This window comes from Pholcus phalangioides, unplaced genomic scaffold (genome assembly GCF_987345545.1).
Source record: "Pholcus phalangioides strain wild (caught in Gottingen) unplaced genomic scaffold, Ppha-v1.0 ptg000001l_1, whole genome shotgun sequence".
In the NCBI taxonomy this organism is placed as follows: Eukaryota; Metazoa; Arthropoda; class Arachnida; order Araneae; family Pholcidae; genus Pholcus; species Pholcus phalangioides.
This window is the reverse complement of record NW_028301594.1, coordinates 11,447,985-11,520,073: the sequence shown is the minus strand read 5'-3', so window position 1 is coordinate 11,520,073 and position 72,089 is coordinate 11,447,985. Positions and strand designations below refer to the sequence as shown.

General features: G+C 34.6%; 3 protein-coding genes across 4 annotated transcripts in view; 1 reads left to right on the top strand and 2 right to left on the bottom strand.

The window, feature by feature from the left end:
• The window catches only part of LOC149089884 (RNA-binding protein NOB1), an 8,664-nt gene extending 2,648 nt beyond the window's left edge, over window positions 1-6,016 (bottom strand). Inside the window, exons 1-5 of the mRNA XM_089254261.1 lie at window positions 5,703-6,016; window positions 4,305-4,437; window positions 3,115-3,251; window positions 1,384-1,446; window positions 1-391 (exon numbers count right to left, since the gene is read on the bottom strand). The exon at window positions 1-391 is cut by the window's left edge and continues 32 nt beyond it. Of these exons, the coding sequence (XP_089110387.1) occupies window positions 1-391; window positions 1,384-1,446; window positions 3,115-3,251; window positions 4,305-4,437; window positions 5,703-5,768 (790 nt within the window). The 5' untranslated portion in view covers window positions 5,769-6,016. The remainder of the gene's footprint in view (window positions 392-1,383; window positions 1,447-3,114; window positions 3,252-4,304; window positions 4,438-5,702) is intronic.
• An 8,759-nt stretch (window positions 6,017-14,775) lies between these two features.
• Window positions 14,776-56,978, top strand: Su(dx) (WW domain containing E3 ubiquitin protein ligase suppressor of deltex). Of its 2 annotated transcripts, none has more exons than XM_089254140.1 (21): window positions 14,776-15,007; window positions 21,741-21,801; window positions 22,463-22,601; window positions 22,705-22,829; window positions 25,164-25,310; window positions 26,172-26,510; window positions 26,972-27,251; window positions 31,173-31,268; window positions 33,360-33,525; window positions 33,803-33,857; window positions 34,663-34,747; window positions 36,664-36,789; window positions 38,782-38,863; window positions 39,209-39,280; window positions 41,143-41,231; window positions 47,948-48,107; window positions 49,255-49,388; window positions 49,991-50,131; window positions 52,760-52,880; window positions 53,009-53,210; window positions 56,214-56,978. In XM_089254140.1, the coding sequence occupies exons 2-21, from the start codon at window positions 21,750-21,752 to the stop codon at window positions 56,384-56,386; spliced, it is 2,784 nt and encodes a 927-aa protein (XP_089110266.1). In that variant the 5' UTR covers window positions 14,776-15,007; window positions 21,741-21,749; the 3' UTR covers window positions 56,387-56,978. The 2 variants fall into 2 exon arrangements, with proteins under 2 accessions (XP_089110266.1, XP_089110333.1); XM_089254207.1 differs by having other exon boundaries at window positions 14,868-15,007; window positions 26,987-27,251.
• Window positions 56,979-58,754: 1,776 nt separating this feature from the next.
• On the bottom strand, window positions 58,755-66,605 carry ND-B8 (NADH dehydrogenase (ubiquinone) B8 subunit). Its single transcript, XM_089254080.1, has 3 exons — window positions 66,452-66,605; window positions 62,978-63,084; window positions 58,755-58,935 (listed from the first exon to the last, which is right to left on the bottom strand). The coding sequence occupies exons 1-3, from the start codon at window positions 66,541-66,543 to the stop codon at window positions 58,844-58,846; spliced, it is 291 nt and encodes a 96-aa protein (XP_089110206.1). The 5' UTR covers window positions 66,544-66,605; the 3' UTR covers window positions 58,755-58,843.
• Between the last annotated feature and the right edge of the window lie 5,484 nt (window positions 66,606-72,089).

Genomic DNA, 72,089 nt, shown 5'->3' with positions numbered 1-72,089 from the left:
CCTTTATATGAGAATCAGAATCCAGAAACATATTTCCCATTCGTTTTTGTATCTCGCTTAGATTATCTGGCGTGATCCATGACCCATCGCCATCATCTTCAGAACCGCCATCTTCACTTTGCTCATGTGCCTCATTCAAAGACAGGATTTCTGATCCATTGTCTTGTTCCAAAGTCCTTTTATCTTCTTCAGGTTCACCTGAACGATTCTGAAATAGGTTTTCTGATCCATTGGCTTGCTCCAAATTCCTTTCTTCCTCTTCACTCCTTGGTTCATTTGAACAAGTCTGGAGATTACTGTTCGAATTGACATCGTTATGTGTGGGAGAATCTTCCAAAGCAGATGATTTTTCAGAGAAACCTTCATCATCAACACATTCTTGGTTTTCTTGCTGTAAAAAATATAAAAACACAAATAATTTTTCTGAAGTTGTACATTCAGAAATATGATTACATTTTTACCAATACGTGCTGAACATGATAGAAGCCTGTTACACCACGACTAGCTATACTATGATCCCACATCATGTTATTGTAATTTAAAAAAAAAAAATTTATACATGTTGTAATGCCGAAGAGAGTAAACCGTGTCTCAGACACCTACATATAATAGGGTGCTTTACTGCAGTTGAGTCACTTTTTAAGACAATCCTTTATTCTTTTCTGACACACTGAATAGATTGAACCATAGGTTTTATTGTAAATATCGTTTGTCTCAACTGCCACCCTTCCAATTTCTTCTAAACAGTTTACGAACCTCTGTATAAAATATGAATAATAGCAGCTAATGTTTTTATGATTTTGATTCTAATTACTAATCATTACATCAGGATATTAATCAATAATCAACAGGAGAAAAACAGAATAATAAAAATTCAATGAATATACCAGAGAAAAAATAAATATTATTGAAAATATTAATTTGTAAAATTCCAAAAACTTTACCCTTCATTTATTTGTTCAAAAAAATATAAATTGGTGCATGCTAATACATTGTAAAAGGGAGATGTGAATCTGTGTTGTTTTTCATTTTTACAGCATAGAATGCAGAAGTAGCAAAAAAAATCAGTATCATCATTTTCATACATTTTTCTCGGGTGCAAATAAAAAATTTAATTTTATTTAGCGGATTTTACACTTATAATTTTAATTTAAAAATTTCAATAGGAATTTTCATTTAACAAAATATTCATATTGCTTTGAATGTAGTAAAAACAGTTGTACGTGCACACCAAAAAAGGGCTAGAACAAGTAATTCGATTTAGTAATTCTATAGTGCACCATCAACAATGTGTAAGCAAAGTTCTGTGAATCGAAATTCAAAACTTTCATTATGCATGAATAAATGAGGAAAAATTAATAAAAATAATAATCTTGTCATTACATGTGAGGGATAGTAAAATCCTTCCATGGGTTTCGATGCTAGAACTGGTGGTTTGTTAGTCACCTGAAAGAAGAACATTATTTGAGGTTATGAAGAAGATAAATTACACACATACTATAACCACTAGTACACTGAATTTCAAATTATCATATGCTCTTGTGACATACTCTCCTGAACTAAATAATAAAAAAATTCCAAAGAAGCATTCAAGATTATTGTACTTGCAATTGATACAGTGTGCAGCACACAGATTTCTGCGGTGGCAAGTGTTAGCGCCGTTGTTTCCAAGAGAATGCTTAGTCAAATCAGCACAATGTGGAAGGTGATTAAATGTAAGCTTTTCTGTTATTTTATAGACTGGCAGTGGCTCTTAACTAGGGATGCTAGAAGGCAACCTCAGGTGAAAAAGATGTAAAATTTCCTACGGTATAATCTACTGAGTTCATGCATAATCATCTCTCAAAGAGCTACAATATTGTAATTTGAAGTCCACTGGGGATGCAAGAATTCAAACTGAAATCCACTCAGAGTGCAACCCAAGTAAGAGCCACTGGAAAATATTTAAAACTACTGCAAAAATTTTTCACTACAAATTCAGCAGGGTTGGTAAAAAAAAAGCTAAAAACCAGGTTTTTTTTTGTTTATATAGCATTTACATTTAAAAAAATAAAATTCCTGAAAAATCATTAAAACTTCTGATAATTATTTTATAACTTGGCTCACAAACATATTTTGTGATGGAGAACTCTTAATGTTATTATTAACCCTATACAAATACAAGGCCACAACAGGCAAAATGCCCAACGAGGTAATAAAGATCTTTTCTCCAGTTACTTTCAATACGCTTAATTAGGATGCTATTTTGCATATTCCTATTTTGCTATTTGCATATGATTTAGGAGCAGCTGGTGTCTTTTTGGATTATAAGACCACCTGCCCTTAGTTCGCCAATGACGTCACTAGTGTTGCTGCTTCTTTGTGAAGAGAAAAAAAAGCCTGTGAGACCACCACCATATACGTGTGATGCAATCCTCATTCATGAATTTGCCTAAGATAGAGCATCAGAATGTAGCCCAAAGTTAGGAAATGCAGTAAGAATGAGAAATTTTGTTACTATTCCAAATTTTCAGCAACTGAGATACTAAATATGAAATAAAATTTATATTCAGGCTACTTTTGTGAGATTTTTTTGCGAAAAACCACTTATATCATCTTGCACCATTTAAAGATATACCATCAGAATATACCGCAAGAATAGAAAATGTGGTAAGAATGAAACATTTTGGCTAATGATGAACCAATATGATATTTTTCAAGGGGAAAAAATTATATTTAGTCCACTTTTATGTAATTTTTTTGAAAAAAAAACCACTTGGTTAAAACCAACATGGTTTAAACCAAAGCAACCCTGGCATTCAGAAGATTCAACCGCAGATGATCAAGAGCAGGATGGTTGCTGATCAATGTTCCCTCAGGCTACAAGTATGTGAAATGAAATTGTTTCTGCAGATGCAAAATTCTCAAATTTACCATTGGTGTATAAAATAAATTGTCTTGTCACACACACACACAAAAAACTGCTCTGAGCAGGCAATAAAATTAGAGGGAACATTGTTGCTGATGACCATTAAATATGCATGAAGATATAGGAATTTACACTGATAAATCAAATCAACAAATCATATCTCTCACTCAAAATCTCAATGAATTGAATTGAAATGAACTTCATACCTGACACTTGGGTTCAGTCTTCAAATGTTCTGTTGTTCCCACTATTTCCTTTTCCAGTTCATATGTTAGGGCAATTATGTGAAGATCAGTTGCAGATAAACAGGAATAATCACCAGTTTTCTTGGAAAACTCCATTGCTGTAAAACACAAATTTCATGCAAGAAAAATCAAAATACAAGAATATATATATATATAAATTACATATATGATACATATTATTAAAATACTAACTGAATACAGTGACAGAATGGAAAATTTAAAATAGCAGCCATATAATAAAAGCATCACTTACTGCTAGTATATTGAATTACCAAACATTACTACTAGTTGACCACACATTGTCCCCCCCCCCCCCCCCATGCTAGAAGCAAGAATGTGCAATGTCCTTGGAAATGAGGGGAATGACATTTGAATGTTTACTCTACCCATGTTACACGTTGGAAGTTATTTTCCTAAAATGTTTTGCAACATGTTTCAATAGGGATACACATTCACGTTTTATGCAAAACTTACATCATAAAATAAGGTATCCATAACGTGACACAGGGGTACAGCACAAACGGTGGCATGATCACAGGAAAAAAATTGCTACAGAACAGAGAACAACCAACCTCTCAGTGAGTATAAAAAAATAAAATTTTAAACATCATTCAGAATCATCAATAATATATAAATTGTAAGTCCCGGTCTAATTAGCCCTTTTCTTCAGAAAATGACAGTGGTGAAACAAAAACGATCAAGTGATGGTGCACGTGTTCTGAGTGTAAGTGTGGTCCCCAATGTAGCCTATTTATGTTATCAGAGCTGTGTATGTGTCATGCTCTAGTGGCACTGCAATCTGTGTTCCACATTCGAACTGAAAGTGGCAGATGCCAAAATGTTTATGTTGAAGGTCTGTCTGCTCTATGCAGAAATACTTTCCCAAACGGAAGACTGATGAGCATTCACATTTCAAAGTTGGAAAATTACAGAAAACTAACTTTAGTTGACCACTACTGTGCCGCCTGTGGTTCAAACCTGGATCCTCGTAAGGCAAGCCCATCATAATGCTCACGTGCCTACAAACACAAATCGCCTATATACTAGGAGTAGCGTCAAAAAAAAGTGAATATGTAATAGCTAATGTATATACAGAGTGTCATAAAATATCTCAAGAAAATACATTATTATAAACAGTATGAAATTATTACCATATTTGTAACTTTCAGGCGACGGTGTCTTCAATTTCAACTCATAGGGCAGAACTTGTAGCCTTTGAAGTGTTGCTTTGTCTTTTATTTCTTTCACAACACCATCAACTGAATATATATTCTCAGCATATTCCTGCAACATACAAAAAATACCTATGATTTATACAAAAGACAATTCCTTTTTTTTCACAAATATAGAGTACACGTATAGATCTATAAATGAAAGAAAACTTGAAAATTTGATACAAACTTTGATAGTATGATGAATTTTATCTTGAAATTTTTATACATACTAATAACTATGGCTAGGATTTTTATGACATAAAAATACAACTTCTGTAACAAAGAAAAAAAAACAGAAATTTAGGTTTTGTTAAGCAATCTGTAACTACTGTCTTTTTTGGGTTATAAAAATCTTAGCCCTTAATCACCTATATAATGGTATTGCTCTGCAATCCTGGCATTTTTTGTGTTATGTTGAACTATTCAATCTATAACAAAAAATTATGTGCAGCTTTTCTTTTCTCTGGTCTCTTGAATTTCTTTGTACAAGAGTTGCACTACATAACAAAATATTCAGGGTTATTTATCCAAAATCGTATACTATGGAATCTCTTATATACGGGCAACCAACAACTTTCAGCCCCCCCCCCCCCATTGTTTTCTTCATGTCAGCGTCACTGACAGTTATTGACTCATATGCAGGACTGGCACAAGCATTTTGGCCAGGGACGGGAATCTGTGAATGATGATACGCCACCTGGTCAAAGTCACCTTTGCACTATGCACATATAATGACACGTAACACTTCCCACTAAACCAACTGTTAAGGAATGAGAATTCCAACAAATATTATACGCTATATTAATTGTATGCATGCATTAGTTTGTTTCTTTTACCCAAATATATAAAAATAATAATGAAGTAATACTGCGATGAAAACACAGCCATCATATATAAATGAAATATTTAAATGATCACAGATGCGAGTTTAATTTTTAGTAGGTTGGATGTTATTTATATTGATATAACACCCATTCAAACCTTTGAATTGCACAATTTTCTAAAATTATGATATGGAAACTGTGGCCCAAATAAAAATAAATAAAAAGGGGGGCCGTGGGTCTGTGTGGTTCCCACGAAAGATTTTCTGATTGTGGGTTATTTGTAGCTGTGTTTCTCAACCGCCAGAGCCCTGACATCATTCGTACCGGACCGCGAATGATAAGCCGTTTCATTTTTCTTCATTCATTTTCCATTAGTGTTGTGTTTGATTGGGCCGTCCACCCACAAAAATGAATGAAACCGGGCCGCGGGCTTGCCTAATTTGAGAATCAATGCTTTATAGGATGTGGATGGGGAGGACGTGTATGATTGAATACAAAATTAAAATCTTACATGAACGGCAGCATTTTTTATAAAAGCTCCGGAATCGACGATCAAATGATCGATACGTTTCTTCATATTCGATTCCAATATATTTCTCAGTTTAATAAATTACAAACACGTGTGAAATGCCCACGGCATGCAACATAAACATCATTCAACTGTTGCCAACTTTTATTCACCCTAAACCAAAGCCGCTTGAAAGAAATGCAGCTTTGCCCTAAATAGAGTTGCCAGATCTTTAAAAAATTCCTAGAAGAAATGATCCTCAAAAGTAGGCCAAAGTATTCGAACTGTATATGGTCAACTTTGTACTGATGCAATCTGTGGTTTTTGTCCATGATGGTTTTTTCCTGCCATCTATTCAGCAATATGAGAACTTCATTAATGAATCACAAACAGAAAAAAAAAAATAGGACCAATGCTGTCATCTATTATTCAAAACGCAAACGGAAAACTATTCACTGATATTATTCCCAAACCACAGATGGCAGTAAATTCAAGATATTGTATATTTTTTCACCACTAGTTAAAGCCGTCCGAATTTTTATGTCAACAAACATGGCGGCCCGCTTCGAAAGCTTCGCAGCGAAGCCCAAATGGAATGTTCTTGACGATATTGCTGATACAGGCTACTATCGATGTAACAAACTCTTCCTAAAAGGATCCAGTTAAAGAAAAACGTGTCAATGGTTACCCAGATAACCAACCCTGACAAGCACAAAATTGAACATACATTGTATGAAAAGATGGTATTTTTTCGACTCGATATATACTGAGAAATTGAATTTTTTTTATGTTATGCCGAAACTGACATTTAGGAAAAAAATTATTTGTCCCCTTGCATACCGGGCAAGTGCGCTAACCAATACATCAAAGACACTTTTCAATTCTTTACAACATGCATTAGTAGCGCTGAGTGGAGTCATAGCAGAGCCTTAACTACAGCAATTCCACTCCACCGACTCCACTTAGAGCTTCATGCATGTTATAAGGAATTTAAAAGTGTCTTTGATGTATTGGTTAGCGCACTTGCCCGGTATGCAAAGGGATCCGGGTTCGATTCTAATCACTTTTCTTTCCTAATATCAGTTTCGGCATAACATCCAGAAAATTCTGTTTCTTAAACATACATCACTGATGTAAATATGGTCGGTCCTGACTCGCTGTAGGTGAAAACCGAAAAGCTGTAACGGCTCAAACATATATACACTGCTGGCCACCCAAATTGCAACACCAAGAAAGACAAGAGATATCGCAACAATATTTATTTTGTAGATAACATGTTGACCAAGCATCAAATGATTAAATTTATAGACTTCTGTGAAGTGTGGTTCCTGCCAAAATCAGTAGCCAGAGTAGCCGCCATTGTTGGAGATCACCGCTGCCACACGCCTCGGCATTGATTCAAAGAGACTTTGGATGTGTTGTTGGGGTACAGCAGACCAAGCAGCTTCCACGCGTTGCCAAAGTTGATCTGGTGTGGCAGCTGGGGATGTAATCTGGGTCAATCGTTGAGCAACCATGGACCACATGTTTTCTATCGGCGAAAGATCCGGAGAGCGAGCTGGCCAGGGAAGCAATTCAATCTGGCGATTGACGAAGAACCTTTGGACAATGCGTGCCACGTGTGGTCGCGCATTATCCTGTTGAAATATGGCTGTGGGCAAGCCCTGAAGGTAAGGAAGGACAACTGGCTCCAACATCTCGGAGATGTAGCGCTGGCTTTTTAAAGTACCGGCAATGCGTACTAGAGGAGTGCGAGAGTGATATCCAATACCGCCCCATACCGTAATACCCGGTGCAGGACCAGTGTGGCGGTGCATAACGCAGCTGTTCAGCATCCTCTCTCCACGGTGTCTCCAGACTCGAATCCGACCATCGTGGTGTTGCAGACAGAAGCGTGACTCGTCAGTAAAGACAATTTCATTCCATTGTGCCGTCCACATCCTTCTTTCATCGCACCATTGGCGGCGGAGACGTCTGTGGTTCCGCGTCAAGGGTAGACGAAGCAATGGACGTCTTGCGGACAGACCACTCTGCTGTAAACGGCGTCGAATGGTACGCGCAGACACTGGATGATGCGATACAGACTGAATGTGCTGTGCTATGGTTCGTGATGTGGCTGAGCGATCCGTCACTGCCATACGCACAATACGCCTGTCATCACGTGAAGCGGTGCACTGAGGTGGATGCGATCGAACACGTCGGTCCGTCGTACCCTCCTGCATCCAACGATCACATATCCGCATTACAGTTGTTTGGTTTCGTCCAACACGACTACCGATTTCCCTGTAAGATAATCCACAATCTCGGTAGGCCACTATCCTTCCTCTGTCGAACTCGGATACTTGATCAAAAGATGATCGCTGTTTTCTACGAGGCATAATTGATCGTTTTTTTGAAAAAAATCACAAGAAAAACACAATTGCCGTACTTCAAATCGTCGAAATCTCCAAGCCTTAAATAGCGCTTTGAAGTGGCGCCACAGGCGCGCGTGATGTGCGTCTGCGCTGAAATTCTAATCATTCGCATATCTCACCTCCGCTAATGCATGTTGTAAATTTCATATTATTTGCGTGCTTCCTTCAGGGTGTTGCATTTACGGTGGCCAGCAGTGTATTTCATCCCATGGAGAAATATATCAGATGGCAGAAGCTGTTGCATAATCTGTTTCACTTTTCTGATGAAGTTTTCCTGTCTGCCGATAGACGGCACCAAATCTTAGGCTATATATTTGGACGTTAAATTAATATTCAAGAACTTGAACAGAAAAAAAAAATTATTGGTACAGCGCCCCCAAAATTCAGTGACCTCAAATTTAAACAACAAAAATTCAGGGGTGACTAACCAAACATCTTAAACCCTACAGAGCGAGCGGGCATAGGAGGTAAAGCAATTTCAAATTGGAACGTCTGGGGGAGGGGGGTGCACGATGATGATGTCGATGAATACATATATATTACGTATATACAGATCATCCGTGTGTATCTTTTGTACTGGCGTTCTCCCCCCCCCCCTCCGATCTCCACCGATGGGTGAAGCATATGGGTGTCTCATGCTTTCTTTGCGGTAGAAAGATAATCATTGACCAAAAGGCTTTTTTGCACTGTCGGGGAACAATACCCCCTCCCCATCAAGATGATTGTGGTTGATATAATTTTTATGTGTTTATACAGTAATGTACGCAAGATTTTCTGAGGCCGGGGATCATATTTGTTTTTCCTTTCCGGGGGTGGTTACGGTGGAGATACACCATAATCTTGGCTCAGGGGGGGGGGGAGTTGCTAAGGGAGAAACTAATATGTGGTAAGCATGCCCCCCTCCCTAAATGGGTGGGGCTACAGCCATTGCCTCCTCTCCAACCCTGAACAAAATTTTATCTTTTTTTTTTCTGAGTAAAAATTCAATATGGAGGGGCCCGAGGAAAGTCTGGTCTGAAGCCCGACAAAACTTCAGCCTATGAGCTATGCTGCCGGACAGGGGGGCCATGAATTCAAGTGATATTTTCGCACGATTTCTTCTTTATTTATTATCAGACGATTAGTCATTATGCATTTTTACTGGAAATTATGGATTTGGCTTGACATTCTTACTGGCTTATTTATCATGTTTACTGTAGCATATATATGTATTGACGTCATCATCTCGTGCCCTCTTCCCCCCACCACCCAGACCTTCAAGTTTATCTTCGTCTATATTTGGGCCGTCTTAACGCAAGGACTCACTTTTTTATAGTATATAAAAGTCCTCCTACATCCCTTCTAAGAACTCCCGGGCTCGGCCTCAAGTGCATAGGAGAATGAAATTTGGTACGATGATGTTGAAGAATATGTAGATTGGTAGGTAAGCAGCTTCAGGCTAAGTAGGGGCCCCCTAGTTCTCTTGAGAGGTCCCTCTATGTGGGTGGGGTCTACTACACTCTAAAAGCGGTCGAGCACATTTTTTTCCCACCATATTTTTCTAAGTCAACCCATAGTATTGATGTTATACTCATAGCATCCTTTGTTGTACCCATAGCTTCTGTTGCCCCCTGAACCATTGAATCATTCCCCAGGGAGCCAATGTTGCTCCCTTTGGGAAACACCAAAGCCACTTGAAAGTTAATGCATCTTGGCACTCTTAATGCAGCTTTGGGCAACACTGGCCTAGAAGCTACATACTTGGAAATAGTGCACCTGCAAACAATCGGGTGAAAGTTCTATGTAACCTACTACTTCTATGCATAATAGGGGCCCACCCCTGATGATTGGTAAGCAGCTGATGGGGCAAGTACGCACCCCCCCCCCCGTAATGTTGAAGGAGAGGTGAAAAAGTGAAATTTGCGCCCCACCGCTGGTTCGGTGCACTTGACCAAAAGCACTTGTCCAAAAAGAAATATCATATTGATCCGACGAATTCGTTGCGATATGTGCTGCCAAACATCCAAAAGGGTACATATGCACCTTCGAATCGGATTGCAGTTCCAAGGGGTAATAACCAACACTTTGGGAACCACTGTATCAAGGTAATAGAGGTGAAGAAAGAGAGCACTTTTCAGATAGTCGTATATTAATGGCGCCAAAATATTATTCGCCTCAGGCGGCAGAGCTTCTATATATATATTGATTAGTACCCCATAGTGCTAAATGTCCGAGAAGGCGTTCCCACGAAAGCTGGATCGACGAGATCAGAAAAAAAAACGAGTCATTGGCGCTGGAACCTAGGATCTGAGGTCATTGGAGCCCCCCCCCCCCTCCCCCACCAATAATTTCTGAAAAAGAAACCAATGCACCTTCCTCCTCCCGCGTGCGCGCTTGAGTTATGCATATACGGGACGACCAGCAAGTTTCAGGCCCTTCAATATTTTCTTCATGTCGGTGCCTCTGGCTGGATTCAACTGGATGGCTGAAGCATCAGACTGAGTAAAAGGGAAAAATTTAGAGGAGACCTTCATCTAGCAATGGATTGAAAATGGTTGTTAATGATTATATACATGTGTGTGTGTCTGTGTGAGTAATGTTCACGCGTTCAGATACGACTTCTGTTATCCACTGTGTGATCCATGGATTTTAGCAGGTCAACTCCAGGGAACTTTTTCAAATACGTTGAACAATAATTTTTGGCATAGAGCTAACACGCTCAATGATTTCTCCAAACATTATTTCAATATTTTAAATTGCATATTGCAAATTATGTATTGCATTAGCTGTCAGTGACAAAGTTTGGCAGTAAATATTTTACAGAACTATGAATTTGGCTTGAGGAATATCGTGGCCAGATTGTGTTGCGGGCAGAGATTTTGAGGGTTTTGACACTGAGATTATACAGGGTGTCCTGTAAGTGCCAATGCGGCCTTTATCTCATCAAATGCTTCAAAAATTACACTGTACCAGTTTCGAGAGCAGTGTGTAACAAAACACAAACCCTAAATTGTTATACGGTCCCCTTGCCCTCTAACTTTCAACTAGAAAGTTTTTGCCCTGTCCGTCCTGGGGCAAACAGAAAAAATCATAAGTTTCCACGTGCAATCTTTGTTGAGATATTCGAATTCAAAAATCGAAGAAATGTTAAGGACAACATAAATCAGTTTCCCAAACTTTTTGTTGCATCGTACCCTCCTCTTCAATTCTTTTCCTCCTCAACACCTCCCACTCAAACTAACCCATAGAATCCTATACTAAACTCAGCTTTTACCGATCAACTTGGACTTTTCCGCCTCCCTAGAGGCAATATCGCCCACTTTGGAAACACTGGCATTAATGAAGGAAAGAAGCGTTGTCCGTTTTTGTTGCTCTTTCACAACTTTTCTCCGATTTTTGAATTCGAATATCTTGGCGAATATTGCACTTAGAAACTTTTTCTGTTGGCCTTAGGAGAGACAGGGAAAATTCGCGACAAACTGTATTTTTCCTCTTAAAACTAGTACAGGGTAATTTTTGAATGCCTTTCGAGAATATTTTAATTTGAAATTATATACCTCAACGACGGACGGTTGATGAGATAAAGGTTACATTAGCACTCAGAGGAACCCTGTAGATGAAATTAATGAAACCAGACATGGCTCTAGCGTCGTTTTCTTTTCGTCTCTTTCAAACTGGTGTGGTTATTATATTTTTCAGTAACTTATTATTTTAATGATTTTCATTGGTTTCCATGTTAATAACGTTGGAAGAAAATATGGATTTTCATTTTTTTTATTTTTCATAAAAGCCCTATTTGTTGTGATTCCAAAACGGGCCTTATTTTGTTTATATGATGCTTACAATCAAAGTTACGTTCACTTTAGTGTTGCGTTTTTACATACAAGTAATACGCGGATAAAAATTTTAAACGTGTTTAACGAAGAATACTATTTTTAACATTTTATTTGACTTTGTGACATGATTTGTAAAAATTGATTCATTGCATCCTTACGAAATTTTAATGTGATATTTTGCTATATATTGTTGAGGTTATGAATTAAAATGTAAGGTCTATCACATATATTTTCTTAATTACAGTGTTTTATAGACAAAATGTAGGATGAAATTTCAAAAAATTCACACGTACTTAAACATATTTTGATGTAACTTATGAACATATCATGCAATCCTTTAAATTTTGGTTCATAACCTGCAACATTACTAGCTAAATGCACTGTTAAAATCACAAAGCATTTCATTAATAAAAGTTTTTGCAATCGTGTTTCGAATATCACATGAATTTTGCCTGAAATTTGACATAAAAACGACTTTTTCACAGAAAATATATATATTGACCAAAATTTGTCACTGTTTTCACCATTTCGAGACACTTTCTATCAAAAAATGTATTTAAAGTTCACCCCAGAACCATTTTAAAGAAAAGTGACAAGAAAGGTATCGATCATTTTCATCTGATTTGGAAACCCTTGTGTTAAACTAAACGTTGAATTGCAGGATTCTGTGATCTTTTCATAAACAGTTCCCCTTTCGATCATACCTGGTGCTGAGTTAAATCCAGTTAGAAAAATAGTACGAATTTTATTTATAGATAGATTGCGATTTTCAGTCGGATGATTTTTTTTATTGTAAGTAAACTCAAAATACTTGCGAGCTTCTTTAACCTTGGCCACCTACGAGAGTATTCTCCAAAGCGTATTAATAATACGCTTAATACGTATTAATAGCATCTTTAATACGCGCTTTTCGGTATTCTCCCACTGCCCGTAAGTTAGGCTTCAGTCCGACGAGAGTGGGCTAGGGGACCCTTGGTAAGATAATTAAAGTTAAAGATAATAAAAGTCTTTGTCAGAGTCCGCGGTCGTATCGGGCCTCGGGGAAGCAATTATTTTTATGGCTTTCAATACAAAGGCAGCGGAACGAGCGTCTTCCTTTGTGAATGACCGAGCAAGTAGGGCTACTTCACGCCGGCTGTGGTTTTTGAGGTTTATGTTCAACAAATACTTTTATTATCTTTAGACTTTTATTAACTTTAATTATCTTACCAAGAGTGCCCCAGCCCACTCTCGTGGGACTGCTGTTTTAGTTTCTGCACGGGCTCTCTTAAATCGTCATTTCAAATATTAAAAAAAATTAACAAAAGTAACGATAGAACAAACAACAAATGTAACTTGCTCGATGCTCCAAGAAAGGAATTCGGCCCTTAGGACTAAAACTTTTTAAAACAAATAAAATAAAGGATAAATTTTAAAATAAGATGGAAATGAAAGAACGAGTGAGCACGCGTGGGGAAATAAGAAAGAATGGTAGTGGGGGGAATTCTTTGTTGTAAGTACGCCTTTTACGCTATTTTTTTTCATACGGGCTTTTCCATAAAATGACTCTTTAACCAAGGAGCTTTCTTTCCAAGCGCCTTGAAATCAAGTTATGCTGACGTCACACGGTATGCTCCCGGGAAGATAAGACTAAGACGCCTTCATATATTCGTGTATTAAGACGCCTTCATATATTCGTGTATTAAGACGCCTTCATATATTCCTGTATTAAGGCGCCTTCGTGTATTAAGGAGTTCTAGATAAGACGCCTTCATGTATAGGGGTTCTACGGGAAGGGAGCTAACGATCGTAGTTCAATGAAGGGAGGGAGAAAATTAGCGACCTTGAACACGACCACCTAGATAACCTAGATAGGAGGTCGTGCCTTGAACCGGTAAAGTTCTTCCTTGAAGAAAAAAAAGACACTGACAGCAGAAAAGCGCGCGAGACCGAGGTTTTTTTTGCTAAAAAAAGTGGAAAAAGTGACCTGGGCCTGAAAATACGTAATAAAAGTGACTAGTTTCTAAAAAATTGACTTTTAGTGAAAAAAGTGACCCGTGCCGAGCACTGCGTTATGCACAAGAGATGCTGCAAAAATTTACACTAGAAAACTTCGGGGGTGTGCCAGGAACGGATTATTTAATTTTACATGGATTCTTTTTAACGGGAAAAATTGTTTCGGCTTACAAATGGATTTCAGGGGCGAATTAAGTTCGTAAATTGGCTGTATCTCACGTTAACAAGTGGAGAGGACATATTTCTCAAAATAGCTTCGTTGAAAACATAAGGTGAAAAACTGCACATTTTCTTTAAAAAAAATAGTAATCAAATTGGGGGTGGGGAATAGAGAGCCCCAATTTTTTTTTCTTAATGACGTGATTCTCATGCATTCCCGAGAGATTTTATTCTTTGTCTAGGAAATTTGTTACAGAACCGGGATTCGACGCATACTTGCATAGTCAAAAGCTAGTACGCTAACCACTCGACTGCCAGGCGGGAAACTGCGGCGAAATATACGAAAATATACCGGAAAATTCGGGAACCTATACAGATTGTTAGTTCACGTGATTACGCGTAAATAACGTAGATCTGTGAAGACAATCGTAAAATCTGTTGAATCGCAATAGCTTTTACGATAATAATCGGAACTTTTACGTTAATAATCACTATTCCGGTCTAATTCGCACTGACTCGGAGTAGCGGCATGTCGGAGCATATTATCGAATCAAAACTTTCTTATTGTAAAAGATTTTGCGCAATCCCGATCAGAAATATTTTTTGATTGGACACCGCGCGAGAGCTTTCACTGCCGCGCGATAAGTATGAACGTAGCTCAGAGGATAAGCGGAAGTAAAGCTTTTGTGATTGTTTGAGTTGTTATTCTCACTTATTTATCAGCGAATCTTATATGTAGGCTTAGTTGGTTTATTACGAGTCATCAAATCCCATGATTAGGAGCAGTTTGAAGTACTAAATGAATTTGAAACTATTCCGAATATGTATCGGAACAATTCATTGATTTCCTCACTCGTAATACTCAGGAGCTATTATTATAAGGGCTGCTCGATTTTGTTTGTAAACAGCTGAAGCATAACCATAGGTTAGTTTCATCCTTATAGGCAATCAAATAAATTATTTATTTTTAAAAAAGAAAATCAACAAAAACCATTGCAATTCTAACTGCATTGCTATCAACGGGTGTGTCTCCATACGTGCTACTATTTATTATTTTAAACAACCGTGTTTTAAATATTGAAACTAAACATATGTATATAAATTGTGTTTTTTTTAAAATGTTATGCAATACAGTGATTCAAGTGACCTACACACAAGCTTTCTACAACTACATTTTTTATTTCATTAGATCAACAGATATGACGATTGTTATGGCCTCAATCATAAAATTTGCTATTGTTTATTTAATGGTTTCACAATCATAAACAGTACTGTGTTACATTGTCTTTTATGATTGAAAATGTACCTGTCTCATATATTTGTATTGAGACATGGAACCATATTGTGCTTAGATGTTGTAATTTTATTGTTTAGTCTGTGTAGATTTCCTTTGCATGAGTTAGGATACATTGGAAAAGTGTTTTATTTTTAAATTTAAACAAATCACAAAATACACATACATATATATACGTGACATAGACAATACAAATGTATGATAAACAAATACGAATACATAATACACAAATTAATACATGTATAAGACTGAGGTGAGCAATATTAACATGTGTTGAAAATCATTGGGTGCGTTAGCCCAGGTCGATGAGATACTCGCATAAAGTACCAAAGAATTTTTAGAGGTATCGTGAGTTTGATGCCCGATTCACCCTTATCAAAGATTTTCCTGATGCTGAGGTACAACAGAAAAGGCAACAACATGACCACAGGAAAAGATCGCTACCATAGGGAGTCTCGTACGAGAGGTTAGTGCACCAACCTCTTGGTGAGTGTGAAATTGGCAAAGATGTTGAAAATTGCTGTTTGGAATCTGGAACAAATATTGTAGGTCCCTTTCTAATTAGCCCTCGTGTGCAGAAAATGGCAGTGGTGAGACAAAAGTGATAAAAAATCATTATGGTTACTTCATGATACTTATACCACTTATGAGAAGGAATTTCTAATTACAGTAGATCCGGCTTATAACGTTCCCGTTTATAACTTTTTCCCACTTGGTAAGACATATTTTCCAAACTAATACTCATAGAGATTTCTTTTTAAAACATTTTCCTGCTTTCAGTGTTTTTCATGACTGTTTTTTGAACTATATTTACCTATTAACTCCTCAATATTGGCTATTGATGAAAATTCTGTGGTGTTTGGTCAGAACATATCTCCAATAAAGAGCTTGTTGATCTAGTAGTAAGAAGTCTTTCTAATTACAACTAATTAGAAGTGAGATAAATGAACAAATACGTGAGTACGGCTAAACATGCTGACGTATGATATTTGCATTTGTGTGTATGCCTTATTTCTGATTTTTAAATGACAATCAAAATGCTTTTATCTCAGAAATGTGATTTTGGAGTTATCATGTTCTAACCAAACACGAATATGGTGGAGCTATGGTGTTTGAATGTAACTTGTTTCGTAAACAGGTAATCCAACGTGTCAGTTATTTGAAACACTTGTACAGTGATAGGCTACCTTGGCTAACGAAGGTAATTCTTTCCGAAATCATGCTCAATTAGCAAACATGATTTCTCATTTGTTTCCCTGGAAATTTGTTTAATTTGCCCTATTTATTATCAAAAATTTGGGGATAAGTTTCTTTTTAAACACCAAGGAGCACTACAAAAAAAAAACTAACTAACCTAAAGCTGAAATGAATAGCTTCATAATTGGTTAAATGAGAGTTTACACAAAGATGAGGTACTAACGACAAAAAATTTACTTATGCTCTAAAATAAATATGTCCTAAAACTTTTTTCATTCTTATCTCAAATAGCATTAGTTTTGGCAAAATAGTATGATAATGAGAAGTGTTGGTGTAGTCTACAATGTTTTGAACCATTACTTTATTTTTATGAACAAAAATTCTTCGTTTTGCTAACTAATCTCATCGAGCCAAAATTTTCCTTTTGAGTACATTTATCCCCACAAATTCAGAATTAATGTGCTGCCATCTATAGATAAAAATAGCTAGCCAAGAACTGTATTTAACTTTTGAAAAGCTTCGCACAAAATAAAAAAAATAATTATTTTTATTTGATAAAAACTGAAAATTTCTCACAAATGCTAAAAAATTCTCCCCAGTTACCACTTTTAGCCAATTTTTCCCAGGTGTTACCATCACCGATTCAGATGATAATCTATTTACAGCCACACACCAGAGTCATTGAAGGGCTAGTATTTTATGCTCTAACAATTTCACTGTCATTGCTGATTGGTTGAAAACATGGATTGCAGGATTCTTTACAATCAGAAATGTTTTTTTATTTTTAGTGCATAGAAATTGTAGCCCTAAGAGCTCTCGTCAGAGGCGAGAACCGAAAAAAAAACCAGTCTGAATCGGGATCGGAATACCAAGGAAAAAATTTACTTTTTATCGAAAATTATGAAATATGTGAAATATGACTAAAAATTTTGAAAATATGCTCTATCACGAAAAAATGGCGAAATATGCAAAAAAAAAAATGCAAAGACATCGAAATCCAAGTCCTAGTGATTAGCATGAAAATTCGACTACAAAGGCAGATTTTTTTATGTTAGCATGTGCATTCATATCAATGAAAATGTTCGCCTAAAAATTTGTAAGTCGAGGCATTGATTATCCAAGGTATCACTCACTGTATATCAAATCAAACTTCCCCTCCCCATGAGAAATAATGGTAAAATGGTTCTTTTCGCAACCTTTTCCCCTCACACCAGCCACAGTTTATTATTAAAGTTAAAGTATATGTTGATTACACAATAATGTTGAGTGCATTATTATGTTTTTGCTTATTTTGTATTAAAAGCTTGAGTATTTTTGGAATGATAAAAAAAAAAAGACTGAAATCCCTGCTTCCATTGACACACAACAAAAGGGTGAAAAAGTCTTCAATAGGCTTGTGCTAAGAATGTCATTCCCTCAGTCAGTGGTGCTTTAACCAGGGCTTGACAGATCAGAAACAGTTTTGATGCCAGCAAAATTACATAGGAGCCAAGAATGATTCTAATCCGAAGAAAAATTCCTAATTTTTTTCCTTTTCAGTGCTTTGTCCTTTACCTACATTAAAAGACACTGTCACGAAATCAGAATTTTTTTTTGCACTTCATAAGACTGTAATTTAACAATCACATGCAGGATGTTTTAGGTACCAATAATGATTTTATAGTCGCCATGGTGACCTAGCGCCTAGGATTTGTCAACCTTTTGTCTTAACAAAGGGGCACATAGCGCGAAGACAAGGCTCCCCCCACTCAAGTCAAACTACAGCCCATAACCTATTGAAGGTTTTCATTAATTAATCAAGTAACTTATTAAGACAGTTGTGATCACATGATACCGAATAAAAGACGCTAATATACAAAGCCTCTCACGGACTATTCCTTATCTGAGAAGTTTGTTCAAATCAAAATCCAAGAAAAAATTTTAAACTTTTTTCCCGTATCGCATGACATTGCTAGTCAAAATACAAAACATTTATAGAGTCAAAATTTGTTGAAAAATTTTGCTCACTTGTAATCCAAAGTTTTACTGTATATTTTTCAGGTGCTGTTAGTTAGGAATCATATATAATTCCAGGGATTATAAAATCGCAAAAATACCTAGGTGGAAGAATAATTTTTTAGGTGTCAACCATTTTTTTCTGTGAAAAACAAGACAAAAATAATATTTCTTTCGACTTTTCCAGGACACTGTGACTATCTTCAGTATTTATAGACACTCTAATACAGGGCTGGACAAATCACAAAAAAATCTAGGTAAAAAAAAAATAGTCAACAATTTTTAGGTGCCAAAAAAATTTTTACTCAAAGAAAAATGTCCAAAATAATGCTTCTTTTGACTTTTTCAGAGCATAGTTAGCTTCTTTCATGTTAGCAGATATACTGCTATAAATTCCAAACGTTTTGTGCTGCTCTCAGCCTGCAATTTAGTAACTACACAAAGAAAATTTTAGGTGCCAATACCAATTTTTCAGTTGACATTTCGTCTGGGATTTGTCCAGCCCTGCTGTGATAATAAAATTCAAAAATTTCTTTGTCCTCAAATTCCAATTTTGCATTTATGCATGGGAAGTTTTATAGGTGCTGATACACACTAATTTCTTGGTTGCTTGGGATTTGTCAAGCCCTGCATAATTCAATTTCTTTTGTAATGCTAATATTAACATCATTTGCATTAATCAGATTTTTAAAACATTCCGCAGAATAGACTTTCTACAAATGAAGAAACTGAAGTACCATGATCTTTATGTACATAAAAATGCATAGACATCACTTTGTTAGTCAAGTATTATTAATAAGACGTGATGCTCACTGTTTATGCAGCTGTCTAATCGGTTCTGGCTGTCAGCCATATCGTTAATGCTACTTAGCACCTGCCATGCTTGATATTCATAAATGTTGAGTTGTACTGCTCTTCAAACAAGTCATCTTTGCTAACATCGAGTGCAAAATTTTATTGTTCTTTAGAGCACTACAAGATTTTTAAGTGACTAATTTATGTTATTTGTGGCTTCTCATATCTGAAAATTTACTTGTATTGAATTTATCTTCATTTGAGATTTTTTCAACATCGGTAAAGATCTAATCAATTAATGGCGCTGAACAAAATAATGAGAAATAATAAGAGTGAGCGAGAGAATACCACAGAATCAAGTAAATTTGCAACTACAAAAATTGGTATTGACACCAATGTTTGGTTACTAAATTTGAGTCAATACCTTACAAAATTTTTGGAATTCATGTTGAGAAAGCGAGTCCCCTAAAAGTTCGAGGGAAAAAATAATATTTTGGACCATTTCCATCTCTCAATTTTTTTTTTTTTTTTGACTGCTATGAAATTCAGCTGGCACCCACAATTTTCTTCTTCCCCCTAATTTATCAAGAGCTGGTAATCAGGTTTGAGAAAATGTGTTTCAGAGCTGTGTTCTGAATCCTAGAGTTCTAGTTGTAAGGAATATATGTTAAAACCAATCTTCATATTTCAAGATTCACAGCGACCTGGAAAGTAAAAAAAATAGAAAATGGTTGGGGAAAATGTAAAATATGTGGTAAAAGTAAGGAAAAAGTTCTGAGAAGGGAGAAAAAATTAAAAAAAAAGTAATAAAAATTTAGAAGGTTACGATTTTGAATTATAACTATTCAGCCTCGATGATTCGACTATCCTGATAACTCGGCATCTATTAGTATTTATTCCCATGATTGGCACAATAGTGAATCAATTGGGCAAAACCTCTCTAACCTCTAGCTTGACACTTGATGATTGAATCCCACTTGAGTCTACTATGATTTATATACTGTGTGATCACAGCTCATTTTCAGAAATCATTCACACATTGATTGATTTGAAAAATTTTATGTCATTACTCTTTTGTGTTTCAAAATTTATGTTTCTACCATTTGTTTGTTTATTGACATGTGTCGAAGATTCTCTCCCATACTTTACTTCCCTTATTTCTCTGTTTGGAAGTTAAAAACTCTACCTGTAGACCAGAGATCTTCAACCTTTTTCTAGTCGCAAGCACTGCCTTTGCCCATCTTAAAAAAAAATAACACTCTTACAGCAAGTTTGTCATACGAATGCATGAAATCAGGATAATTTCATTTCACTCCTTGAATTCAATTTGTATAAGGAGTTCAATTAGAATGCTGATCAGTTCTCGTGAGCATGATGTAGGACACACGTATCGAGCAGTGGTACTTCTGGAAGCACTGTGGTGCTCTCGAGCAACAGGTTGGAGATGCCTGCTGTAGACTACGAAAAGCACAAAGATTTGAATGATTTCTGAAATTTTTAAGCAAGAGAAGGTCAAGAAAGCTGGATTGAAATGCTTTTATGTGAGAGGAGAGAAGTTAGTTTGAAGAATTGCACTGATTCACAAATAACAGTTCTTCCAGCAATCAAAATGCTTTTTCCAAGTAATTTGGGATTACAGTAGACTCTCGATAATCCAGCTGTGCTGGTTATCTGGTGTTTTTTCTTGAGCATAGGAGAGGAAAACATGTCACTGTATGTCTGTTCGCTGAAGTTTATATTATTTAAATGGACTTTTTTTTTCAATTGCCTTCTAGTAATCTGTCGATTTCGATAATCCGGCACACCCTGGTTTCACATGTGCTGGATTAGTGAGTCTACTGTATTTTTTTTCTCTCTCTTTCTCTCTCTCAATATGAAAACTTCTTATACAAAATTGAAGATCACACAACAGTTTATAAATTTGTAGATGATAGACTATACGACACATATGTAGAATTGTTCAACGATATACAGGCCCATATGCATACATAAACGATTTACGAAAAAACAAATTTCAAGGTGGAATGGAATAAAACCTCACTAACTTGGCATCTGCTCAAGTCGACATGTTTTTCAATCCCCTTCAGGGGGGGGGGGGGGGAGGTGCTGAGTTATCAAGGTTCTGCTATATTTCTTCTGGAGTTTTGGTCAGGGACATAAACAGATTTTGCTGGGAACCATGAATTTGTTATTATAACAATAAATAGTATGTTCTTCCAAATCAATTGTGCAATTCGTTTCTTGTGATATTTTACTATTTTATTGACGTTATAGTTCATACCTTTGTTGAATTTTTTTTAAGTTATATAAATTACCAAACATTGAGCATAAACATAATAATTTTTCCCATAAAAATAACTTATTATTCAATTTCCAGCCTAAAGCCATGGGGGAGGCGCCATCACCAAGTAGCTCTTTATTTGAGCTCAATGTTACAAGTAAGTTTGAGAATATATTGTTTGCAATTGAAGTTGTTGTTTTTTTTTTCACTTTGTCCCACTTCGAAAGAAATTTCTGACCAGCCTCACTTCCACATATGCTCCCTTTGTTGTCTGGGTAAAAAATGGGCCAGTGACCATATCACGTAAAAGTGTGCACCACACATTTATTTTCTATGCCCCAAAATTACTTATTGTTGATGATGCTTATTTACACTGTTGAAAACACACACAGAATGTTACCTCATCAGAAAAAAATGATCCTGGAGTGTAAATCAGGTTCGCCGGCGATGAGAGCTAACATATTCACTAAACCATTCGCACCTTTTTTTTATTGGTGACATCTTTCTTCTCTCATAATAATGGCAGCGTATGTGCCTTCAGAAAATTTGTCATTATACTAGGAGAGTTGGGCATCCAAATTTTTCTGATATCGTCACCATATGTGACATTACTGATTTTTAATCTTTGTTTCAAATTAGGGATACTTTATCCGGACACCCTGTGCTATTTCTGATTAATGTGAGAATAAAATATTTTTCCTAAATTCACCAGATTACGCTCAGGAGTAATAACTTTTTTCACATGTATGTTTGACTCAGAAATATAGTAATCAATATTTACAAAGATATGTGAAACTGTTTCTTTTCTTTTTTTTCAGTTGTTTCAGCAAAGTTATACTCAACGAGCATTTTCAAACCCAGCCCATATGTTGAGCTTATTGTTGATGGTGGTGTACCAGTTAAAACTGAATATAACAAGAACACTTACAATCCTAAGTGGGATGAACAATTTCCTATGTAAGAACAAAATCATTGTGATCCATATATAATATGATAGTTAATTTTTTTTTCAAAGTGAACTGCAATTTATAGTTATTAATCATTGATTACTTGGTTTCAGTCTTGTTACACCATACTCAAAGCTCCACTTCAAGGTTTTTAATCACAACTCTCTCATTAAGGACAGCCTACTTGGTGAAGGGATCATTGATCTGTATTCTGCACTTGTAAAACATGATGGAAAATGTAAGTGATGTGCAGTTTAACTTTAAAAGCTATAAATTTCATGAAATTGAATCATTGTTTTATTGATATTTTTATTTCAAACTATTTCTTGTGCATTTGTATAAATTTTTGCCACTTCACAGGAACTTGTCAAAGGACAATTTTTTCCATGGGTTTTCCAGCCCTGGCATAAACTAGTAGAACCTTTGTTTTTACTATGTTATATCAATCACTTTTTATTTAGAGGTGTTATTGGTTTTTGTTTCAAGAATCTTATTACAAAATCTAAAATTAAATGTATTTAACAATATTTAATACTCAAACACATTTGTCAAACACATATTAAATATGCAGAGTTAGCAGTTATAATTTCCTGCCTATGATCTGCAGATTATACAGTGTGATTCCATAATATCCCTTGCCAAATTTTACTCGCAAACCATTGATCTTATAGTCATACTTTCAATTAGAAAAAGTATCCGTACAACGTGTAGAACTCAAATATGAGATTAATGTTGCAAGGGTTATTTAGTTGTTAAAATAAAGAAATTAATATTTCATATTCACACCTTCCTCAAAAACCCAATCAGAAAGTTTCTCCTGAAGCCCACAAAAAGCTTCCACATTTCTAAGTGCAATATTCTCTGAGATATCTGAATTCAAAATCAGAGTAAAGTTGGGAAAGAACAGTAGAAACAAGGAAGATAAGCATTGTCCATTTGTACTGTTTTTTCCCAACTTTTCTCCAATTTTTAAATGCTAATATTGCAGTTAGAAACATGGCCTCAGGAGAGACAGGGCAACAACTTTCTAAGTGGGTTTTCAAGGACAGGGTGTCTGTATAAAAAGTTAATTTTTATATTTTAATAACGATACAACCCCTTGCAACATGAATCATGTATCTGAGTGCTACATATTATTTGAATATTTTTTTCTAATTGGAAGCGTGCCTTAAGATCAATGCAGTTCACCAGGAATTTGTGACTAGAGGAAATTATGAAATTACCCTGCATGTGTAAATATATACTTCTTTGTATGAAAAATACAATAATACCTCGAAGTTATGTGATAAGTGAGACCAATGACAACAGCGTCAGGGTACAATTTCACATACACATAAATATCAGTCGATCGTGATCAAAATTTAGGGGAAATACTGTTTTTTTTTCCCTTTTTATTATGCCTGTACTACTATGGTACTGTTCTATAGTTTCATACATCATTGTATAGCCTCATAAAATTAAACTTGATTTGTGACTGCAATCCATTATGGTGAAAAGGATGTAATCCCTGAAATCTATGAAAATGAAAGTCGTGTTAGTTGTGTTGAATGTTCTGATAATACCTTGGCCCATCAAAAGAAAAGAGCTGCTAGTGTTTGGTGGCATGAAAGCTACTTTTACCGAAATTAGTTCAGAGTTGAAGACCCGGTGCATTGTCACTGAAGAGCATCATATCAATTTTTTTTTTCAAGAATGACAATAAAATTAGACTTTGGCTATAAAATTGTGTGATTTTCTGTGCAAAAATGACAGATACCATACAAGCCTGAAGATTCCATTTCTAAATCATAGCAAAGAATTCATACATATGGTGAATGTTTATTCAATATCATATGTAGTTACAAATACAACATCACAACAGGCAAAATGCCCAACGAGGTGGCTGAGAAAAAGATGGCCATAACCAGTGTTCCCCCTGACTTTTTATCAATTGTAGCAATTTGGCTAATCAGATGGGAAATTTGTAGCCAAATGAGAAGAACCTTAGCCAAATTGATGCATCATAAAATCATGCTATTCTGAAATCATGCAACTTTGATAGTGTAAGCAGAGATATTATTCTTAGTTGAAGGAGTGAAGAGAGAGAAGAATCTTCTAGAACACTGACTTTTTTCTTAGTCCCAGCTCTGAGAGCTAATATCAATTTTCTTCTATAAAAAAATTCTCTTAATTTATATTATAAAGTTAATTGTGCTATATTATGCATGAATTTTTTCTGAAAATTGACATAATTTTCTCTCTATAATCTGCATATGAAAAATTTCTCTACTTTGAGAAAAACAGGTTATCCTATAATCTGCACAGCCGAATTTGTTTTTTTTTAAATAAAAAATGATTTTGATCACATTTTTTTCTAACAAATGTTGGTTCTTCTGCTCAACCTGTAAGCCACATAAATTTTTTTGTAGATCAAATTTATTCCAACCTCTAGGGGGGAAGCTGAAAATAATACACAGCTGTCTATAGTTTGCTTTAAGATATTCATATATTTTTTAAATTTATAATCTGCAGATGATTTTTTTATGTGTATATTGTACAGTGTGTCATATTTTCTAAAATATATTTTTCTTAGTGGAAAAACTACCGTACCCAGTTGAGTTGGGTTATGGCAATAAATCATACAGACTACTCAGCCATCTTGTAGTGGTCTTAGATGGTATGCATGTGGATTTATCCAGATTTCATGCAAGAAATCATGGTGAAAACTCTAGCACTGAAGGTAATATAAATATTATAAATAGTAATAAAATTTTAGTGTGGTTTAAGAATTATATTTAAGAAAAATATTTTTAAAAAGAGCAAAAAAAATTACCTTTTTAAATGTATTGGAATTTCCCCCAGCTTTGAGAGGACTCGAGGAGAGGCATGGTGTGACTTACATTTGGTTCACTAAAAAAAGGCATTGAAGGGTCCCCGTCATTATTATCCAAAATAATTATTTTGAAGAGTAGTTTTGCTCCTCTCCAAAATTTTAAGGGAAAGTTTTGTAAAAAGAGGGGGTATTTTTAAATGAAAAACAGAAATAACTCTTATTTAAAAAAATTACCTAAAATTTGATGGTTTCACAGTATTTTCACTCCTTAACAAAATTTGGAGGAGTAAAATTGAATTTTTCGATGCTGAAATCACGCATCTAGATGCGTATTGGTGAACACTGATCTTCATTTATACTCAGACAACAAAGTCATGGACCATGTTCAAAACTGGTTCCGATCTCAGCCAAAGGACTTCTATAAGCAGGGTAATCACCACTTTGTGAAACACTAAGACAAGTGCTTTACAAATTTGGAGATTACTTCTGAAATAAACTATGTCATTTCATTTAGTGGCCCCTGTTTCATTTTCATTCGATCCACATCCACCCTTTTATGTCCATAGAATGAAGATGACAAAAACTTTCATTTGATTGATGTTAAGCATAGGCATTTTTATTTTGCATATATCTATTTTTTTAATTCTTACGAAATTTTTGTGATATATATATTTTTCAACAGATTTTCATTGTCATTTCATTATTCTGAACAATTATGTTTCAAGAGACTCAATATCCTTTTAATTTTTTGCATGTTGTATATTTTAGCTAACCATATAGAAACCAGTGGTAGCAGTACCCATTCCAACGCTAGCATTAGAGCTAGCAGTAGCAGGGCTCAGAGGCATTTAACGACTTCTTCCGAAGAGCCAACGCCAGTCTCTACTTCTTCAACTCCTTCTACATTCTCAAACAATTCCATAAGTGGAGGAGTACGAGTAAGGACAAGGCGCTCTGGGAACCATAGCCCAGCTTCACCTGCCTCAAATGGTCCTGCAGTGAATGGACTATCCCCTAACACTGGTGGGCGACGATTGCATTCAGACAATCGACACCAGTCTTTGCCAGCTATTGTAAATGACTCTACGGTCACATCACCCTCAGGAGGTAAGTCTTTAAAGGTTTCTATGATAACTGCTAAATACTTTGAACAAAACCAATAATTAGGATAAATTTTTTTTATATAGAGTTAAGCAAACTAGTGAAATGTCTTTTTTTTTCTTTTACTATTGCTAATAAAGTAATGAAAGCATTATTTTTCTTTTGCAATTCTTTTGCTTTAGTCCACTGACTATCATTGAAAGCGACTAAGCATTATATAATACAGTCATTTTGCATTTTGATGCAAGACACATAAGCTTACTTTTCATTTCCACTCTTTAACTTCTGTGTACCCCCCACATTTATTGATATTAACATATATATATATACCCCATGTTCATGTTCTTTCTCTTTGGATGTGTGTGGCTTGAAAAACATATAAAATAATGTGTAATATATTCTGGTTATATTCATTATAATATATATATTCTGGTTCTCATCTGTATAAAATTCCAATTATTCAACAGCCTCTGTTGTTCCAGCAACATCTGAATCAAATCAGCAGCAACCAGCATCCTCATCTTCTGCTTCACTATTTGGTGTGGTTGTTAACAATGGTATCACGGTTCCAAAACCTCCTACATCTCAAAGCACACAGAATATGAATGGTGCTCCAGCATCTACGGTTCCCAATGCCACTAGTCACCCAACAGCAGCAGCCACACCACAACCAGCTCTGCCACCACAAAGGCCGGCAAATCACAGGAACTCTGCTCCGAGCACAGAGGAAGAGGCCTTACCACCAGGGTAATTTGTCTATAAATTATATTCTTATACAGGGTAATTTAAAATGGTGTTAAAGTAAAACGTGCCTGTGACTGCTGCAATTAATTACAGCAAAAGTCTGTCATAATGAGTATGAGTATGGCTTATAACCAGATATAACTTATGACTTATAACCATTATTATGAATAATTTGCAAGTGATTTTGTCAAAGAGCTAACATTAAAGATACAAAAAAATATTATTTGTTTAGATATAGCAAGTTGTTTGTGAACAATTCACATTTGCTAAAACGACAATGGAGGTTCTCAAAAAAGTGTGTTTTCTTTTCCCTTTTTTAAAAGAATTATACATAAAATAGAGACTGGAAAGAGTGACATTTAAAAAAAATTCTCATTATTCTTAGATGTTTATAAATAGGGCATGTCACTACCCCCTTCCCTCATAGCTAAAAAGACATGTTTATCTTATAAGGTGCATTCCACATTAATGCAATGATACAAGCAATGCAGAGTTTACCAGCATAGCCTGATCTAGAACTCCTTAAAATACCAGATTGATCAGACCATTAAGTTGACAAAATCACTCATCTGCTGCTTTAGCTATATTGTAAATCCTTGTGAAAGTGGTCTTTTTCACATAACCATAAATTATTCTTTAAAAGTTCACATGCTGAGTCAAAGTTTTAGTTTAATCTAGCAAACTGTAAGCTTTTTATCTCATGATTTTCCAACTCCCACTGCAAAATTCAATAATTTTACAACAGTATTTTTGTTCTTCCCTAAAATTTGCTGTCCCTCAAATTTGTTGTCTGGGGGGCAGTTGCTCAGACTTGGATTGATGTTACCAGCAAAATATAAAACCAGACACATTCTATAAAGTTCAGGTGAAGTGGGTACTGTTTTCTAACATTTTATAGTCATATAATTGATATATGACAAATAATCTATTATGTAAACATAATTTTTGGGCAAATTTTATATTATGTGTTTTATATAATCATATGCGTGTGGTCTAATCGCAATTGCTCACATTTCATATTTTGCTTAAAAACAAACCATCAGGTATTCTTTAGAATTTTGAATTTCATACTATGCCAGTAGAATATATCAGGGGAGGCTCAAGGTTACCTGCCACCTCTAATGGTGACCCTGGCAGGAGGCTGACAAGGCTTCAGTGAAGGGGACCTCGAGATAAACCTGATTTCCTTTCAGAAGAAAACTCACATCATTGTTTACCGTGCCAAATGTGTGTGACATATGCCTTGCTTTTGAAGCAATTTTTTTTTGTTTTTATTAAGAATTTTTTTTCAAAGTGGTTTCTGGTACTCCAGGGACCGGACAAGTGTGAAGCCAAATTTTTCTTTTGCTTTCATTTGACTATTGTGAAACAAATTCTAGGTGAGAGCATGATGCCCCCCCCCCCCCATCCTAGAGCAGGGCCCTTAGGCTGGGATCTTTTGCTTCCCCCCCCCCCCCCCCCAATCCAACTTCCTGACTTTTCACGAGCTCTTCTATAGTTAATTTATAGTGTGAAAAAGCCAAAAAAAATTATGAGAATGGTCCCAGGCCCTTGTGAGGGAACCAAAATGCGCACTTACCCCTTGTTATATAGTACAGGGACGGCACGTGGCCATGCAACCCATTGCAGCTGACCGGCGCCATTCAAGAGGGGTGCTAAATCTAAGATGAATGGGTAAAAGGAAAGTTCCATTGGCCGAAAAATAATTGAAGAAAATGTTTTCTGTTGGCTCTGGAGGGGTGCAAAATCTGAGATAAAAGGGCGAAATAAATTTTTTTGTTAGGAATTGTTTGGATAAATTGTGAGGGAAGGGTATGACTCCCAAGGGTAGGGCTGACAGGGCTCCAGCTTGGGCCCAGGACTAAATCCTTATAATTCTTCTTTTTTTCACTCTAAATTAACTGTAGAAGGCACCCCATTGAAAACCTGGCTTGGGCCCCATGAAAGATTCCAGCTTAGGGGCCCTGATGCAGGATGTAAGGGCTATGAGGGGGGGGGGAAGGCAATAAGCAAGAGGCCCAAAAAATAAGTACTGCACAAGTACAGATCTTGTCTCAAGCCGCTCAAATAGCTTGCATTTTTGTTTATGGTATTACAGTCAGAGGCTCTGTCTATTTTCTCAATGTTTCCATTGTCGAGGTATGACTCAAAAGCGTGATGTCATGTGAATTTTTACTGTGTTAAATTTTGGGGTCTTAACTAAAGTCTGTGCTGCTGCCCCTTACAACCTGCCACCTGGGTGCATTGCACCCTCACTTAAGTGCAATAACATGAAGCAATCAAGACTCTAACGACACAAATGTGTTAGGGGCTGCACATATGCTCAGACAACACATTCCAGCATGTACACTTAGGTAGTAAATATTAGTAGAATATATGTAGGACTACAACTATTGATGACCGGTAAGATTAAGGATTTATTTTTATAAGATTTGATTAAGTTAAAATATATTGATACGTGTCATTGTATATGGAGAAATTCTCCTATATGCTTCTCATCAGTGGCATCATGACAAAGTGTGTCTCGGGAGAGTGGGAACAACAGGTAGTAGTGGTGAGGGGGTAGATATGAACAAGTTTTGTTGGTCTTTGATTAGACAAAGAGAGAGATAGGTTTTGGGGGGGGGGGGGGAAGAAAGAGCAAGAGAGTGTGTGTTCCCACACAAGAGGGAAAGAAGAGTTATGTTTCCCTGTATTATTACACACTTATATATATATATATATATATATATACACACACACACACAGCATCAGTGAAAAATTGTCCTTTCAAACATGTTATTTTAGACTGACTTGCTGAAAAAAATTCATCAGCATCAGTAATTGGAATTAACAATCCTGCCAATAGCATTTGTAAAAACCATCAGAATCTTCTATCTTTTCTCATAAGTGTTTTTTATGCAAATGAAAAGGGAAAAGAGATGTATCTATAAATATGTTACAGAGTAAATGTGTTATAAATTTGGTTACATATTATACATAATATAACAGATTTATTACATTTATTGTAGCACATATATACACAGTCGAACCCCCATTATAATACCCCCCCCCCCCATTGCAGCACCAACGCCGCTTAGTACCACAAATTTTCGGATATAGGGATTATAATATAAAAACCTCTTTTAGCGCCAACTTGTTATAATGCCAAGTGTTGTTTGGATGTATACAAAGTCAATGTGTGATTATCCAAGAAAATTTCTTCTTCCATCATTTTTCTTCTCCCCCCCCCCCCCCCCGAAAGGAGTTGAGGAATTTATCCTTTTTCATTCCACTGTTATTATCGGTCAGCATAACAATAGAGCACAAAAATGAAATAAAGAATAGTGTGGTCAGGAAGTCTTAGTCTTAGACAGCACATTGAATACCTGAACACTTGTAGGGATCATAACAACAAACATAATCAACGAAGCACATTTATTGATAACGGGAAAATTTACAATGAGCATTACTGCACCCCCATCCCAGGTTGTTCAAGGTTGCTACGAAAAGTTTTCCAACAGTGCACGTTTTTACTCACTAGTCATTAAATTTTGAGTGCTATCGTCTCCCTGGATTTGCTTCTTTCAAATCATCTCGAAAGGAGTTGTTGTTTCAATATTTGGAAAAAAGGAAGTTTGTGGTTATCAAACCAATGCGGACTACCATTATTTCCCTTTGTTTATTTTGTTTGTGTACTTATAAAATACATCGCTAAATTTATCAGAATTAAAATAATTTCTTAAGTAAGTGCTTATGTATTACATTCAATTAACACCAATCTCATTATAGTGCCAAAATTCTTTGGTACAGATGGTGGCATTAGAACAGGGTTCGACTGTATAAATGAGGGTTGAATTTATTTTAATTTATTATTCAATTTTGCAAAGTTTTAATTTGATAAATTACTGAATTGTGTAAAAAAAAAAAAAAATCAATTTCTAGGTGGGAAGTACGTTATGACCAGTATGGAAGGAAATATTATGTTGATCATAATACAAGAAGTACAACTTGGGAGAGGCCACAACCATTACCACCTGGGTAAGATAACTTGTTGTTATTGTGAAAATATGAAAAATTTATTCTACAATGAAATCTGTTGAGACAAAGGCAAAGGAGCATAAACGTATTTTGTGTTTACCAAGAATATGGAGATTTTTCATTACAAAAAAGCTCAAAACAGAGTATGTAGCAAAATTATGCTCATAGTGTATAAATGTTAAGCTGTTTTCAAGTTAATAAATGCTCTCATCATAAAATGAAAAAATATAATTGAAATTTTTTTTTTTCATTGTTATAAAATTAATATGTATTATGCAATTCATATAACTCTAAAAACGTGGGGGGGGGGGGACTTTTTAATTCATGTAAGAACTAATTGACTGGTACAGACCTGCCAACTCTCCGGATTTAGGCAGGAGAACTCCGAATTTTTCATCCTTCCTCCCGCTTTCCAGATTTGTTAAAATTTCTTCAGATTTTTGCAGAAAATTAGATTTTACGTGAGCTTTCATGTAGTTGTGACGTCAATGACTGCCGCCATCGTTAGGGAAAACACCCATAGAGGACAGCCGTGGTCATTCCCATCGAGCAGCCGTAAAAAAAGTCTTGGTGACTGCATTTAAGCAACTGGTAAAGACGTGACTTTGTTTACGTAGCGTTGATCAGCAATCATTTATCAGGGGCATGACCTTGATTGCCGAAGTTCCTGTATAATCCGATTAAATATGTCTTCAGAAAGAAAATATAAAACTTTAAGCTATATAAAGCTTTGAAGAGTTCATATACCCAAGATTATCAATCACTGATAGCATCCACGAAAGGAAACTTATGTTTTATGAACAGTATATGTAGATGTGATTTTTCTATTCTGCATGGAAAAAATTTCGAATTTTTTTTTTTTGATTGAGTCTATGAGTGCCAGGGGGTTACCCCCCCCCCCCCTTTAGGAGAATCTCCGGATTTCTGGATTCCAAAAGTTGGCATATCTACTGGTGCATATGCAGGATCAAAAAAAGATCTGTATACAGTAGACTCTTGATTATCCAGCCTAGTTAAGAAAATAAAAATTCATTAATGAATTATATTACTTTTTCACATTTGTGTAATCATTTATCAATGAACATTAAAATAAGTTAATAATTTTTGTAAGAATTAAGCCTACATTTCACATTAATGTTTTGTTTATTTCCAAAAGTGTATGTCTTCATACTGTACAGTGTACATAATTTTATGTTTTGTACAGTTAAGTTAGACATTATAAAATTTATCTTATAATAAGAATTATATTTTTATTCACGTACATCCTTTTTTTGTAATAAAGTTTTAAAATTTCTGGATTCACACTCATCCTTTGGAAGCGCCTTGATATCTGCTTTACATTTAAAGTGGGGTGAGGGTGTCTTGTCTTTCAGTGTTCAATGTAATAAATTTTTAAAATGTAACAAACATTTATAAAGTACTTTCCTGTACTAAGAGGTCAGAAAATATGAATAAGAGTGGGATTGTGATATGTGAAAAGGGTGTTTTTTAGTTGGTGGTGGTGGTGGTGGGGGGGGGGGGTAAGAAATGAGCGTTTGTAGAACTCCAACCTATCTGATTTTTTTTTTTGTTATCCATCTTGCCTAGCTACCATATTAGAATACATAGTTGGGAGTATAGTTTATTTCCACTGCTAAAAGAAGTGGTCACAATAACTAATGTTGAATTTATCGATAGTATTTTCACTAAAAACCAACTTCAGTGGTGAAAAAAGAAACAAACGTAATTCGATAAAATAACACTGAAGGAAAAAATCTATTACAAAGTCATAGAACATTGTCAAAAACCCTGTACTCCCCTAAACTTATGTCTTGTGGAAAATTTTAATGTAAAGAACTTGGTTTTTTCATTCATTTGAGGTACAATTGTACAATTTTTACTTAGAAGTTTACTATTTAATTTTTATATTGAATGAATATGTATTACTGTTATTTTACTATATAACTCAACAAGACAAATATCTGATTCATATTGAGCAAAAGTTTCTATTATGCAAGTTTTTCTAGAAGAGGTTTAACTATATTAAATTTCCCCAATTCATTTTTGAAAATCATTTGTTGGTTAAAAAAAATTCTATATCTATATTTATAGTTGGGAGATGAGGCGTGATAATAGAGGCAGAGTATATTATGTTGATCACAATACCAGGACAACCACCTGGCAAAGACCAACAGCTGAAAGTGTTAGGAATTACCAGCACTGGCAATCTCATCAAGCTCAAGCTATGCAACAATGTCAACAACGTTTCTTATATCATGTGAGTAAGATGAAACACTGTACATAAATGTCTTTTAAATTACTGGGATTTTCTTCTACCATATGTTCTCTCAATTTACTTTGTCGTTCCTCCTGTCATTTGTGTCTCTGTATTGTCGCTAAGATGCCATACATGTTGAGGTTTGTCAATTTCCATTTTCTGTTTGGTCATATTATAAAAGTTCAGGATGAACTTGTTTCATAGAAGCCTGATGAATTTTAATTATGTGTTGAAATTTAATCATAATTAATTCAGTATTTTTCTTTATAAATTATAGACTCCTGTACAGGTTGAAGATGATGATCCACTCGGGCCTTTACCAGAGGGATGGGGTGAGCATTATATTATGATTTGCATTTTTTTTTCTTCAATTATAGCATGCAACTCAGAGGATGCTCCTTTGTGGTGTCAGTTTTCATATTTTAGGCAATTGCTACAGTAAAAATACGTTACAATTATTGCAATACAAAAAGAAATCTTTCTGAAAAGTTTCTTTAAATGTTTTAACTTGTTTTGCATTCAATTTATTGTTGTACGCTTCTCTTAACACCTTTGAATATTAAAGGACCAGGCGCATCCCAGTTCACATCTCTGAGAGATTTGGACTTGTTCCAAAAGGATGGGTGTGTCTGGAAATTTATTAAATAACAGAAAATAGGTATATAAAATTCTTTAAAAAAATAATTTCAATACCACAACACACTTTTCTAGATTGAATTCTTCTGTAATGATATTTTGTGTGATGGTAAATGAACCAAAAATTTATTTATCACCCATGTCTCAGTCTTTTATCACAACTTAATCCTTACAAGAAACCTATTGGGGAAATGAAAGTCAAATCAGCATTTGTTGTAGGTATTTTATGGCAAATTGATTGGTCAGCATGACATCTTACTTTCAGAAAGCAAGATTTTGTTTTCATTTTTCTTAGAATTTCTAATTTGGGGCTCTTAAAAGTAAAGTTAAAATGGAATATTTCTTTCATGTTTTTCGACATCAATATTTTCCCTGTCTGGCATATCTTTTTACTGAAGTTTTAGAAAACAATCGTCATGCTTCATTGCAAATGGCAAAAACATTGACATACAATCTTGATATCTATGAATTTTTTAATTTGTGTATTTTTAATTTTCATAGAAAAACGTGTAGATCCTAATGGAAGAGTCTATTTTGTAAACCACAAGAACAAAACTACGCAATGGGAAGATCCAAGAACACAAGGGTAAGTATAAATCTCTTGAGGCATACTGTAACAGTGTATAGTATGTCTCAAGTACAGAATGCCTACATAATATAGTTATACCATGTAGGTTTTCTTTTTTCTACAAAATTAGAGGAAATGAAATCTGATTTAGAAGAGGTAAAAAATGGGTAAAAAACGGCCTTTGGTATTAGTTCATTTTACCCATCTTCCCCAAAGCAGAATATGCCGAAATGTGTGACGTACGTCGCAGAACAACCAGTGCTGTTGCAGAACAATCTGGAAGAATTTTAAAAATAGTGTGGAAAAACGCTATTATGTATATGAGTTACTTACCCCAACCCGGCAAATGTGATTCGTTATACGGGGGTTCCCCGAAGGGAGCATTTATTTTCTCAATCAAAAAAAAAAAAAGATTACATGTTAAAAATATATAGATTCTATATCACCGGAGCACCATTGGTCCGAGGTTAACAATTCACCTTACAAAACTCGGGCAACACCATAAACAACCCACGAGCAGGAATTTGGTGCTCCCGATTACCACTTTTCAATCTATTTGTTTCTCTTGGGAACATTTCACTCTTCCTACCTTTGCACTGCCAAGTCCATTATACCAGAAAGAAGGGTTCTTGTTTTTTGGTTTTTAATCAGTGCCGTAATTGGAATGTTAGTGCTTGTGAAGTTTATCTTCTTTCTCTGGCTTTCCCAATATTCGTATTGATATATAAGATGTTGGGTGGTGCCACTATCTTTGTTGCAGAAAATGCACATAGGGGACTTTCCATGAAACCTAGCTTGGGCAATTCCTGTGGCACCATGTTGCGTGAGTAATTGATTTATATAAAAGTCTCCTTGAATTCTTGTGGTGCTAATCTTAGGGAAGATGGCATATGTGACCCTTCCTTTGTTACTATCATCCCAATATTCTTGCCACTCTTTGAGGATGTCTTTCTTAATAACTTGTCGAATATATGATTTTGTATATTTGTTGTTGATGTCTACTTCATCCTTTTGCGTGGCTTGTTTTGCTTTTGTATCAGTATAGTCATTTTTAATGTTTTCGTGATGTGCTTTAACCCAATGTAGTTTTGTATTAAATTTTTTAAAGATCTTCTGCATTATGAGCACTCTGTTGTTTTTGTAATTTGGATTACCGATTGCACATAAAGTTGATTTTGAATCTGTATATATGTGGGCCTCATATATTTTATTTCCAAGGATATGCTATTATGTATATGCGAATTTTTACCGCAGAACATTTTCAGTCAGCTGAGGGCTCGTTACAAGAACATCGCAAAACATTCTGCTTTGGGGCTCATCTTTTTCCCAATACCAGCAATTGGCATCATCAGCAGATGTCATAACTAGATAATTCAAAGATTTGATTTTTTTAGCTGAAATCCAAGACTGAAACAGCTGGCTAACCAATGATCACAGCCTGTGCTTATTCGTTTCCAGCCTTTCAGGTGCTGCTTCTTCTGATTCGTTATATTGAATATCAAATTGTTAATCCATTAGTAGTGTCATCTTTACGTTCTTGGACAAGAAGTCTTGAATTTCCAGCTAAAAAACAAATCTTTGACTTAGTATCAAGTTAAGACACCTCCTGATGATGCTAACCGCTTGTATTGGAGAAACATTGAGTAAAATTAACTCATACCAATGACAGATTTTTTTACCCAGAAAACTTCTCTTCTGATTCACAACCCTTGATAACCTTATCAAGTAATTCATATTTGCTTCTTTGAATGAACATAGTTCTGATGCTAGACTACACCTGCTCAACTATAAAACTGGATTTTTCCCCTGAATTCCCTGTCTTCAAAATTGTAGTGTGGGGATGAATCTTAGATGAGAGTGTAAAAAGACTAACATGATTATGCTCAATATGCTTTCATACATTATCATAATTTAATGTTGTTTGTTTCATATAGTTTGGAAGATCCGCTGCCTCCTGGGTGGGAAATCAAGCATACACCGGAAGGTGTTCGGTATTTTGTTGACCACAACACAAAGACTACCACATTTGTTGACCCACGTCCATCCTATGCTGCTAAAGGGTGAGTAAGATTGTGAAACTTCATTTGGATGTTCATCCATTACTTCAATTGGACCTTCTAACATTTATCCTTCTCAGTCCTCTAAGTCATTTTGAATTTTATGTTTTTTATATTTATACCTTTTAACTGTAAAACTACTTAAAATTAGTTTCTGCTGACAGATGAGTATAAATAAGTTACTACCAAATGTTCACAACATCTAAAACTAATTTTAAGGTCTATGTGCACATTTCATTTAACTAGGTGGACTTTTTTTTTTTTAAGTGTTCTTTAGTATCCCCTCACAGGTGACTCACGGACTGAAAAGGTTATAAACGAATAATATATATCGAAATCTCTCCATGATTTACATCATTCGTTGGTTGTCTATTTTACTCTTACCACATTTTTCTTTAAATTGAGATGCAAATTAAAAACCTGAATCATAATTTCACTGATAAAAACATATTTTTTCTCAACTGTGTTTCATATAATTTCTTTTCTTAACCCGGCTATGTGTTAAGGCTCAAGGATGCACAGTAGAATCTATAAGACTCAGATATTCATTTTAGTGTTATCATTTAAGCACTAGGATATGGTTTTTTTTTTAATTTATAAGTCATATACACTCTAACTGAATTTTCTTCGTTTGAACTAATTTTGTCACTCTCTCCTTGTCATTTTGTGTCCCTGAGACAGTGTCTTGGCCAGTGCAAAAATCAGTCTAAAATTTCTTCTAATCATTCATTACATTCTGTCTTCATGAGACCAAATAACTGTTTCTAAGGGAAACCTTTGAGACTTATGAGGAGAAACTTTATGAAGATCGAGCAAATTGTGACTTTAGGAAATGGAACTTCCTCATTAATCAAACTAAATTTATGATTGAAATTTCATTTATTTATTTATTTTTATTTTTTTACACTGGCACCAAGAAGATAATGACCTTGTCTTTAGCTGCTTTGAAGCAGAATTCTTGAGTTGAGAGGACAAGCCCACTTTATAATGAGTGGGACCAGCGCTGCAGGATTAAGACACTTAACAATTTACACAGTATCCAAGAAACTAGTAGGTGATGTGCTTGGTAGAAAAAATGCATACAAGTAAAACAAGAAATAGCCTTTAATTATTATCAAAGTAAATGATTTCATTATAGACTTCATTCATGCATGTTTAATATACCTTTATAAATACAATAGAAAAGTATAATGAATTGCAACATGAAATCGAAATTGGTAGTTTTAGAAAAGTGAATGTGTGTGAAATTGATTTTTAGACTCAAGTCTTGAATAGTTAGCTGTGATAGGAGTTTTTAAGTGATTGAAATGTAAACTCGCTTGAAAAAAATGTTTATCTTTGGCTGTAATTAACCCTTAAATGTGTAGCTTTGCATATGTGCAAAGGGTTCTTTAAATGTTCATTACTGCAGCCATTTTAAAGATAAAAATTCAGAGAATCACCTTTTTTTTTTCCACATAAGGTGAGGTCATATTCTTTCCATTTTATATTTTGAATTTGCTGATAGATGTCCCAATTAACAATAACAACTCTGTTTGCTGCAGAACATGTATGACTGTAATTTCGCTAATTTGTTAGAATGTTTTATTCACATCTCTTCTTTTTTTTATCTTGAAGTTTGCAATCCAATTTTTTTTCTTACTATAGTTTGAATTATGAAGAAGGTAGTTATGTGTATGGAAAATAATATTACTTCAATACAATTATTTTATGCAAAATTTTTGAGGATTTGCAAGTCCTTGTATTAAGGCTCCAATAGGGCCCCTGTAAAATACGAAGTAGATTTTCTTAAAATCGACTTTCAATGCATGTCATTAACTATGAAAAAAAGGTATTTGCTCGGGGGAAAAAATGAGCATCTTAGTATTAAAGTTCCCACTTCATTTTGTAAAATCTGTTTTTGTCATTTACAAGTAGATGAATGATTCATTTTGATCAAACCCTTTCTTTAACTTGACATGTTTTGATGAATATTAATTATTTCTGAAATTTCAGTCCAAAAGGCGCATATGGAGTACCTGTAGCTTATGAAAGAAATTTTAAATGGAAGCTGACCCAGTTTCGATATCTCTGCCACGTAAGTGATTAAAAAAGAAATTGGTGACATCATGAAAAGTATTATACAAATCTTTTTTAAGTAAAATTGTGATATCATGCTATCAGCTACAATTCAGCTACTAATGAACTATATTAGGAAACTAAATTTAGTCAACAAAAAAATTAATCCTAAAAAATTAGATAATTTGATTTGTTGAGGTTTTTTTACCTCTCTCATTTTATTTTTATTTGATTTATTTTCAAAAATTCATGACTTAATTTATTGTAAAAAATCAATATAAGATTCTTTTAAATATTTTGCTTGTTTAATATGTAGTCTACATATTTAAATGTGTGTTTATGTATGTATATTTTTCTCTCTTAGTGTAATGCCTTACCGAGTCATATAAAAATTACGGTTTCTAGACAGAATATATTCGAAGATTCTTTTAGTCAGGTATGTATTGTAAATATATTTTATAAAATAGAGAAAAATGGTTTGGTTTTTTATCTAATATTGTGAGAAAAAAATCATTATATATCAATGGTAGCAGGTTCTTCCAGAACAAAAAAAGAATAGATATAGCATTAAAATAACCCCATTATATATATATATTTTAGGCACTGCTTGTCCATATAGCCCCTTTCATAAATAAATGCTGGCAAAAAAAAAACATTAATTCTGAGAAATAAGATAAATGTTATGATATATAATTGATTTTTGCTGAACTGGTGAAGGTGTGATGGTTTTGTGGAAATGTATCACTTTAGCATATAGAATTACAATAGAATAAGGTTATGATAAGGCATTTCTCCTTTTATGCTTGAGACTCATCTTCTAATGCCAGCTTCACTTGAATGAGTTGATCTTTGGTGTGTTTCCTTAAAAACCTACCAAACTGTATGAACTATAACGCAAGACATGAGGCCCTGAGTCAAACAAGGGCCCTAAATCAGTGAAAAATTTTCATCACTTTGTTCAATCTAAATTTTCTTTTTTATATGCCTTTCTTTAATGTTTCATTTTACTTTTTTTTTATTGCCAATTAGATGGGTTTAGTGTTTTACCACCAAAATACATTTTACCTTACAAGTGAATTCAAAATTTTACCCCCCCCCCCCCCCCCATGAAAAAAATTTTCTGGCCCACGGCTCCAGAACTTTCAAACGTTTTAGGATGTACCTACGATGAAGTCATTCATCATACTAAGAATGGCTATTTCAGAATTATTTTTCCTACAATGACTTGATTAACAATAACTCTGAAATTCTTGCATTCTCTCCCCCCCCCCCCCTCCCAGCAGTTTCGTGTTTGCTTTCTGCTGTTAACCCTTGAAAAATTGTTTTTTAAAAATCTCCTTGTTGAGCTCTGAGGAATCATCTGTAGGTAAGAGAGTTTTTTGTTTTTTCAATCAGCATTTATCTAAGGACTCCTTGATAGTTCCCCCACCCCCATCTATATGATTCTGGTCAGTCTTAATCCCTCTACCAATTTTGCTCAGTAAGGCTGGGTGCACACCGGTTAGACACAAGACAGCTTTAGATAAGATTAGTCATTTTTGTTCACATTGATTTGCATGATGCAATGTTTCAGTGTGTGTTTTTGTTATTTGTGTGTTGTGTTGCTGCGCCATACAAATCACCTTGAGCAACAATAACTACGCTTGTCTAAAGCTGTCTTATCTAGTTGTGTCTAACCGTTATGAGCCTAGCCTAAAATGTTTGTGGTTGTCTTAGTTGCTTCTGGAGAACTAAAACACCCTATTCAGATAGAAAGTTGGTATTCATCCATTGACATTTACAAAATAAAATCAGTAGTTGCCATCTGCTTATGTAGATAGTCATACAAGTCTGCAAATAAGAATGGCAAAACTTCTTTACATTATAAAGGAAGTAATATTGGAAAAGTGTAGTATATATACACAAGTGAGAAATTAATCGGACCACCCTCTCTATGGGTAGGACTTGGGGGGATGCTATTGCCCATATTCTCGACCACTTCAGGGGTTAGTACAGTATATTCTGCTTAGAACGTTTTTAAAAAACCACCCTGAAAAAACGTAAGCAGGAAAACGTTTAAATGGGAAATGAGAATTAGTTATAGTTGGGAACCAAAGTGAGTCACACTAAGCGGGAAAAATATTCTAAGTGACATTGTTATAAGCGGGATCGACTGTACTAGCAAGAAGATGCAGGTTTTCCTTTAGTAGCAGGTATAGCGGTCTTGATTTATTGTCAAAAATGGTTACTTCATGACTGCAGAACAACGATTTGATATTTGTTCCATGTGCCGCTGCTTCATGTTTTCTTTTTTTGCAGATAATGAGGGTACCACCTCATGAGCTCAGACGTAGACTATTCATAACATTTAGAGGTGAAGAAGGTTTAGATTATGGCGGCATAGCAAGGTAACCCATTCTTTTCCCTCTAGTAAATTTTTTAAATTTATATTCTAATTCTTTTTTCTTTTGCTGTCACATGTATTGAAATTTGAGACTATGATTACAAGACAAAATCAAGAGCCATAACAAGCTAACTACCAAACAGAATGGCAGAAATAAAAAATTGAGAATAATGTCCATATAATGGGATGCTAATTTTACATAAACTTAAAAAATATTTCCTACAAGTTACTTGTACCATTTCTTGGGTCACTTACAACCCGTGTGTACCTTTAGATATGTATTTGTAAAAAAAAAACATTATTTCGGTTGTTTCTGGTATGGGTGATTCTACTGTATTACATAAGTATTATCTAAGTTTTTTAATTTATCTTTTTCATTAAAGATGAAAAAATTCTGCTGCTTATGATTTATTATGATTAAAGCCCGGAAGTTCAGGCAAAATGCCATAAATGACTTTGTTTGCCTATTTTCAAACGTTTTCTGTAAAAACACCTTTTATGAATTTTTCCTGCCAAAAAATTACCCACTTTAATATCATTTTAAGCTTATTTATGAATTTCAGAGGCCATATTCTGTAAAATTTTAATATTTTGAGCATTAAGAACTTCAAAAGAATTTCTCTTTTTAAAATCTTAGACTCTTGGTATTAATTACAAGTATTTTAATTGAATTATCAATTTTATTATCAAAAATCCCCTCTCCCAGGCCCATTTCAGTGCGAATAAGCATGTGAGAGAAAGAAGACTTCGTGTTGCCATGCATTAACTTTTCTTTGGTTGGATACAGGGTTGGCAGTTTTTGATGGTTTAAACTGTCACGTCAAACCCTCCGTCCAAAACCTTGGTCAAAAACCTCAAATGTTGCTTTTCAATATAAAAATTCCCGTTGGAATGTACACGTTAATTATTTTTTTTTAAATTTATAATAATAACGTGATCCACACATATTCCCAAGGAATCAGCATGATCCACCCCGGGAATTTGTTAGTGTTAGTAAACATCCATGCCCGAACCGGGATTCGAACCCAGACCTGCACAGTGAGAAGCTAGTTCCCTAACCACTCGACTGCCAGGCGGCAATTGCATGTAATGTTTAAAGTGACTATGTTATACAAAGTATAAATATTTAATATGATTCTAAAATAATTTTCTACTCTCTACAGAATTATTTTGGACAAAATATATATGTTTTTTTTTCTTATAAAATATACAATTTGAATAAAGTATAGTATAAACCAGGGTTGTCAAATTTTCTCCCCGGGTAGATACTGTTTCCCTTCTCTTCCCCCCCCCCCCTCGGCTGGGTTTTTTGGGGAAAATGGGTTGTTTTCAAAGAAAATGTGTTGCTTTCAGGTTGAAATTTTATTTTAAGGTTAGTTTATGTATTTCAAAAATTGCTGCATAGTGCAGTGTTTAGAATATGTTTATTTTGAAATATTTTTAAATGTGCTTTTTTAGGAACAAATGTGATAATAAATAATTTCTTGGAATCACAATCACACACTTTTTTATAATTCTTCTACCTTTTTTTTTTTGTGCAAGATTTAGATGCAAGATTCACATATTAAAATATTACAAGAAACTGCAAACAGAAAATGTAACAATGAACTTACATATGTAATATATGTATTATACCCCATATGTAATATGTGATAAACATATCAAAAGAAATTAGCGCTTATTTGTATAAATAAATTGAGGCCTCTGTGAAGAAGTAAACCAATGTATGTAAACTGAATTTTCATTCAAAAAATATTTACATGTTTGCATTACATTTTTATACAGGTACATCAGACTTTCATAACTGAAATATCAGAGAGACAAAAATAGCATTATCTCATAATGAAAAGAAAATAACTTTGAGATTCTTGAATTGAACAGTGGTAACAAACACCAAGTGAAACAGAGCAAAAAGTATAGTTTTTCTCCAACTAACCCAGAAAATAAGCCTTAGCTTGATTTTTCAAGATGCTAATGAGCCTTCCCCCCCCCCCCCTTGAAAGTTAGCCTGCTAAAAAAATCATCAGCCAAATGAAGGCATTCTGTTGCTATGCATGACAGGTTGTCTTGTACAGTGATATAAATATACAATAATGTTATTGACATTTGTGCTTAATGATAATTCAAGTTATTCTGTAGTTTTAAGTTCCCAAAAATGGCTAATTTGGACAAGTGGAAAGCACCTGCAACGTAATGAATCCTCAGAATGACTGCTATCTCCTCTTAACCAGATCATTTTTTAATTATTACTGCTCTTTTAAAAATATTTCAGAATTTAATTTAATAAGTGGGATATTTTTCAACAGTGAGGAATTCAAGAAAAAGAGAAGCATGTCACTTTAGTTCCTGAAAGTTTGGATTCGATTAAACAAAAGAAAAACTTAATGGTTCTGGTTGCATAGCTAAAGGTTTTATTTTTGACGGATCAGGACACTTTTGAATACATTTTCTATAAAGTTTGAAAAATTTGAAGAAAAAAAAATTCAGGCACCGTATATCCTGATTTCTCAGAATTTTCATTATCCAAATTCATTTGTTTTACCACAAATAATTTTCTTTCTGCGGTTCTGCATACAACTCAAGGTTCAAATACAATTATGCAGAAGTGGGTGTGCTTGTGTGTGAAAAATTACTTCCTTGTATGATCAATTTTATTAATCAAATACATAGTTTAACGTGACCAAAAATGTATATTTAGATAGACATAATATAAGATGTACACATAAATGATGTACATACATGTTTAAGGTACATATTTTAAGGTTGTGTAAAAAAATAAATTCAATTTTCCTCCCATTTTGCGCAAAAAAACCTGCCCTAGCTGTAAGTAAACAATTATTCCCTTATTGTAGGTCAATTTTATTAATCAAATACATAGTTTAGCGTGCACAAAAATATATATTTAGACATAATGTAAGATTTACGCATTAGGGTGGAATGAAAAAGGGTGTTTTTTTTTTTCACTTTTTTCGGAAATTGATGTTGCCTTAGTATACAAAAGATGCCTTTCAAGATTTTAAGAAGTTATACCAAAATCTAGGAAAATATTTTAATATCTTGAGGTTCCTCACAGACCCTAAAGGTCAAGCGCAAAAATACTTTTCTAAGTACACATTATAAAAATCGTTACATATATATATAAGTATATGTGTGTGTATATATATAAACCCAGAGAAATACTCACAAGTTAAGAGTTTCATATATAACTGTCATGGCAGTTGAAAGGAGAATTTTTCAATCACTCCGAATATAGTGATTGATAGAGGGAGATGAAGATCCTTGCTTTTATACTTTTATGAAAATTCTTGTATTTACAGCAAAAGTCTTTGAAAATTTTGCATATCCATTGGTGAGACACCTTAGGAATTGAAGCAGTTCTGATGCTCTTTCACGCCTTATTTTCATCCAGTCTATTGTCATATTTAGCTTCTCTTTCGTCAATAACCCAACATCTTCCAGCAGAGCATTCGCAATAATTGCCGCTGATCGATCAGACACACCAGTTCTATCACAAGCAAGAGCGACATTTGGTAATTTAGTTCTCATCTGTGAGGATGATGGCAGAACTTCAAAATCAAATGAAGTATTTGTTTCGGCACTGATTGATGGACCTGCTTCAGGTAGATGGAAATGCTAACTTCAATGGCAAACTGTGATATAGATGAGCTTTTGGTGGTTGATGAACTAGTTTCCGCTGTTCCTTCTTGAGATGACTTCAAACGGGATACCATTTTAATTTTCCTTTGTTCATTGTTTTTCAATTTATTTGTTGTTAGGATATTTACTCAACCAATGGCCATCTTGCAAGAAATTTTGCTCTAAATTTGGGACCTTTCTTAACTTTGTCACACTTAAAGTGTTCAAAATCACATTTGTATGCTGCAATGTCGAACAATTTCCGCACTTCGCACTGAAAAGATTTCAAGTTCAACTTATATAAAAGTTTGAGAATCTTTCCTTGCTTTCATACATTTCTGAAGATTCTTGTATTTACAGTAAAAGTCTGAAAATTTTGCATATCCGTTAGCGAGAAACCGTAGGAATTGAAGCAGCTTTCCAAATATTTTCTATCTTTGGCACGACAATTTCAAGAATGTCTGCAATAACTGTATATTTTCTTGATTGTTGTGCCTTCATAATGCATTGAGTCAGCAAATAACAAAGCATAACATCGCCATAGGTGGGCAAGACCCGAGAATCCAACTCTTTAGGATTTCTTAAAATGCCACAACGATAAAAGCTTCTGGTCATCATTTTGACTGCTATACTCCCTCTCAGTTGGGGGGTAAGATTGCAAATGAATACTGAAAACAAGGGAAAAACATCGAGGTCACTGAATGAAGCACGTGTTCAGAGGAATAGGAAAGCCTCCTCCGTGGTGTCATATTACAGAATTCCACACGTGCATAAAACTTCAGGGGCGATGAGGAACCTCAAGAATGAATTTTGGGGAAAAAATTAGGAATGGCATTTCTTCACATAAAGGCATAATTTAAATTCTATTACAATGGCAATTTAAAAAAAAAAAAAAAAAATTCGTTCCACCCTAGTACGCATAATGGATGTACATACATGTTTAAATTAGATATGTTGAGGTTGTGAAAATAGAAAATTCAGTTTTCCCCATTCTTCCCAAAAAACCCAGGTTTTTTACAACCCTGGCATAAACACTGAAGAAAAAACTATAGAATGATTTGACATTCTCTGATTCAAGATGTTTCTTGACCTTCCAAAATTTCTTCAACTGCTTATATATGTGTTTTGATATAAACCATCTGCTGTACTCTTTTACAACAGATAAGTGTTTAAAAAGTATATTACATCATACATGTGTAATGTTGATTTCTGTTATTAAATTATCTAGATAATCACTGTGTGTGTGAGATACTCATATTGTGCATAACATTGAAGTATATCTAGCTATCAAAATGCAAAATTGTAGAACTAAAATGTCATTTAATTTGGTAATGCAAGCTTGTACAAGAAGCTTAAGAAACTCCTGTAACTTATCCTTAGTCAAACTTATTCTTACTTCTGCTCTATGATATGGTATATTTATAGCATTTATAATACAATGGTTTTCCAATTGGAAACTGTATTTAATTTTAAAAGTGCAAAACAAATGCTTTGGGTATCAAGTCCTATCAGCTCTGCTTTGCTTGAAAATACTCTTTAAAACTCTGTGAATTTATACACCCTGAGCCCTAAGAAATTTTTAGATGAAAATAAATGAGTTTAATTAGTGTATTAACAGATTCTGTGTGAGAATTTCTACATGGTATAAAATTTTGGGCAGATCAAAAAATTTAATATATCAAAATAGATTCTCAGTAATTATAATTCTGAATATAAAACCCTTTAATCTACATAAAAGTGTTTTTTTTATTTAGCATATCTATCCAGGTTAAAAAAACTATTTGACAATAAGTTTTTTACTGTTTTACTACTGATTTATAGTTTCTGAAGTCTAAAATCTAACTCTGTGATGCCCCCTATCATACATATTTTGAATAAGCAGCTCTATTCCACTTAGCAAATTGAACACAGGTAATCAGTGGCATAGATAAAATGAACCACAAAACTATTTCATATGTTTTCAGACTTATGTTGAAAAATTCAAAATTGCAAATTATATTTTGTTTTAATTATTGTAATAAATTAATGTTTAAAAATAAAACATTGTAATATACAAAACAGTAAGTTTTTCTTCATGTTGTATACCTAGTGTGTTCAAAACATTATCAAAAAGCATTCATTTAGGTTTTTGACTGCTTTCAACAGTTTAAACCTGTTTTTGACGCTTGTTTTTTGACATCAAAAACACAACCCTGGTTGGATAGTGTTTAGACATGAATCTTTTTGTTTCAGACAAAAGCAGACCATGCATGTGAAAAGATGAGGAAAAATTTGAAGTTTGTTTCTCTCAGACTTCGTTAACATGTTTGCTCACGTATTGTACATATTAGCGACTAATAACTATCTCAAGTGATAATCAGTGGTAGTCATGGTTCACATAGTGTAGGTTAGGAGCTGACAGGGCCCATTTTGATTTGATTTTTTACACTGTAAATGTACTGCAAACAACCATGACTATGTTTATTTTAGATACATATGCAGTATTTGACCGAATTTACAAAGCCGCCCTCAGAGGTGTGTAGCAACAGGTTCGGCCACACCAGGCCCAAATTTTTATAACAATAAACCAAGTAAGCTGTGTCTCAACTATAAAACTGACGATCAATATTCTAAATAATACAACAAATAAACGAGAATTATTCATAATTCAAAGATGCCTCATGATCATTTTTTTCTACGATCTGTTCCTGTGATAACATTGGCCCTGGAATTGACCTAATCCTGAGGGTCCACAAACACTTTCTAACTTTCTTTTTCGCATAAAATTAATTTATAATATCGGCATTATTAATTTAAGTTAAACTAATTGAAACGGTAGATGGAGTAGGTGCAATCAATTTTTTAAATAGTTTTTAGACCTTTAATATCTTAACTTCTAGTTATTTTCCCTTCCATTAATTATAAATGTCTTTTTTTTTTCTTTTTTGTCTATTTTAAACATTTTCAGTGTTGTTTTTTTTTTGCCTGCCTATTTTGACCATTTGTAGTGCCTAAACTTCTGGGCTCTAATTATGATCATATTCATATAATTAAAAATTTTTGTCCACAAATCTGAGTTTTATTATGAAATTTCTCTTCTTCCAGAGAGTGGTTTTTCTTATTGTCCCATGAAGTTCTTAATCCGATGTATTGCTTGTTTGAGTATGCTGGTAAAAACAACTACAGCCTTCAAATCAATCCTGCCTCATCTGTGAATCCTGATCATTTGCTTTATTTTAGATTCATTGGAAGGTTTATAGCAATGGTAAGTGTACACAAAAGGTTCATATGCGAGACTATTCCCAATAAACAACTGGATAAGTGATATTATCATTCTGAATTTTTTTTCCTACATCACAGAACCCCTCGGAACTGATCTCAGTTCCAAGATATCTTTCAGTTCTAGGGATTCCAATTTGAACCTTGACTAAAGTTTGATTGTTTGCTGATATATTAACCTTTTTTAATAAAAGGACCAAAAAATTCCCCAACTCAATTCTGTTGTTGTTGTTCTTTTAACATTTTTTAACTTAATTTTTGACTAACTAAAATTTTCCAGTTGCTCTCTGCCATGATTATTGATTATAAAAAATCAAACATCTGGTCATAATTTAATGAAATTAATTAGAAAAACACTAAGAGAAATATGGTGGTACCCTTTCTCCAGTTCTTGTGTGGATATATCAGTGCATCTGTATGATTCTGCTCTTCAATGCCAATTAAACGGACGTGGGATTGCAGTCTGAGTTCTTATCCTTGCTGCTGCATTTCGCCTGATAGTAGTTCGGGATAGTAATACTACTGATTTTAAAGCCTGGGAAAACCATTTGCCCATTGTTTATGAACCCTTACCCGGTATGCTACAACATTTTTCATTTTCATCTGACTGAAAACCTACATCTATACAACCGGTATTCAAAGGAAGAATCATTAAGATGCACATGTATACCCTTGAAAGAACTACAGAGATGCTGCCACCAGCAATTGGAGGCTAAAGGTGGCAAATGATGTAAGTGCTAAAAAAATACAAACACTGTTTTCCATATTAAAATGCCAAATGAGAGCAATGCTTTATAATGTGGGGAAACAGGGAAAAGAGTCTTAAGTAGCTCGAAAGAGAGTAAATAGAGGTTACTAGAGTGAACTTTCCTGCAGGCTACTAAAAGTTTTTGCAATTTCGTAACATTTTTGCTTTTGGCACTTACTATGTTTACAACTTTTAGTCCTCAATTATGGCACCATATTTCTCACTTGCTTAGTTTGTAGCAAATTTCATAAAATTATGACAAATATTTATTTAATGTTTCTAAGCAGTGATCTAGAGCAGGCAGCAAGTGAAACACCATGAAGTGTGTAGTTTCCTTGCAGAAAATCAATACAATGGTAATTTGTGTTTGCTTTCAACTACACAGGCTCTCTTCCACGGAAAATTCATATACAGTGGTTTCACCTTGCCTTTTTACAAAAGAATGTTGGGTAAGAAGCTCACTATGAAAGATATCGAGTCCATTGATCCAGAGTTTTATAATTCTTTAGTGTGGATAAAGTAAGTTCAAAAAAATTTTTGAGCTCTCAAACTCAAAATATTAAATTATAATTTTTTAATGGAATAGCCCATCAACGTGCTGAATATTTGTTGTAGCAGCCAAAACATGCAAACATGAAAGATATATAATTGTATCATTACATTTAAACTATTGTGTAAAATTCTCTGTAATCTTGTGTGGGAATCTCTGAAAGAGCTAAAAAATAATAACCATGTTTAGCATTTAACTCGCAAATTTTTAGCATGGCTTTTATGCAGCTCGCTTGTTTTATAAAGTGGATATCTCTATTGAAATAGGACTTTCTAGGTGTATTATACCTATGTGTGGTGAAATGAAAGTACAGCAAATTAGTAGTGTTATCTCAATATTGATGAAAATGAACAGAGTGCTCTTTCCTCTGGCATAAAAATTTATTTTTAATATGGAATTTAGATCTATGAGAAAACCTCCATGATTCTAATTCTCCAAAGTTGGCAGCTATGCCATGGCAATGTTAAATGTTGAGTCCCTGCAATTCCACTGTACTTCAGTACATTTTGATCAAAATTTCATAGATTGCACATTAGTAATTTTGTGTTTCTACTTTTTATTTTGCTCAAAGGGAAAATAACATTGAAGAATGTGGCCTAGAGCTGTTTTTTAGTGTAGACTTCGAAATATTAGGACAGATACAATCCCATGAGTTGAAACCAAATGGAGGCGAAATCAGAGTCACTGAAGAGAACAAAGATGAGTATCTGAGGTAAGGGTTGCACAAATTGTTATTTTATTATGATGCATATTTACATGTTAACAAATAATATTCCAATGCATTTAGAAAATGAGCTACAAATCTGACAAAAAATTATTAGTGTAGTGAAACTCTGTTAAATAATAAAATCTAAAAATTTAAGAATTTGCTTGCATTTGAGCAGTTACTCGTTATATCCATGAAATAATAAAAATGCAGGAACCACTATGTAGCATTATGTGAATCGGAATAACAATAAACACATTTACTTCTTTCATAAGGAATTAACGTGAATATTTTCGAATTAATTATATGCTGAAAGGCATACCAAATGAATCTGGGACCCCAGCACCATGTAATATTTTGTATATAAAAGACTTTTCTTCACTAAATATGATAGTCTCTTTTGGAAAGATTTTTCTCTGTCAGAAAAATTTTAATCCCTGAAATTATTTGACTTTGCAAATGTTCAGGTAGCATAAAAATGTATTGATGCTAACCTGCTGTGGAATTTCAAATTCAGTTTGGACCCTTAGTGATCATTTGCCTGAGGGTGGATGTTCACTGACCAATTTGGATATCAGCTAGTGCTGGACATTCCAAAGGTAGATGGATGATACTTCTGGTAGCCAAACCATCCTAAATCTCTCAAAGACTCGACCATTCCCTTAAAATAAAACCTATTTTTGCCTCCAACGACTGCTTTAAATATTTTCTTTCCTCATACCATTGGTGAATGGAACAAACTTCCAAGCTCTATTGTCGAATCCTCCACTCTATCACTAGCTTTTTGTGCAATATCAAACAATATCTTTGTCATTTTCAATCGAATCCTCTTGTCATATAGGCCCCAGGGCCAACAATATTGTATAAATAAATCTCTATGATATATATTGGAATCTGCAAAACTTTGACACCCTCTATGATGCCTGTATTATTTCGTATGCTTCAAATTAAAAACACTGTAAACAGGGTAAGTCAGTTTTAATCAGCTTGATTAAAATCACGATTTAAATCACTTGATTTTTTTAAAAGTAATTGATTTAAATCACAAAATTTAAATTTTATTTTTAATTTATATAATTTCAATGATGTTGAAGTAAAAGTAACCTGGTATGGTATTCATGTTATTGGTGCGTGGTAAAGTTCGTGATTAAAAGAAGTATAGAAAATATCTGGGGTGAATATAGATTTTAACTTAATCCCTAGATACAGTGCTAAAAGAAAGCTGTTCTATTTCTAGACTATGCATTGAAAAAATTGAAAAAAAAATGTAGGGAGCTAAACTGCACTATCTATTTTCAATGCAGTACAATGTGGCACCAGGGTTCCCTGATTAAAAACAAATTATTTTTTATATAAAAGCCTTGAATTCTATGCCCTACTTTCTGATTCAAAATAATAATAGATGTACCAACATAAATATCATTAAGCTTTAGACTTTTTAATTTTCATATTAAAATTTCAAGTTCGCTCATTTCTTTACCAAGTCATTGAATCTGTGACAGAATACAAAAAATAAGTTATTGTGTAAATTACTAAGCAACATCATATAAGTCGGAAACACATCATATAATGCATCAATTGTACAAGAAACAATCTTGTCAATAGAATGATTTTTATTTAGTTGATACTGAATGGCACTTTGGTTGTACATCGAGTGAATCGAGAAACCTGCACCTTATTTAATACTGAGTTACCACCAGACATTTAGTTTAATGGGGGGAGGGGCATAAAGCACTTTTCTCTACAGGAAAAATGTTAATCCATGAACTTAATTTGGGCTCAATGACCTTTCATGCTACACAAACACAGATTTTTAATGTTCATATTTTTTGCTTGTAATTCAGTTGTAGTTTATTCATTAATGCTGAATTAAATTTGAAAGATTAGGTGAAATGAAAATATGCATTTTTAATGATTAACAAGATTTGCTTTAATTAATAATGTCAATTAATTAAAATCAAAAATCTGATTTAAATGAAAAAAATCTGATTTTTATTTTTAAGAATCATGATTTTTTTCACACCCTGGCTCTAAAAAACCACTGCCTTTATATTGTTGTTTCAGCATCATAAATTTGACCAACAAAATTGCCAACTGGCAGTCGAGTGGTTAGGGAACTAGCTTCTCACTGTGCAGGTCTGGGTTCGAATCCCGGTTCGGCATGGATGTTTACTAACACAAACAAATTCCCTGGACGGATCATGCTGATCCCTTGGGAACACGTGAGGATCACATTATTATTAAATTCACTCGCTCAAAATAAAATTTCTCATATTAAACAGATTTTTTTATTTGAGCACTCCCAAAAGACATGAAATTAAATAACATAACAAAGATAGTTCTTAAAGTATTTTTCATTTTAGTGCTCATCTCAAGTTAACTGAGTTTCTGTCATAGAGAATACCAGCAGTGTTGATCAAACCAAAGTTTATTTTCTTTGTTTGCAAATTGTATTTGCTGGGTATTGTAACTACTCTCAAAAGTGCAAAAGCAAATAGCGCTTGAAACTAAATTTTCAGTGAATTATGTATATTAAATATATATTCAATCTTTGTAATATTTGGCATGAATTATGCATCATTCTCATACAGTTACTGAAATTTCACCAATTATAACTTTCTCATTGTATTTAAGGTTGATGACAGATTGGCGTTTTTCTCGTGGGCAAGAAGAGCAAACTAAGTCATTTTTAGATGGTTTTAATGAAGTTTTACCATTAGAATGGCTACACTATTTTGATGAAAGAGAGCTTGAAGTGAGTTTCATCTCCTTAGTGTTTTTGTTCTTTTTGTTTTTGAAATTCGAAATGGGTACATTATTCAACAGCTTAACTTTATCTATCATTAGTTAGACATATTCAATTCTTTATTATTATTTCTATAGCTGATGCTGTGTGGAATGCAAGAGATTGACATTGAGGATTGGCATCGCAATACAATATATAGACATTATACCAGAAATGCAAAGCAGATCATTTGGTTTTGGCAGTTTGTGAGAGAAATGGATAACGAAAAACGAGCCAGGCTACTGCAGTTTGTAACTGGTACATGCAGAGTTCCTGTTGGTGGTTTTGCTGAACTCATGGGTCAGTTTTGTTTCGCATCATAATTGTTTCTTTTATAAATTTCCATGATCAATCTTCAGCCGAAATATACATATTGTGTATATGCCTTCAAAGAAACTTATTTTAAGCCAAAAAATATACATTTTTAACTATTAAAAAATATATAATTTTTGCAATACAGTTGCTGGATTGCTGACATCACTGGATTACTGAAAGGTAGTTGAAGAAACCCCATTTAAGTAATGTAAACTTTTGTGCATGTCTATGTACAGATTCCAATTTCTTGCATAGGCAAGTGGGGCCCTATGATTTGAGGTATCCCAAAATTTAAATATTATATACGGGGCTCCTACTTTCAGTAAATCCTAATTTTCAGTAAAATGTCTAAACTTTTGTCCTACTTTCTCAGTTTTGTCCTTTTTTTTACCAAAACCTATCAATAAAATTTGTATAATTGATTTTAATTGAGGAAGGAATCATTGATACAATGCCAAATAATGGAAATGTAATAGATTGTAATTAACGATTCGGCCAAAGCAGAAATTGTATGGTTTTTAAATTTACTTGGGTGTATGTAGACCATTTGGTGGTTTATTAATTTTTCATTTGCTTAGTTTGAGGGTTCAATGAGTAGTGATTAAAAACTTGTGCCTGGTTGAAAAAAAAAGTAATTTTGTATTTACTACTTCATGATCTTGAACAGTAACACACATTCATCATTCAAAATTATGGTGCACATTTTGTGTACAGGTGAAACAGCAGTTTGCATAACACAGCAGTTGTATACATAGGCCTATTCTAGGTTTGGTGATTCTGATGCTACCCAATAACATTCAGTTGTTTTCTGTATTTTTAGGGTATGCAGAGGCATGAACAATATTTATAATGCTCAGCAAAGAGCTAGAAATGAAAGTGCTTCATTTGTCAAAAACGATTACTCTGGCATTGAGCGCTAAAATTTAAATAAATCCTTTTAAAAAAAGAAATAAAGGGATGGACAACACAGTAAAACCATCTGGTCCACCTTGATGTATATCAGACCTTGGAATTTACATATTTTGCACTGTGCTTTTGGAAGTGGTCTAGAAAGAGCATCCTTAAAAAAACTTATATGTCTTCATAATTTGCTGTGTGCATTGTTGAAGAGAGTTGACAGACTGGACTGAGGAAGACTCCAAAAAAAAAAAAATGTAATATATATTGTGAGAGAGAAGAAAAGAATTATCTGTAGTTGCTAATACCCTATTTTGGCCAAAAATTGTTTTTCTGTCATTTTGCTTTGGCTCAAGTCAATCTTAAGGACACAAAATGGTGCTATGGAAAAAAAATTTCAATTTTTTTTTCAGGAATTTTTTATTATTATGCTATGATTATGTTACAAGGGAATGGGGAGTATCCTCCTCTTTTTAATTTTTTTCTCGCATTTTGCTGAGATTGTGAGGTCCCTTTTTATAATCCGTAGAAATAGTCCTTATATTATTTAATGTTAAAGTAGCAAGCTATTGTAATGTTAAAAAGTCGGAAATTAAAATATTGTGAGCTTAGTCAATGATAGTGATGTTTACTTTAGAATACAACAAGCACTAACTTCATTGACCTATATCAAAACTAATGAAACAAGGTGAAATTTTCTATACTCTGACTGTGATACAATTCTGAAATTTATTTCTTCTTTTTACATCCTCTATGTTAATGATTTTTAAAATATTTCCTGCAAGATATAAGCAGCTGTGGCATAGTCTGGGTTTTATTAAGAAATGTATTTTGTTAAGAATTTGTTTTTGAGCAACCTGTTCAGCAGAAATGGTTTTTATTGATATTTATTTCCACCTCTTTTGTCTAATTGTGAAGAAGACAGCTGATTCCACAGTTTGAAAAAAAAAAAAAAAAAAAAAAAACAAGTTTTAAATTATTCACTTTTGTAAAAGTAAGATAAGATTCTCAGAACTTGTTTCATAAAGTTCAAAAATGTTTTCCACTACTTCATCAAACACCAACTCTGGCCATATTACAATTTACTGCCATTGATGAAATGAGTTGGAAATGAATGTCTATCGGTGGTCACCTCAAGCTGATTAGAGAAAATATCTTATCTATATCCTCCCTTGGGTTCGAACCTGGGACCATGACAGCAACCTTCATGGTAGATGAGCATCTTACCACCATGCCACTCAGACGCAATTTTTGACACTGGCAAAAATATGGCAAAAACTATTTTTGGCAGAGTGGTTCTTTCCACTATGGCAAAAACTTGCCAGCCCTGGTTGTAGCAGCCCAGATGTCGTGCTAAACCTGCTTAGTCCCAGAAATTTTCAGTGAACAAATCTTTCATTTCTAGGTTTTACACATGCTAAACCGTAATTCGATATAATGCCAAAATTCTGCAAAATAAATAGTGGCGTTAAAATTGGGGTTCGGCTGTACTTAACTCCAAAGAACATTTGAAATTAGCTGAAATTGATCTAAATTGCCTATAAAAGGTTTTCTCGATATTTTAATTGTTTTTACGAAAATATTTTTAATTTTCAATCGTATGTTGAGGAGCGTGGGGCCCCAAAAAGCACCTTCCTGCATACGTCTCTGACTCGAATTATGAATCAGAACTCTTTTTGGAGTTACTTCATAAACTAGCTGGGAAACTTGAATAAACCATGAATCTTGCAATATTTGAGATAATCTTATTTATTTTGCATAATCTTTTATTTGATTAAAAATGAATAGAAGTAAAAAAAAATTATAATGCAAATAGGCGTTAGTTAATTTTACTATTTTTCTCAGTACAATTGAATACTTATCACTCGGAATAAAATTTTCAAGGCTATCGGTAGACCATACAATTTTCCATTGTATTTCTAGCTCTGGGGAGGAGACTGGATCCATGCCTGTCATGATTTTGCTCTTTTTTTTAAATCAGATCAAGATCAAGCTTTTTGATACATATTTCTTTGTAATTTTTCTTTTATTTTCCTGATAAAATAAACATTTATTTGCAAGTCAAAATAAATTTTTTTTCTTAAATTTCAGGAAGCAACGGACCTCAAAGGTTTTGCATAGAGAAAGTTGGAAAAGAGACATGGTTACCTAGAAGCCATACATGTTTTAATCGTCTAGACCTTCCTCCTTATAAAAGTTACGAGCAACTTGTGGAGAAGCTCACTTACGCTATAGAAGAAACTGAGGGTTTTGCTCAAGAGTAAACTATAGGTTTTCGAAAAATAAGGGGGGAAAATCCATAAAAAGAAACAAAAGGGGAAAGTATGAAAAATATATATATTAAAAAAAAGTTGATCTTTTGAAGTCTTCCCAAAGACCCTAATGGCAGTGCCTCACAGAGCAGCGGTGCTTTGAAAATTGTGAAAATTCTGACAATTTTAGGGGGTTGAAAAGTGAATAAATGAAATCTTTCACTGGTCTGTCGGTGTTCTCTTCAACGCATGCTGCCCTTGAAAGTAGTGCGAAAGACTGTGACAGCACAACACAAACATGATGTGTTGTTTTGTACTACTTCACATGATTTTGTGAGCTTGTGAAGGGCCGTACGATATGGCAATATTTGTCTAGGAATATGACGGCCTTTTTTTTTCTCTTTCTTTTTATCAGCATGCAGAAAGTAGAATCAACTGACACCCATATGCATAATATACATACATATATATAAATATATATATAATTTGTAAATTTTAAATATATAGGGAATATCAAATACGAGTGGCGCAATAATCATAAAAGGCGTGGATTCGAATGTATTATTCTGTAAAATTAATGTAATAAATATGTCTTTCTCCAATATTTATTTTTGCTTTCTTCTTTACACGTGATGTTAAAATATCACAGCAATATATATTTCTTTTTATTCTGATGTAATTACCAAATAGTAAAGCATCTACCATAATTTCGTGTATATGCTATTATTTAACAGAAAAATACTTTTTCTTTGTTCCTAAATGAAAATTGTCACTTCTGTTTGCTAATTCTGAATAATGATGACTATTTCCCTCAAACTTTGCTTTTGTGGTAAGGGGATCAATATTTGTAAATTGGTAATTTACAAGTAGCTGATTGACTGCAATAGTGAAAATGACAAAATAAAACTTTTCACACCAATAAAGCATATTAAAACTGCCAATAACAATCAAAATACAAGCCTTACATCTAGAGGTGTTACAGAAAATAAAATTTTAAATTTTCCAGGACTTTTTCCCATCTTCTTGTTATATACACTTCATTTTTTTCACGTTTTAGCCTCCATAAGTAATCTCTATGATGTGTTCTCCCTGATTAAATTCTCCAAGTCAAGAATTCCTTGGTGTAAGTACTTTTTGAGTAAGCACCCACATGTGTTCTTTTGTGTTTATCAAGATGAGTGTGGAGCTTGAAGAGACATTGGGCATTCCGTTTTTGTACGGAATTTAATAATGTTTTTCTATAAGCTCAACTTGATATTTCAGTCCTAGGATTACCCAGGAAGCCATTAAGCATGCAAACAAAGATATCTCAAACTTCTTATTCAGCCAGAGTTTTTTTGGGAAGTTCCTTTTATTCCATCCACACGCTTTACTGTAATCCAATAAAACCCTTTTTTAATGTTTGCCACAAAAACGTAGGGAACATATTGTAGGTTATTTAACGCTGTTTATTTCTCATCTAAGGCAGTGGCAAACTATTTAATGTGACCAATTAAACAAAATTTTCTTTTTAAATATCCTATGACACAATGCCAAATGAGAAAAGGTTGTTACTGATTATGCCATTGGATTATCTGCAGTTTGTCTCAAATCAGCTATTTTTTTGTTTGACTTAATTTTGATAATAGAAGGCAATTTGACATTTTTCATAATTGGCTGTATGTTCCGTTTTAGTTTCAATGAAATAAGTTTATCCTTGGGTATCCACAATTTTTGTTACCAATAAATACAACTCTAATAAAAGACTGTCATTTATTACATAATATTTTTGTGATAGTTACTTAGATCATTTTTCTTTTCCCTCGTGGAGAAAAGTGGAAGATTTATATAATTTTCTTTGGTAGATTTCATAATCCTTTGTATTTTTTCCCCCATTGCTGAATGAAAGATACTGGCTTTCTTATTTCCCATGTAAACAAGCCAAGCCTTATGTCATGTCTCAAAGGTAAAAAATATTTTAACAAAACATTGGAAGAGAAGTTTTCTAAGCTGGTGTTGTCAGTACGAGTTCATGTTTCTCAACATTACAGCAGCAGTTGGCATCATCAGGTGGGGTTATGACCGGAAGTTGCAGAACTAGACCACGTGCATCCAGTTAAGACGCCTCCTGATGATGTCAATCTCTTATGTAGGAAAAATTAACTTGTACAGCTAAAAAAACCACTGCCTTTTGTTTTCCAAAACATTTTCTTCCAATTGAAAAGGGCAGCAAAAACCTTATCACATAATAACAAAAGATGGTTTTATTTAGACCGAGCTATGGTCCAGAAGGATAAATGTGTATTATATCAAATAAAATGGTTACTTATAAATGATATATTAACAGAAAAATTCCAATAGGATCAAATAAATGAAGTTAATTACTTTGCCAAGAGAAAAATACACTCAGTCAACAGATAAATTTATTTGAAAATTCTTATAACATTTTCTACAGTAACTAACAATACTATCCACCTATTATAAATTAAGCTATGCATTTCCTTTAGCCAATCGTTGTATTGTGCTCAGAACATCTTCACTACTATTATTCATCAGAGATACACTTTTCTCCTTTCCAAAATCTGAAAAAAAAAAAACTAGAATTCAAAGCTGTGGACAATATGCTGTGAAACAAATCAATCGTCAGTTCCTGTAATATTTTAACTAAGGGGCCATTCAAGTATTACGTAAGCAGATTTTCAGCCATTTTTGACACCGCCCCCCCCCCCCCCCCCATCAGCAAAATGTCGTCAGCAGCTTAAAATATTTCATATCTTAAAAAAGGGGTGGTTGATAATGTAAGCAACCTTCAAACCCCCCTCCCCATTGTCATCAAAATTCAGCAAATCCAAACCCCCTCCCTGACATAATACTTGAATGACCCCTAAAGAGATATGGGGCAGTGGCTTTTACTCATTAATAAATTATTTTAATTTGTTTTTTTCAATGTATTAAGCTTTTAATGATTAACATTTATTGCTAACAAACTTTGAACGAAAAAGATTTTCTGCGTAATGAATTCAAAAAAATTATTTTCACTATTCAAAAGTGAATACTTTTAATTTTATAACTTTTTCAATGCAAATTGGATGGATAAGAGATCAATTTTTTGAATACATTCAAGCACTAGGCATTCAGCTTAAACACTACGTAGTTTGTATTTAAGACTTTCTTTTTTTGTAAATGGGAGAGGGAGGAATGGGACATCCTAATTTTATTAGTTTAATTTAATTAGTATCAAATATTTTTTAACTAATAAGCTGTGACTATTTAAGTTTTTCTTGTGTTAGGAGGCATTTAATTTTTGTTCAGATGCTGTCTTTATTCTTTTTTAATAAATCTAATAATTTCTAGTTCTTGAACAGATACAATTTTTTTTGGTTGAAATTTTTCATACAATAGATTTTATTTAAATCTGGTTGTAGGAATATAACTTTTCAAAGCTTGATCAACATTGTGGTTGTGATTCAAATAGGTCTTTTAATTTTTAATCTAATTAAAATCAATCGCTTCAATATTAATTAAAATTTCATTTTTTAATGATTGTACAATTCTTCCCAATACCCATGTTTCACTCTTCCTACATGAGAGGGAGGAATAGGACAAATTTTTTGAAAATTTAGATTTCTCATAGAAAATAAAATATCATTTTGAAGTGTTATATATATTTTTTCTTGTTCCAAAAATGTTAAGGTTCTTGCTTTATCAATTAGAATATTTTATACCTACAAAAACAATTTTAAAAATATTTCTGTGAAAAGTGTCCCATTACTCCCCCCTATATGTCAGAAGCCAATATTTCAGAATCGGATGTGTCATTATACTCTTTGTTATTTGACTGATCTTATTAAGAACCATTGCTATATATTTTGTGGTATTGTGGTTAGATTATAGTGTGGGATAAACTATGCCCTGCTTTACCCAGAACCACCTTATATCAAAGTTGGATCCTGACTTCACCGAAATGTAAAACTTCTAGTTCAAAGTTGAATTACTGATGCTGTAGTTATATAGGACAAAAAAAAACCTTTTATAACTGCAGCGCTTATTCTGAGAAATGGAGTTCTATGCTGCAAGTCCTGTTTTACCAATCATACAAAATCTCAAAATACCAATCGTACAAAACTAGATTCCATGGCCATCAACAAAATCAGCTGAGACAAAAAATTGGATTATTCGGAGCTTCTTGTCCAATTACATCCTTCCCGACATAAAGATGCCACTCTTGCAGGACATAAATTGACCAAGAACAAACCATGTGTGATAGGCTAGAGAGGCATAAGCATAGTCCTCCAAGCACGAGATAAGACTTGGCTACGTCAAGATGGACGATCTGATTATTTTATAGGAGAAAACAGATGTGCAAACTTAGTTGCTGATAAGCGATTCTCAATGCACAGTCACACTACCCTAAAGAAAAGAATTGTCAGACATGACGTAGCCAAGCCTTATTTCGTGGTTGGAGGACTATAAATGCTGCGATCATTGCTTGGTCAGCTGTTGAAAAATCTTTGACTTCGTGCTGGAATCATATATTCAAACTTAGTACCCTGTTACATAGGTACCAATGCTTCCAATTTACCTAAAGCCTTCTGATTTTTTAGCCTTATTAAAATCTCCCAGTCAGAAATCAGATTCTTGATATCTTCATAGAAAAATCCCTAAAGAACGTTCTTCCAGTCCTTGCAATTTCAGGCTGACCTCGTTTTCTCAGGAAAAATATGGGGAATCGGGATTTCTATTAAGAAAAATCAGTAATTATCACCAAATATGATGATTAAAGCAAGCAAAGTGGGTAATTATTGCTAAAAAATCAGGACGAAAAAAAAAATGTGTCCCGGAAAAACGAGATTTATATATGGTTCACCAGTTACAATTTGAAAAAGTCCCCGATTTTTCCCTTTTATTTGTTTGACATGCTTTCTTTGATGCGGAATGTGTCATCATGGGAGAAAGTACAGACTTTTCAAGTCTGTGGATTGGCACCTATGCTGTTATGTAAGTTAGATACCTTCTGACAACGTCAGATATTCAGAAAGTTCATACCAATGAGACACCTTTTGTCTCTAAAACCTGTCTTTCAATCAAGAAACAAAAAAAAAAAGTTTCACATTTTTGTTATTGGTACACAATACAATGGTTTTTTTCAATTATCTAATTCATTCAAAGCGGAGAAATAGTAATCGTTGCTCTATTTTGGTTTATAAATGCAAATGTTTCAGTGCCTGTAAAAGTTTATTTTCACATTCGCTTCAGGATAAGGGTGCTGAATTTTTTAAAGAGTATGGGCCACTTCATTGGTTTAACCAGTCATTGGTAATGACCAATTAATTTCCCCATGACCTGCGGTGCCCCCTTTTTATTACTATGCACCCACTTTTTCTCTTTTTTTGGAAGTTTAAAGCTATTAAAATATTTTTTTTCATTGAATTTTTTGTAAAAACATTAAAACTGATGTTCTTTGCTGTACATTTAAAATCATAAAATAAAATTTAATTAGTAAAACAAATCAGTTTTCTAACTAGAAATGTTGAATTGTTAATTAAATGCAATGACAGCGTGGGTTGTTCAAATTGAATGCGGGGAAATTTTTCTCAGTAATTCATGTATGGAAATTTATAAAATGACACGTAAATCTTATATTTTTTCCTTATAATTACTAACGTACAAGATATGTATGTATATAAAAAAACAGCTTGAGGATGTAGCTTTGCAAAGCATATGGCGAAGATAATAGTGATATTATACAGACCTTAAAATGTAATGTAATTGTTCAACTCCATCTAATGGCAAAATAATAAAGTTGGATACCTGTGCAAGTGGCAGCAGCTGTATGATGAATTATTCCATCACATCCAAGTGATGAAGACCGAAAATCCACAGGACGACATATGTCATCATTGGCACCTCAATTACATATAGCCAGATGACTGGTCAAAAATGTGCCATGAGCCCTGTAAATGTGCTGCTAGTCAAGTGAATCTGGATATGTGCCGCTGGTCACTTAAGTGAGGTAAGAATATGCTGCGAGCCACTTAAGTGATACGTAAATGTGCTGTGGGTCACTTAAGTGAATCTGGTTGTGTGCTGGTTAGTTCATTTTTTAAAAATTAATTATGATGTGGGCCGTATCAGAGATGACTGAAGGCCACATTTGGCACACAGACTGTACGTTGAGCATGTATGCTACTACGTTCAAAAAGTTCTGAGACTTATTTTATTACCTGTCAAAACATCATAATCCGATACTCCTACGACCATCTGATTTCCCTGATCTTGCCCCATGTAGTTTTTCCTTTTTCCTCAAATAAAGAATTTGCTTAAGGGGCAGATTCTCAGGTTCCAAAGAAGTGCAGCGACCAAAGCACTGGAGGATGTGACAAAAAAATGCTTGCAATCTGCATCCCTGTACGAACAATGAATGCAAAAGTTCATAATTGTGCAGGATAGTTACTTCGAAGGAAACACCAAATAAACAGGTTCTACCAGTATTCATTCTTCTGTAATAAAATAAGTCTCAGAACTTATTGAACGTCATAGTACTTTCGAATTTTTCTTACAGAACAAAAAATTCAGTTCAAGCTTGATATCATGAAATTTATTAAGCCTGGAAATCCAACTTACCATATCTGGCATACAACTTTGGCTGTACTCCACTACACTCTCTAATGAGAATTGGAAAGGAAGGATTATTCTTCTTCAATGGAACGTAGTATTTCTTTATGAACTCTCTACGTAATCATAACAAAAACATCAATCAGTAACATGAATTTCATTCGATAAATATGCGTACATTTACCAAAAAACTACAATCATGATTATGGATGGTCACATATAACAAAGGCTAAAATCTGTAACTGCTGAATTTAAAGGGATGCTGCAACACCACTCAGCTACTACATGTTTTTACTCGGTGTGGTGATTTGTATCCCTTGTATATCGATTAGCATACTTGCCCGGTAGGCAAGAGGACCGGGTTTGATTCCCATTAGAGACAAACTACTTTTCTTTCCGAAGTTCATCTCGCCACTTATATACAGAAAATCTCTTTGATATGTGTTGTAGGCCGGAAATGTAACATCTTAGGCCTGGACTACAATATAAAAGTTTTGTTAAAGTTCTTTAATAAAACTTGAAAATTCAACCCATCAGCTTATTGGTTGCATTTGCAAAGTTTTACAAAAGAATTCTTGCAAAACTTTTATAGTGTAATACTGGCTTTAGTCAAAATCATTGCTTTTGGTATTTGACGACTTAATTGCCACAGATGACATGAAGCTAATGGGGGTAGTTAGGGGAAACCGAACGATAGAGAGTTGCTCCAGACTAACTTATGATTGCAGCATGGGCTAATGAATGGATCATAACTTTCAGCATTGATAAGTGCATGGTCACTCATTTTGATTCATACAACTCATGTTTCACTTATAAGTTGAATGGTATTACTATCCCAGATGCAACTAGGGTCACCGACTTGGAAATTCTCATTGATGAATGGCTTAGGTTTTCCGAACATTGTTCAGCGGTGGTCAAAAAAAGTGAATAGAATACTCAGTTTCATTCTTAAAAAGGTCTCTTCGCATTCTTCTAAAGTAATTTTCCCGCTTTTCCGTGGCTTAGTTCATTCTGGACTGGAATATATCATTAGGTTTTGGAGACCATACCTACAGAGGGACATAGACTTGGTTAAGATGATGCAGAGAAGAGCTACATGTGCTCTTGTTGCCACACAAGGCTTGAGCTATGAAGACTTGATTTCTTGAATATATTTACATTAGAGGAATGTAGGTGTTCAGGAATATGATCGAAATCTTTAAAATTTTCAATGGAATGGATATAGGACTAACCATTATTTACTAATACTCCACCAATTGAGTTTTTAGACAATGGGACAACAGTATTGTTTAGTAAAGGACAATTCTAGGTTGTGGTGTCATAGGGAATTTTTCTCTAATAGGGTTGTGAATAAATGAAATAGCTCGACCCTGGGAGACGTGAATTGTATCATAATTTAAATAGAAGTATGGTAAATATAGTAGGATTAATCAAGAATCTATTCATGCTTAAATAAAAGAGAGAAACAATCTTTTTCTATGGGCAGTGTATTTTATTTTATCATAATCACTAGTTTTATTTTGTGTGTATATCAGTCATAGGCGAAGAGAGACATGAAAGGCTGGGGGCACACGATGATACCAATTCATATACAGGGTACAACTAAACCAATGATCAGAAATGTAAGCAGGTGGTAGAACTCGCCAAAACAAACAACTTTCACCATACAATGTGGAGTCTGAAAGCAAGTGACGAGTTACGAGAGGGCGCTTTCTCTGGAATGGATGAAACATCAGCACAGAACCCATCATTCAGCTGCTATTCATAGGTGGAGATGGAGCAATATTCATATACAGAGAAGGCTAATATAAACCTCATTTACAGAGCTGCAAAGGGCAATGCTATATAAGGGGTAAAACTTTACTTGGGGGGATTTGCACAAACACGGCAGTATCTGATTGGAGAAAATTTCAACGCTTGCATGGCAACTCATGAAGACTGGCTTATTCCTCGTTCAAAGACATGTCACAGGTTGAGTGAGGAGCGTGAGAACGGTAAATTGGATAGAAGCAATTCTTGATGTAATGGATGACCAGCCTGAATGAAGTATTCGAGCAATAACTCATGACCAAGGTGTTGATTATATGATGGTATGGTATGGAGAAAGGAGTTACAATCCCTAAAATCTCCAATGGGTCCAGGCCTTAAAAATGAAACATTTCTCACATTGTGTAGCATTTGCACCCTGGTTCTTGCGGCCACAGTTTGCAGCATCTGTCCTGCTTACGGACAAGGCTATATTTACATATGAGGGCATATTTAATATGCACAATATTCATGTGTGGGCCACAGTAAATTATGTCACGGTTTAAGCTGGATAAAAAATTCCTTTCGTAAAAAAGCAAAAATGAGGGAAAAGCTTTAGCAAAATGCTACAATGCTAATGTAATGATTGATGGTTGGCTACTTTTTCTTTCGCATTCTACAATTTTTTTTCACATTTCACGAAAAATGTGACCGTAACTTAAACCCTGCCACATGTTCGAGAAATGTTCAAAGCTTTAGCATAATCTGATCGAAACTTCAGTAGAAGTAATCTGATAGAAAAACAATCATCTCTATTTTGTTTCGTATGAAAATTGTATTACATTTCTCGTGAAAATGGGTGTTCAATTTGGAGATATTTGCAATTCCTAACACATTCAATAATGACAGAGAAGTCAAACAACATCTGAGGGATTCAAAACAGATGGCCTATTTTCTGGATATTATGATGCCAATATGAAGTCAGAAAGAAAAGTTATCTCGTCTACCCCGAGACTAGAACCCAGGCCCCCTTGCAAACCGGGCAAGTATGCTACCATCTATAACATTGGAGACTCGACCCTGCCTTCTTTATTTCACGCTGTGGCTAGAGGCATTAGTAACCTCACTTAACTTCAGTAAATGTCCCCCCAGTTAAGATTACTAAGTACAATTGAAAATCGCCAAATTTGGCGATTTTCAATTTTGCTAAGGTTTGCCTTGTGGCGATCTAGAATTTTTTGCTTGGCTTACACCTTCAACATTGAGAAAATCAAGACAGCTGACGAAAAATTAATTTGGCAATTCTTTTTTCGCAAGCTAGAACATGGCACAGAGAAATTCTGGGGCCAATGAAGAAAGTATTGGCTACGGAATTCACCGACCCATTACAATTGCAATTTTATGTTCCTATTACGGCAGCTCGACGCCAATCAAGATCCAACGTTAGCAATCAGCGAAAATAAAAATAATAGCCAAATTTGGCGCAACCCTGCTTACGGAATCTTAGCGCACCCATCCAGGTGGGACGGTAGAAACAGATAGACGGCTTTTTTTCTTTAGCCCAAGATATCGGCTCGATCTGAACTCTGAAAGAAAAGTCATCTGGTCTCCACTCTTTCGGAGTTCTTGGCATAATATCCAGAAAATATGTTTCCTTGATATCTTGGGCTGAGAAGAAAAGCCGTCTATCGATTCCATCAGATTTGAATTTATTTTGTATTAAAAGTAAAATCTCACCTGACTCCATTGCTTTCGGCCGATTTCTGACACAGGTGAAGTCTTAATTCTTTCAACAACGGGCCAAGTTTGATAGATTGAGCAGACGCCATTATTACCTTTGTTATTATGACTGAAAACAAATTAATCTTGCGCGCTTTCTCCTGCTCACTGAAATGATCAAATTAACGATGACCATAGAACCTGTCTTTTATGGGCCATACCCGTATTTTTGTAAAACAAAACTGGCTGTTGTTAAGATGAATTTTAGGAAAGAGTGAAAATTCAACTGCCTTTGCGGGGAATCGAACCCAAGCCCTAGCCACTAAACTGCAAAGGCGACGAATCTCTATGTTTCCTCTGAGCTCGTGTGCACTGAACGGGACGCATATTCGCAAATGCACCGCTATTCTGCGATTACACGTTTTTTTTCGTATTTTTCGCCACACAGTCAATCACGTTGCTTCAGCCTCTACGATAATTTGCGTAACTCTACGAGATCTTCATTTTCGTATCCACTGAGCAAGTAAACTTTATTTACTTCGTATCTGATCGCGGAACAGTGGTGCAAACCTTAGAGGAGAAATAAATAAAAAACTTATATTTCTTCTGGACGGTGCAAACAATGAGCTATAAGTAAAGTTTACTTATAGCTAGGCCGACCATATTTGCTTGAGCGAAATACGGGAAATTGCGATTCGAAATACGGGAAAATACGGGACATTGTCAATTATCGCTAAAAATGACGCCAAAACCAAACAAAGATGCTAAATATTGCTGAAATTACGAAAAAATCACAATGGCGGGAAATGAAGCAGTACTGCAAATTGCAGTGGATTAAAATGAATTCCACAATAAAAACGTTCACCAAGACAAATGTGGGAGATTAATATTCTCATTTATAGTTGTAATTATCATAACATAATTTATGAGTTGAAAAATAATTTCAATCTTTGACTTCAATAAAGAATAAATATTCAAATAGGCTTCGTGTAAAATACGAGAAAAACCGGGACACTTTTGCTAAAAAGTCGGGACGCCCAAAAAAAACAGAAAATACCGGGACTACTTATAGCTCAGTAGGTTGAAACAAGGTAGACATTTTTCCACTGATGTTCCGCTAGGCATTTCAAATGTGTAATCGCAAAATATTCAATAAAAACGATTTTATTTTTTAAACCAAAAAATTTATGCATTGAAAGCAAACAAATATTCAAACAGTTAAAGGAGGATAACGACTTCAAATTTCTGAAAATGTGATAGAAAATCCTTGCAAATTTAAGTAAAAAATTTCTTCAATTTATCGATAGCAAATCGACTGAAAATAAATAAAAAAATTATTGTATAGAAAAATATATATTACACGCGTTAATTAGTCGTAACTATAAAATAATTAAAAATCGGAACTTATGCCGGGTTTTCCTAGAAGTAGAATTTCCGCGCCGTGTGCAGCGTGAAAATGCTAATTGGTTGAAAACCTGAAATTCAGGTTTTTTGACCAATCAGCATTTTTACGCTGCGTGGAGTAGAAACCTGCTAACCAACCCGAGATTGGTGTAGAAACCTGCTCCTAGGGAAACCTGGCTTGTTGTAGAAACCTGCTCCTAGGAAAACCTGGCTTGGTGTAGAAACCTGCTCCTAGAAAAACCTGGCTTGATGTAAAAATGCTGATTGGTCAAAAAACCTGAATTTCAGGTTTTTAACCAATCAGCGTTTTCACGCTGCACAAGTTCTACTCCTAGGAAAATGCGGCTTTAGAAAAAGAAAAGACACTAAAAGACAACTAAGTTTTTTTTATAACATTATTGTTCTTAATATCTTCTGCAGGCTTTTGTTATAATATATTTCGCCCCAGTTGGCGTTTTGTATTAAGAAATGATACTTTTTCGGCCCGAAATATACTGAGAAATTGAATTTTCTGGATGTTATGCTCAAATTAGTATTTGGGGACAAATCACTTTTCTTTCCAAATATTAGTTATGGCATAACATCCAGGAAATTCAATTTCTCAGTAAATTTCGGACTGAAAAAATACCGTCTTAATACGCTTAAAGGGCCTTCCTGTGAGTTCGCAAAATATATTGTAAAATGTATTGCAGTAAAGAGACTTAAAAGGTTTAAATCATTTCTGGCGAGGAGTTAAAAAAAATTTAGAGCTTATTGCAAGAGCTGGTTTCAAACCTTGGCCTGCAGGTTCGCAGTCCGATACACTGTCACCTATACCAATTCAATTGCCGGGGAAGGTCCTAAAACTGTTTATCACCAAAAGCAAATACTTTTAGTGAATTTTTTTTTTTTTTGAAATGTATTACCACCTTCATCACTCGCTATCATTAACCACGGAATTTAATCCTTCCCCCTTACACGAATTAAAATGAATAATATTGTTTGGCATACAGCGTGTTAATATTTCAGAATACATTCCAGTGATTACATAACGAAGCCACCTTGTGGTCGACAGCACAACAGATCGTACGATGTTAAAGTAGTGGGAATTATCGTAAACCAAGAAGAGACGCGATTGGTTGATATCGTGTAATCGCGATGCATTTACGAAATGCACCGATGAACGGGACCGTACATCGACAGCCGGACATGACTCAGGCCAAGTTCACAACTGCTGACGCTGCCACAAGATAGCGACTTATGCAAGTAGGATATCACTTTCCGATACCAGTTAAAAACCTTCATATGGTAGCGGAAAGTGGCATCGTCCTTGCATACCCGTATTTCACCTGCTGATTTCACCAATGTTGGCCACCTCGCGACTTTTGCATTACTGCGTTTTTCTGGCGACTGTTGTTGGCGCCAACATATTTCCTGGTGACGTGTAACAATCATGGAGGAAACAATACATTACTAGTTATTCTTTTCTCCATGTGTGACAGTAGATACTGTATGCCTATACTGAGTTGGCCTCTGACCTTGACGAGCGAAGAGAATGTCATTTTCCAAGGAGGAGAAACGGGGGGTGGGGGGACAGGGAAAAAAACCACTAAAATAGACACAAAAGACGCGAACGGAAAATACCAACCTGCTCCTTTTGTTTTCGACCTTTTTACCGAATGAAAATAAATGGAATCGCCCATTGTGACGTTTCATGACTTAGCCAGAGGCCAACTAAAGCCAGGTTTTCCTAGAAGCAGGTTTCTACAGCGCGCGCAGCGTAAAAATGCTGATTGGTCAATAAACCTGAATTTCATGTTTTTAACCAATCACCGTTTTCACGCTGCACACGGCGCAAGCGTTCCTCCTAGAACCCGGCTTTAGAGTGGGTATACAATATACTTAATTCCATGGAAAAGCGATTTACCGCAATTAGTGTAGTGGTTAATGTAAGGGGCTCTAAACACTTTAGAGTTCGAATCCCACTCAGGTCGGCTGTCACTTTTTTCCCCTTCAAATTCATTTCCTGATCACTTAAATTAGTTTTAATTGTTCTGATCTTTCTAGTTAAAATTGGAAGTTCGGAACATTTCCGGCCGCGGTATAGTATTACCACTGAGCTATAAGTAAAGTTTACTTATAGCTCAGTGAGTATTACCCACTGCCGGTTTTTGAAACATTCTGTTTGAACTTTTCAGTTTTGCCATGTTTCTGGAGGGTTGTGGTGAAAATAGAGTCGATATTTTAAGGTCCTGGGGTAAGGGCCTCCTTTATCGGCCCGAAGCAAGAACCAAACATGGCCCCGCTCAGTCCCTTGCTGGCCGGAGGCCTGTGCCGAACGGAGTTGGGCCTACAAGTCATTTACTAATAAAGCAGTAGGAAACATTTTTTTTTTTTGCGTTGCGGTATTATATATTATTATTATTATCATTTTATGTTATATTTTATTACTATTAAATTATATATCATTGCACTATTCTCGCGCGAGTAGTCATGACAAAATAAAAGCGAAATGACCCTGATGATTGGCGATAAGTTGCCACATGTAACAGATGGAAGCACATTTTAAACCCGAAGAAAAGTAACTCCTCATATTGCGCATGCGCAAGAAATGGATCAAAAATCATTCTTTGGTGAGTAAAGTCTTGTGATAAAAGTTGCCAATTATTGCTAAATTAAGGAAGGTGGTGGTCGGCTGAAGTTGGTTTTCTGCGGTTCCCAATTTCGAGGGGCGAATGGGAGAGACGATCTCCCCGTTAAAAAGTCTCGCCACGGAGAGCAACAGGCCTACAACGTTACAATTATTCATTCATTACACTTCACCCACAATGAGTTGAGAAAAAACTCGTAGTTTAAAAAAATTGATTGTAGATGGCAATCAATTCGTTAGAAGTTCCGCAAAGCAATATGAACGAGGTGCATGGCTACTTTAGCAGTCCTCATTTGCGATGAATGTTTTGATCATAAATTTCGGTAATTTGGATTTCAGATACGGGAAATTCAGGACATCACTAAAAATGATGCCAAATGTGAGGAAATATGCCAACCATTACATTAGTCACTGAAAATTACCGATGCGAAATAAAACGTTTAACAGGAAAAATGTATGAGATGAATATTCTTATTTTTAGTTATAATTATCATATAACTAATGAGTTAAAAAATAATTTCATATAAAGAATGAAAATTCAAGTGGGCTTCGTTTAACTCCTTCACTTACAGACCTTTGGCTACAAATATTGATGATCTGTATTTGAAGTATCGGCAATTACTCTGAAAAGTGGTTTCCTTGTTTGCATGTTTGAAATGAAAGGGGGCGAAATATAAGTGTAGAATATTTCTCTTTTTAGTAACTTTCGAGAATAAATATTCACACAGCTCCACAAACAAAGACGATAACAGGCGAAAAATGTATAAAGAACGTAAAATGTCATGTCATGTCATGTCATGGGGAAAAATGCCGAGGTGAATAAGGAGGAGGGAAAACCTTCTGTTTAAAAAAGGAAACAAAGAAGCTTCAGGTTGATGAGAAAAGAGGTGGCATAGAGAGCTGGGCTGGAAGGAATTTTTTTTCTGTTTTCGTTAGGATGAGATGTGTCGTCCGTGATCGTTGAGACGTTGAAATACGTGATAAAACGATTAGCATCTAAAACAGTAGTTCTCAACCTGGGGCCATATGGCCCCCTTGCGGTCCTGGGATATTCTAGGGGGGCCACGGGAGAAAATCAGAAGAAAGGTGATCCACGACAGGTGGTGAAGGGAGTCATAGAGAGCTGTGAAGAGAAAAGCTTTAAAAGTGAAACATGGTTGAAAAATGTTACTACTTTCAGAATTCATCAGATCCGTCCATAGAACCAGGGGCATCTTAACCTTTGGGTCTGTGGGCATGACCAGGGTCTTCATGTCTATAATGGAGGGAGAGGGACTGCACTATGTGGGATCTGGTACTATGATTTTCACATGTAAGCTGTTCTCACATGTGAAATAGTACATGTAAAATAGTACATGTAAAATCATAGTACCAAATCTAGTACCAACTTAGTATGGAGGGCCGCCAGAGCAACGGTTCAGGTGTTGGGAGGGTCGATTTATTGTGCATGTTCGTTGGATCGTCCCGTATTTTAAACTCATTTTTACCATATAATTTGACTCATGAGAAAGATGATAATCCATCATTTGAATCTGTGAGATTGGCCTCATTTATTAAAATGTCATTCGTAATAAAAAATAGAAAGTATCTAACTATTGGATGAAGGTAGGGGGCCCTGGATAG

What these genes read in the sequence shown, in the direction of transcription:
- ND-B8 (XM_089254080.1), bottom strand. Translation starts at nt 66,543, where the DNA reads ATGGCGTCTGCTCAATCTATCAAACTTGGCCCGTTGTTGAAAGAATTA. An exon ending in GCCGAAAGCAATGGAGTCAG is followed by an intron (nt 63,085 to 66,451) that starts GTGAGATTTTAC and finishes ATGATTACGTAG; the next exon opens with AGAGTTCATAAAGAAATACT. An exon ending in AAAGTTGTATGCCAGATATG is followed by an intron (nt 58,936 to 62,977) that starts GTAAGTTGGATT and finishes TTTTTTTTTCAG; the next exon opens with ATTTTGGAAAGGAGAAAAGT.